Source organism: Hippichthys cyanospilos, chromosome 2, assembly GCF_059441005.1.
Source record: "Hippichthys cyanospilos isolate Australia breed blue-spotted pipefish chromosome 2, RoL_Hcya_1.0, whole genome shotgun sequence".
Taxonomy (NCBI): domain Eukaryota; kingdom Metazoa; phylum Chordata; class Actinopteri; order Syngnathiformes; family Syngnathidae; genus Hippichthys; species Hippichthys cyanospilos.
This window is the reverse complement of record NC_142370.1, coordinates 19,281,547-19,352,245: the sequence shown is the minus strand read 5'-3', so window position 1 is coordinate 19,352,245 and position 70,699 is coordinate 19,281,547. Positions and strand designations below refer to the sequence as shown.

The 70,699-nt window shown below is 40.1% G+C and overlaps 6 protein-coding genes and 1 long non-coding RNA gene across 12 annotated transcripts in view; 3 read left to right on the top strand and 4 right to left on the bottom strand.

The window, feature by feature from the left end:
- LOC148427745 (cadherin-4-like) overlaps positions 1-14,756 on the top strand; it is a 193,114-nt gene extending 178,358 nt beyond the window's left edge. The window contains exons 13-18 of one of the 2 annotated variants that reach the window (XM_088407251.1): positions 3,678-3,917; positions 4,609-4,845; positions 6,099-6,238; positions 6,328-6,492; positions 7,389-7,481; positions 12,982-14,756. In XM_088407251.1, the coding sequence (XP_088263377.1) occupies positions 3,678-3,917; positions 4,609-4,845; positions 6,099-6,238; positions 6,328-6,492; positions 7,389-7,481; positions 12,982-13,161 (1,055 nt within the window). In that variant the 3' untranslated portion in view covers positions 13,162-14,756. Of the gene's footprint in view, positions 1-3,677; positions 3,918-4,608; positions 4,846-6,098; positions 6,239-6,327; positions 6,493-7,388; positions 10,953-12,981 lie in introns of those variants that run through there. The other variant, XM_088407262.1, reaches the window with a different exon arrangement.
- Positions 14,757-28,316: 13,560 nt separating this feature from the next.
- LOC148427743 (uncharacterized) lies at positions 28,317-34,357 on the bottom strand. Its single transcript, XR_015864898.1, has 3 exons — positions 34,222-34,357; positions 28,773-28,892; positions 28,317-28,473 (listed from the first exon to the last, which is right to left on the bottom strand). It is a non-coding gene; the product is annotated as an uncharacterized LOC148427743 (long non-coding RNA).
- Positions 30,272-32,626, top strand: lsm14b (LSM family member 14B). 3 transcript variants are annotated; one of them, XM_088408208.1, is made up of 8 exons: positions 30,272-30,392; positions 31,043-31,203; positions 31,321-31,451; positions 31,501-31,698; positions 31,814-31,890; positions 31,953-32,120; positions 32,264-32,396; positions 32,467-32,626. In XM_088408208.1, the coding sequence occupies exons 1-8, from the start codon at positions 30,272-30,274 to the stop codon at positions 32,624-32,626; spliced, it is 1,149 nt and encodes a 382-aa protein (XP_088264334.1). The 3 variants fall into 3 exon arrangements, with proteins under 3 accessions (XP_088264334.1, XP_088264336.1, XP_088264335.1); XM_088408210.1 differs by having other exon boundaries at positions 31,043-31,209; positions 31,321-31,450; positions 31,515-31,698; XM_088408209.1 differs by having other exon boundaries at positions 31,043-31,209; positions 31,321-31,454; positions 31,504-31,685; positions 31,810-31,890; positions 31,959-32,120.
- mtg2 (mitochondrial ribosome-associated GTPase 2) lies at positions 34,020-42,741 on the top strand. The gene is made up of 6 exons (XM_088408890.1): positions 34,020-34,348; positions 36,561-36,708; positions 36,797-36,912; positions 37,004-37,222; positions 37,316-37,454; positions 37,630-42,741. The coding sequence occupies exons 1-6, from the start codon at positions 34,127-34,129 to the stop codon at positions 38,025-38,027; spliced, it is 1,242 nt and encodes a 413-aa protein (XP_088265016.1). The 5' UTR covers positions 34,020-34,126; the 3' UTR covers positions 38,028-42,741.
- Positions 38,128-42,770, bottom strand: LOC148427741 (cadherin-2A-like). The gene is made up of 12 exons (XM_088409248.1): positions 42,746-42,770; positions 42,472-42,641; positions 41,604-41,735; positions 41,347-41,526; positions 40,825-41,132; positions 40,548-40,690; positions 40,245-40,469; positions 39,893-40,117; positions 39,670-39,803; positions 39,344-39,421; positions 38,797-38,844; positions 38,128-38,704 (listed from the first exon to the last, which is right to left on the bottom strand). The coding sequence occupies exons 1-12, from the start codon at positions 42,768-42,770 to the stop codon at positions 38,390-38,392; spliced, it is 1,983 nt and encodes a 660-aa protein (XP_088265374.1). The 3' UTR covers positions 38,128-38,389.
- Positions 42,771-46,295: 3,525 nt separating this feature from the next.
- LOC148427740 (cadherin-like protein 26) lies at positions 46,296-61,231 on the bottom strand. 3 transcript variants are annotated; one of them, XM_088407657.1, is made up of 19 exons: positions 57,090-61,231; positions 53,459-53,512; positions 53,300-53,392; positions 53,046-53,204; positions 52,828-52,975; positions 52,558-52,727; positions 52,333-52,461; positions 51,928-52,113; positions 51,586-51,851; positions 51,074-51,216; positions 50,754-50,975; positions 50,443-50,664; positions 48,854-48,975; positions 48,547-48,627; positions 48,215-48,271; positions 48,030-48,104; positions 47,522-47,557; positions 47,239-47,310; positions 46,296-47,139 (listed from the first exon to the last, which is right to left on the bottom strand). In XM_088407657.1, the coding sequence occupies exons 1-19, from the start codon at positions 57,114-57,116 to the stop codon at positions 46,906-46,908; spliced, it is 2,496 nt and encodes an 831-aa protein (XP_088263783.1). In that variant the 5' UTR covers positions 57,117-61,231; the 3' UTR covers positions 46,296-46,905. The 3 variants fall into 3 exon arrangements, with proteins under 3 accessions (XP_088263783.1, XP_088263784.1, XP_088263786.1); XM_088407658.1 differs by lacking the exon at positions 57,090-61,231 and adding an exon at positions 55,427-55,521; XM_088407660.1 differs by lacking the exon at positions 57,090-61,231 and adding an exon at positions 54,546-54,912.
- Positions 61,232-61,322: 91 nt separating this feature from the next.
- On the bottom strand, positions 61,323-67,522 carry LOC148427739 (dysbindin-like). Its single transcript, XM_088407661.1, has 4 exons — positions 67,200-67,522; positions 62,430-62,579; positions 62,146-62,295; positions 61,323-61,799 (listed from the first exon to the last, which is right to left on the bottom strand). Exons 1-4 carry the CDS (start codon positions 67,240-67,242, stop codon positions 61,507-61,509), a joined length of 636 nt encoding a protein of 211 aa, XP_088263787.1. The 5' UTR covers positions 67,243-67,522; the 3' UTR covers positions 61,323-61,506.
- Positions 67,523-70,699: the final 3,177 nt, after the last annotated feature.

The following is a 70,699-nucleotide window of genomic DNA, read 5'->3' as shown; positions in this document are numbered from 1 at the left end:
CAGAGACAAATGTCTTGAGGTATACCGTACCTCCTTCTGTTGTTAAAACCTTAAAATGTTAAATGACACCCACCTATGTCTGAATTTCTAATTTGCTGAATATAATCTTTCTTTGTTATTTTGTGGAGTTTTCATTCAATATAAATACCTTAGGTATTTTCGCGAGGCAGTGATAGGCTCTTTGAAAATGTGTGCTTATATAAAGCTATACTTACAGCAGTCAGTCAGGGGGTCAGTCTGTCACTAAGAGCACATTCATACCTCTCTCTTTCGAAAATTGATGGATGGCAACTTTATTTTCCAAAATGTGACTACCATAATTCCCCAAATATAACATGTACTTTTTTTTCCCCTAAGGAACAAAAGTATGGGTGCGTCCTATAAACTGTAACTTAAAGAAAAAATAATAATTCGACACCATTCAAAGACAAATGATCAGTCAGCCACATAAGTCGTTTTAACGCACAAATGCACACTTATATCTGTCGTACTCTTACTTAAAATAATTACCGTAATGGGAGCGAGAGGAGGGCAATGTCAGTTGACTGTTAGCATCAAATGCCTGTTGCAGCTAACAGCAGCTCATGTTAGCTGAGGTTGTTACAGCATCATTTTCAATGAAAGAACCAAGCAGACTGAACCCACGTCCGAGTCCATGCTTGCTCAGACATAAGAACATTACTAAAACCGAGCGGAACATGTACAGTAAAGGTTATAAGGTCCACAGCCGATTACAAAACGATGACAGTTAATCCATTCGACTTGTTTATTAATTGCGGTCTTACAGTACACACAGTCATAAACTTGGTGAAACACGGATGTCGCTCGACTTCGGGTTTTTATGGTAAAAATGAACTCGAACCATGTCCCTAGGAAAAGGAAAAACAACAGCGTCAAGCGCATTCAATATTACTATGGTGGTTCACTGACCGCTCACAATGTGGGAAGTCTGAAACATGCTTAATGCGCAACAAATATATAACTTACGGATATGAACACGGGAAAATATGAGGAGTTACAAAAGATTTATTGTGTTTTGCTATAGTTTTTACATTGTTGCCAAAGTGTTGGTCGTCTTATACACGGTAATAAAAAAATTACTAGAACTTGACCACAAAATTCTTATACGCAGTTGCGTCTTATATTTGGGGAATTGCGGTGATTCGCGACTTGATGCTCTTGATACCAGGTCAAACAGGAGCCACCAGCACTTTAGGATGACGCGCATGTTGACTTGGTAGGCGGTGCTGTTGCGCCAGCCGTCACAAGATGAGCTGGATTAGTGAGGAATTAAGATGTGCAGTGAAACACCGAATACGCGGAGGGGGCTGTGACAGTCGGATGTCGTGTGCGCATGTATCTCCGTGATTTCAAGTTTTCCTCAATCGCAATCCAAACACTTTACACTCTCTTGCAGACACACATTAGTTCTGTCCTGATGCGTTTGTTTATGTGCAATATGATTTGTGGAACACCTGCCAGACTCACCTGCTAGTCTTTTCACCGTGCTTCAGCATATCTGAGCCGCTGTCACAGAAAGGACTGAATACAAATCCTTTTGAGGAACTTACGCAAACATAATTATTTATTTAGCTGGTTAAAACCCACATAATTCTCCTATCAACCGTGGCAAGCTGCTTCTTCTTGTCCCCCATACATTGCTGGGATTAGCAAAGCAGTGGAATGAGAAAATGTGGACGTGGTTGTTTCCAACAGATTGTGTTTTCCTCTTACACGTTGGGGTTTTTGTGCTATGCACCATGATACCATGCACTTTGTTGATAGTGTGCAATGAATGTGCAGATAACCAATGATTAGACATTCAGTATTGTGCATCTTTGAAAGGTGGCTAATTCCTGAATTAAAATGTGTTTGATTCACTAGAGTTCAATCTGATTTGATGTCATTATATTTCTTTTAATCCAATTCAGTATTAATAAATATTTTTTTCGAAACATCGATTCTACTTAAATATCAAGAACATGATTAAAAAAAAAATCAAAATTATTGAATTCCAAATCTCATTATGCAGAGGCAGTAAGTGGTCAAATATTAAGATTTTGTATTGAAAGTAGCACATTATGTTCACTGAAGTATTACGCAATTATTGACATCAGTACGAATGAGATGAAAATAGGATTTCTCCGTGTGAGCTTTCTTGTGAATTTCATTGATAAAGTGACAAGCTGACAGGGCAAACCCATGATATTGACAACCCTGTGGCTGTCTTACAAAGTTTTGGTTGTTATGTCTTTAATATTTTTTAAAAACCAAAAAGGCTTTAGTTCTGTGCTTCGACAATGTTTTGGTATGCTACTCTCGCTGAGTAAGGAGATCTCACGTGACACGAAAAGTCACTTGAATTTATGAGTAAAACCAAAAAAAAAGGGGGGGGGGGGGGGGGTTTCTAAATCGATATATGGCTATAAAGCGAAGACTCAACTCAGTATTGATTACCAGTAATAGTTTGATTTTTAAACCAGCCTTCGCTGCTTGTGTGATTTGTGTGTGTGTGTGTGTGTGTGTGTGTGTGTGTGTGTGTGTGTGTGTATCACGTGTACTTAAAAGTGAACATTAGCTGAACCTTCCATTAGACATCAACCATTCTTTTCTACGACCGTGTTGTAATTTAATCATTAATCACTTTGCACTCATCAAAAACATTTCCTAACTAACTTGCCAACTAAAGTGAAACTACAAAATGGTAAAAAGCGAAATTACACTTCATAACTCGAGGGGGATAAAGCGGTGTTTTTTGTTTTTTTTTTTTCTCCTGCCGTATAGTGATTACAATCAGCATTCATTCATGCTTATTTCTCACAGTACCGGCAATTTAAAATGGCTTTGATGCGTGACGCTTTTCAATTGGCAAAAAGCATGAACAGCATGTAATGACTAAATTCTTCCTGCTATCAATCTCCCTGAGTAAACTATTCTGTTTCCTTCTCAAAACAGAAATCAAAGAATGTTGTACTTTTTTGTTGTAGTCTTTGTTTAATGCACCATGTTACGTGTGTTACTATTTTGAAGAGAGAAATGTAAACTCCCTAAACCGAGCCAACTTGGCAGCTGAAAACTGACGCGGATGTGAGAGAGGTATGCAGGCTCTCACATCTGATACTTATGACCGGTGCTTTTTCAAGCCTTTGGTGTAAACACTGAAAATAAAGAAATCTAAAAAATAACCACCAAAACCAGAACAAAACTCGTCCCCCGCATTATATTGGCAGACAAACGCGCCTGTATCGTAGGGATCCCGTGTGGTGTTGCATAAAGTCACACAGGCGAGCACTTGTTTGATTGTGTTAGAGTCATCGTTATGCGCATCTTTTGGCAAGTGGGTGAGCCGCAGCCGCGTCTTCATCGACCCTGATGCGTTTGATTTTCCTTCGACTGAGAGCACCACTGTCAAAAGTATTTCTGTCGCACGGTGAAATTCTCCTCCCATTCTACCAACAGCACCATTGCTGAAGATTCTCAACTCTTGGTCCCCCCCCCCCCCCCCCCCCCCCCCCCATTTGGCTCCAATTTGTCAGCTTTAGATTGCTGGGACAAACAGCTACCCTCCCCCCTTCTCTTTTCACAGCACTCATCTTCTCTTGACATCTTTTTCTTCTGACATATATGACAGATATGATTTTCTCCACACTCCCTCCTCCTTTCCTTCTTGCTCTTAGGCTCTCCTGCAGCCAGTGGCAGCGGCACACTGCAGATCTATCTGATAGACATTAACGACAACCCCCCAGCGCTCATACCCAGGGAGTCTCAGATCTGTGAGCAGATGAACAAGAATGTCAACGGCGTCAATATCACTGCCGCCGATGCCGACACGGACTCCAACGCTGGGCCTTTTGTCTTTGAGTTGCCTACTTATCCTTCAAGCATCAGACGCAACTGGACAATTACACGAATCAGCGGTGAGAGGAAATCCAATTAGTTGACAAAATATATCACGATTTGTCTCATGAGGAATCTTATTCATACTGACCTCTTCATCAGATTCCTTTATGATCACTAATTCATAAGGTTTACCACCCTTGAAAATACTCAGTTTCAACCAATGCTGTCAGAGCGGCATTATTGATATTGTGGGTAATTTCAGCCTTTCACTGGAAGCTTTAGCTTTTTCCATCTGACGTAGGGGAAGTGCAGAGTATAACCAGCAACCATGTTGGTTGCCTGTCACTCACAGGGCACCTGTCCAAACAAACAACCTTTTACAGTCAGAATCACATCGCAATCAAATGGGAAATGTATTCACCCCACAAGTAAAGAGGTCGGTTGATGGACCGTTACACTATCACTGACTTCTTCTAAAAACATTTGGTATTACTGTTAAAGGATGGGATGTCGTTAAATATAAAGGCAATGTTGCTGCTTGCATTTTTAACGCTAACCCTAACGGCAGAACCCAGCATCTTTATTATTGTCACTACACTGCCTAGCTGGCCTTCATTGGCTGACTGCGTAGTCGTCGACTTTCATGATGATGCGCGCGCTTTCACACACAACGTGCACGCCTATATATTGTAGCATGAATCAGGATAAGCAATACGTGTTTACCATATTTGGCCTTGTTCTCCTTTAGCATTGTTCTCCTTTGCACAGGAAACTATGCCCGCCTCAGTCTACGATACCAGGTCTATTTGGAGCCCGGCATGTATGAGGTCCCAATTACTGTGTCGGACTCGGGAAACCCTACCTTGTCCAACAGGTCTGTCATCAAAGTAAAAGTGTGTCCGTGTGATACAAATGGAGACTGCACTAGTGTGGGCGCAGTGACAGCTGCTGGTCTGGGAACCGGAGCAATCATTTCCATCCTGATATGCATCATCATTCTGCTCAGTGAGTATCAGCTGTGCACATCACAAATGTGTCATACACAACAACACACATATTTAATGGGAAAGATTGTGATTGGCTAGGCTCTGTCCACTCTCGCTCACGCTGCATTGCCAACACCTCTGACCCTTGGCTAGACTTAAATCGCCGATTTGTTTTGAAATTGCAACAGCTACTTCATTTTTTCCATAATTACAAAACAAAACAATGCATGTCTTCGATGTGATGTCTCGCAGCGATTTTTTTTTAATGTTTTGAGGAAAAAAAAACAGTAAGGTATTGTATTTGAAAGTTAAACTCAAGTTGTATTGGTTGGATTTAATAATATCATTGTAATGATTTTACAATCATTGTTGCTAGTGATGTTAGTGAAATAAAGGTGCATATTTTTCTCATGCACCAGATAATAGGACACAGTCTCAATGAACAGGTCTGTATTTTTAAGTTTCCACATAACAGATGCACTAGGGTTATAATGCACATACTGCACATTAAAGGAAGCAAACCTGAAGTGCATATGAGACTACAATGTAGGCTCTACTACATGAACTGTATTCATGTTCATTTTGACATTCATACACAAGGCACACTGTTCAATTTTTAGAAAATTTAAAGATTTTAAGTTTGCCATATTGTCCAGAAAATACAGGACATAAAGTGATCCAAATGCAAATGTTGTCTAGTCGTAGTGATTCTTGTGGTGCCTCATTTGAGGAATAATCTTTAAATTACACATTTCTGTAATTTAGGCGGCTCTTGGTACAATGGTTAACACGTCCGCCTCACAGGGACCCGAGTTCAAATCCACCTGGCTGCAGCCTTCCTGTGTGTAGTGTGCGTGTTCTCCCGAGCCAGCGTGTGTTCTCACTCTCCAAAAACATGCACGACAGGTGTATTGGACATACTAAATTGTCCTCAGGTGTGATTGGGTGCCTGAATAGTCGTTTCTCTCCGTTTGCCCTGCAACTGGCTGGCAACCAGTTCAGGGTGTCCCCTGCCTACTGTCCGAACTCAGCTGGGACAGGCACCAAAAAGCCTGCGACCCTTGTGAGGCTAAGTGGCTCCAAAAAATGGATGGATGGATTTCTGTATTTAACCTATCAGAGTAGTAAATACCTTGAACCAATTCAGGGCCCTTTACATTTCATTCAAGCACCTGGATCCCCACAGTGGCTGATGTTGCATAATGAAAATAATCATTTTAAATTATTTAAGTTGTACAGTATGAAGATTTGCCATCTTGCATGTGTTCGCAGGCATGGTCTTGTTGTTTGTGGTGTGGCTAAAGCGCAGAGAGAAGGAGAGACACAACAAACAGCTGCTCATCGACCCTGAGGACGATGTCAGGGACAACATACTGAAATACGATGAAGAGGGAGGGGGAGAAGAGGACCAGGTTAGAATCCATGAGGAGACACTTCGACACACACTCACAACTGACCTCTTCTGCCCTGATTACCTCTGTGTCATTCCGTGGCCTTATAGGACTACGACCTTAGCCAGCTGCAGCAGCCTGACTCTTTGGAGCACATCATCAGCAAACCTCCTGGCGTCCGCAGGGTGGACGAACGGCCTGTCATCCCAGAGTCCCAGTACCCTATCAGACCTGTTGTGCCTCACCCTGGCGACATCGGGGATTTTATCCACGAGGTGAACGCACACGCGTGACCTGCAACCCGGATAGCTGGACTTACCGTCAGACTGCTTCTCGTTCAGCCGACGGGCCTTTCACTTGCCATCGATCTCGAGCCTATTGTCTCATGTTCAACGTGTGCTCTCGAGTATGGCCACAGAAAGTACAAAATTTGGCTAGTTGACAGCTTCCCTCATTGTGCGACTTTTACATTTTTACTCATATAAACACACAGAGGCACGCACAACTTGAATCTCGCCGCTCGGATGTGAGAAAATGCTGATTGACGGACTCGTGACAGCATGTTCACACTCGAGAGATGTTGGCAGCTGTTCAGCTTTGATCCATCCAACCTTGTCTCTCATTCACATACGCGCGCGCACCACACACAAACATACACACACGCCCGATCTTGTTCCAGTCGCCTGGTAAAATACAAACACAACAAACGGGCGACTTTCCTGCCACCCACGAGGTCCCGGGGGATGGAGGCAGCTTCGATTTCTATTCGTTGCCTCTCGGTGAAGTGGATGGAGTCTCTGTCGCCTGCCCTGCCTTCTCTTCAATGGCCCTCATTTGTCATTCTTAGAAGCAGGTGCTATTTAAGCACCGCCTGAAAACACACACTTTTATAGGTATCTCACAAACGTCAGAAACAAGATTTGCTATTTGTGATAATTATGCACAAATCCCTGAATACAAAAAATGAAAAAATATTAAAGTCTTGCTCTCTGTCACGGAAACCGGCCTGATCACATCATTTTCAGCTGGATAATTTGCTGACGATTACAGTTTGGGTAAATTTACAAAACGACGGACCGGGGGTCAAGGTACAGACGGGACTGTAAATGGCGGAACGGCAAAAAAAAATTGTCCACCTCTGCTAACCATTGTTCATCTTGCTTGTGTTTAGGGGCTACGAGCAGCCGACAATGACCCCACCGCACCCCCTTACGACTCACTGCTGGTGTTTGACTATGAGGGCAGCGGCTCCACCACAGGATCGGTCAGTTCTCTCAACTCCTCCAGTACGGGCGAGCAAGACTATGACTACCTCAACGACTGGGGGCCCCGCTTCAAGAAACTAGCCGACATGTATGGAGGGGGAGAGGAGGATTAAATCTCATTTCAGACGCGCGCGCACACACACACATACGCACACTCACTCACGCACCCTTGTCCTGTCAGCCCAGCCGGCCTGCCGTGCTCTGTCCCATCGACACCAGGGTGAAAACAATAGGTTTGATATTGACCAATCAAACTACCAACTTCGGAAGTCCGGCGCTGTTCCAGGTTTGACTGAAACAGAAGCTTTGATATATTATAGTTTATCATGAGCATTCAAGACCAGTTTCGGCATCAGTAGTTTCTGTCAGATGCTTTTGTGTGTGCGTGCCTTTTTTTTTCCCCGTGTTTTGTTGTTGTTGTTGTTTTTTTCCCACTCCACAACAAGAGTCGTTCGTCGTTCCTGAAGGTTTTCCCTTTCCTCTCCCTGTCAGCACCCGCCTGCCTCCCTGCAGAAGCTTTAAGTTTGAGCATTTTTGTCTTTGGGGGAGCGGACTACAAAGAACAAGAACCCTGATATGACGGTCCCTCCTGGGTGGAGGGCATTGGTTTATTGTCTCTTGAACTTGAATTACTTAGAATAGAAGCACTGTTGTCTAAAAAAGAAAAGTGCCTTCAGTGGTGCATATTTTAACCGACTCCCTCTAACTCAGGATTAGTTTCCATTTTCCTGACCCTTTAACTCTGACCTTCCCATTGTCTTATGGGCTCTGAGCTTTGAGAGGTGCCAATGCTGCTTTCGGCTGAGCTTTCCATGAGCATACACGGCCGTGTTATGTAGGCATACAGTACAATGGCGAGAATGGAACAATTCCACAACTTTTGTGATCAAATACTGTAAGCGTGTACCAAAATAGTAGCCAATTTGAGTGTGATTTTTGAAATCACAGTGATCCAAGATGGGACTTTGGTGGAGTCTTCGTTCCTTGTGTCTTAGCTAGCAGCTGTATTTGTTTCGAGTTCACTTTGTTCCAGTTTGCGTTGTGCTAGTCATGTGTTCACACTTATGGGAGTCGATGGAAGAGACTTGGCCTTTAAGATTGTACAGTTTGTATGTTTATCCATGTGCCCAAGAATTTTACGTTTTAGTCTCCTTCTGGTAAAAGTCGGAAGAAAAATACAACTTTGAATAATACAACTCTGAAAATGACAAAGAACACGCTAAAGGAATTCAGTTGTTATGCCGAGTCGATCCCTTGCTAATTTCCGGGCTATATTATTCTTATTTTGATTGTGTCACTGTTGCTTCTTGACAATGTCTAAATCCAAGCGTGTTGGTGCTCACTGGGATTGAGAGATTTGAGCCTCAGCCAGGGATTTCTCATCCCCTCAATCTGCCTCTCTTCAGACACACTTCAACGTTCATCTGAAAAGTTCCCTCGAATTTTTTTGGCTGCAAGTTCAAGAGTTTTCATAAAGAAGTTAGAGTGAGTAAAACTTTATGTTGAAGTTATGAATCACTTCTGTATATCAAAGTCGGCTTGTTAAAACGTAGTCTTTAACTGACTTTTTCTAACAGAACAAGTTTTCTTGAGACTAAATGAAACTGCAGCATCTCCGCGTATGGGCTTGTGTCATCATATTTTACACTACACCAAGGGTATACTGATATAAAGTGTTCTAAATGTTGCACTTAAATTATTCAAACATGCAAAAGAGTGGGTGGAAAACACTCTTCTGTGGCGGTAAGCTCCAAGCTCGTTGACTGGATTCGCCGCAAACTGATTAATTCCTGGAGGAAAACTTTCATGCAGCATCTTCTCGAAGGCACGTTTGCAAGAAATGAGAAATTAAATTTCGTTGTGTTTCTTGTCTCCAGTTGTGGTAAAAGAACCAATGTTACTACCGATGCAAAAGTCTACAATATGAGAAAAGACGGTCATGATATAATCAATGTGGTTAACAGGGTCAGAATCTGATGATTCAGAATAAAACAGGTACAGAGTGCACTCTGCTGTGCAGAACTTGACAGCTATACTCCTCCCAATCGCTGTCAGTTTAAGGTGCAGTCGGAGTCAAGGCAAGGAGGGAGGCTCGCTACCGGATTAGTTCTTATCTCTCCGGTTGCTCCTCCACCCCGGAATATCGCCACAAAATAAACACAGCTGTTACTTTCCGCCATCTATGATTTGAGTTGGACACATAAATGTTGTATATAAGGAACCTTTCTTAGACATTTTTCAACGTGGATCACGTGTGATTGTGTGTTCTCTCTCTCGTTCTCTTTCTCCTTGTGTCTCTCCTGCAAGTGAGACCAACAAGTCGGTGACGTAAATTTCAACCCTAAAAAGCCATGGTGAGGAGAACCTCATCGGTTTTGCGAGCACTCACACAGCCATACCTGTCGGCGCTCCACTTGAGCTTTTTCACAACAGTTAAAATTGTCTGTTGTTATAGAGCGACCTGTAACGTCCAAGTGACACACACATAACACTCCTCTAGCCTTACTGTACATATGTGAGTGCTATTTTGGTGTAGTTCCAATTCATCTGCGTAGTCCAAATAGTTCTCTTGCTGGTTTTGTTGCTCTGAGGACAAAGGAACATTATTTGACATGTTTCAGATCCCCGAGCAGGCAACCAGGTCTAATTAAAGGGCAAAGACAACAACAAGCCACACGGGTCACCTAAGCATATGTTGACTTTTCCTGGCAAGGCGCCTATTAATGTTGCATGGGAAAAAAAAAAAAACAAAAAAACTGCAACTATTCATTTGTGGAAATATTCGGTTCGAAAGCCTGAAATGAGTATAAACATGGCAAGTGGTGGAGTAACTCCTCAGTGGAAAATACGTGACCAGAGTAACATCCGACCTGTAAGCAAGGTCGCCGCCACAACAAAGGCTGTTGTTTCCTTTCCAATCTCTTGCTCAAGTATAAATGTATATAATAAAGTCTTTGCTCAACAAACAGACCAAGTTTAATGTACGACTGAAGCTTTTTGCATGTCTTTTTATGATGGCCAGATCTGAGCTCTATAACAGAAACCATCCACCGTGACATGTTGTCGCAACCCGCATGACCGGGGTTGCACCCTAAATTGAGTCCTGGCATATCATACCCACATAGTTTGAGACAAAAGGTTATTATGAAAATTGCACAGGTGTCTAATGTCGAAAAAACAAAAACAAAAAGGGTTTTGTAAATGGTCAACAGCACAAGCATTTTGTATTGGTGTTTGTACCCATTTTTTAAGAAAAATAAAAAAAAATTAAAAAGAAGAAGAAAATGGGGGGTAAAAAGATTGTTGTTTTAAGCGTGTGTTTGTAGTGGCACTGCAGTTTTGGTTTCCAAATACCGTTACAGTATACATGCGCTGCCTTGCAGATCAACATTGTAAAATAGATGCTGAGCTGAAGAATTATTTTCAGCACCGTGTGTTACAAATAAAAAAAATATATCCTTATAAGGAAACTGTTTCATCTCTCCTCTTTTCATCTCCTTTTCCAAATGGTGTTTTTTTTGTTTGCTTGTTTTTTAGGCTGTAATGAGGGACATTAATGATAACGGTTATATCGGGATCCTATCCGATCCGATATTAAATTGTGATCTTTAAAATATTAACAGCCGCACATCTCTCTACAAATAACAAGAATTTTTGCTCGCTTTAGCCAAAAATAATATTTTGAATCACAGACCATGTTATGGCTGATCCAATAGGAGCACGAAATAAAATGGCGGTCCAAGCCGCTGCGATTATGTACAAAACTGCAATAGTGTAGGAATAGGAATGCTGGTGAGCATTCAGAGTATCCAGACCTGTTGGTATGATTAGATCAGGAAATGTATTTTCTACTTACAAAAACCCATGCTGTCAAAAAGATCCCCATTAACACAAAGCCGAAAAAAAATGAAATGACACTCAGCATTTACAGGTTAAGCAGATTCAGTATTCTCCAAACCCATCTTTTCATTTTCTCCTCATTAGGGTTGTGAGTGACCTGAAGCTGTGTTTTTCTCAGTAAATTTTAGGTTAGTGGCAGAGTACACACTGGCTATTTAAACAGGTATTTACAGAGCATGTACAGAAGGAGTGCACTTTTTTTCCCCCGTGGGTTACTCACATGAGTACCAAGACATTGTTTTTGGTCCACACCCTTACTTTCATTAAAAAAATTATTCTTCAATGGCGCTATCAGTGTCAATCCCACATTAAGCGCACTGTCTGTGCACACAGCAACGTTGTGTTAATCACACATCTCTCTCTCTCTCTCTCTCTCTCTCTCTCTCTCTCTCTCTCTCTCTCTCTCTCTCTCTATATATATATATATATATATATATATATATATATATATATATATATATATATATATATATATATATCCCACACTTGAAAATGGCCCATATATAAATAATTGGTTGTACCACAGTGGGGCACAGTGAAGTTTAAAAAAAATTCAACTGAAAAAAATGGTGCTGTGGTTTCTCACTTGGGCACTGGGTGGCACCCACAAAATACTCAACAGAGGAATTTGAAAATGTAAGGATGACACGTCATGTATGGATGGAAGTGCTGTTTGTTAAGCTTACTGCAAAGATGTAAATATCCTAAATTTAAAAAGAAATAAGACTGATTATTTGTAATACAACAAGGACCAACATTCATTCACTGAAGCGATCAGCAAGCTATTTCGCGCACATAATAGTGGCAACTGGTCACGTACGCTTGACAGCCCTGATTTATAGTCAGTCATCTATTTAAAAGTAACATCCATGTTTTGGAGATGCGAGGATCTTCCCTACATGTCAACTTGAAAATGTCACAGAATAGTTAAAGTACTGTATATGTCATTCCCCAATTGGCTGGCAACAAGGGGGGTGTAGCCTACCCACTGCCAAAAGACAGCCGAGTTAGGCTCCAGCAAGCCCGCTACCCCAGTGTGGCTAAGCGGCTCCGAAAAAAGGATGGACACACAATGATTTGTTGACAGGATTAGTGAGAGTCAGACATGCTGGCACACTTCTGTTATCACTGATTTAATGTGCAGATGTTGTCACAGTTGCCAAATTAGTTTTTGTGAACAAACATCCTCCAGGATGATAAACACAACCACGTCAGTCCATTTGTCAATTGGGTCTGACGGGGCGGCCCTCCTGCAGGGATTATGAATTTTTTGCCAGCTGCAGCACACCAAATGCTCTGACTAACCAATTCAGTTCAAGACATTCTAATTACGCATTTCACTTTTTCTGGCCCTCCAAAGCATAGGCTATATTTCAATTCAAGGGTTACACGGGCAAATCTAAAATAGGTCATAAAAGGCTTCTTTCCCAGAAATATTTTTTAATATGCCCTCTGAACATCTTTCTGAACTGGATACACATTTTCTTCCCTTTAGATTTGAATGTTTTGTTGGGTTGGACACTTCCATATTTTTGAAATGCTTTGTTTGTTCAGCTTTGCATATTAATAGAGAAGAACTTACTTGTGTGTTTTGATAAGTGTTTGCAGGACACGGATAATGACCCAAAGCTGGAAACCAGCTTTGGCTTGGCAAGACGGGGGATCTGTCCTCTGAAAGCCAACTTCAAATCCGGCCTCGCCTTCCGGTCTGCCTTGCGTCGACCCTTTGGAAAGGATCGTCAGGACCACGCCTTGGATGAATTGACAAGATATGGATGATCAACATAAATATTGGCTTCTATATAGACACTGTGTGTTAAAGGACCAGACCTGTACTTCTGACATTTCAAAATTGAAATTGAGAGTCAGTGTTTTCTAGATTAACGGAGATGAAACCAACAGAAAATATTTTAGCATAGCAACTTCTTCTGCGTAGCTTAACCCTTGTATTTTTTCCTTTACTATTTTTGGACTTTGCAACATTTTTACGCGTTTCATTTAAAGATAAAACACTACAGTGCCAAAATTTCTGTAGGATAGATTTAAAAGAGATCAAAAATCAAAAGGGCACCAAAATGTAATCTCTGTTTCAGATTGGCGCTCTGAAAATTATGGACTGGAACTTGATGTAAATCTGATTTATGTCCCATTGACACCAATATGAAGACATTTACCACATACCGTAAACCTGTAGTTTTATCACGCATTTCTCGCATTTGCAGTATAAATCCTTTTCAGTGGGACCTAACTTGTCCCGTTCAGACGTTTTACACGGCTAAAACGCAAAAGCAGTCAATTTTTTTGTTGAACAAAGTAATGTTCTTCAAGGCCAGCCTTTGATTTCAGTTATTTTCTTCAGTGTCATAGAGAAGCTGGAGTTGTCACCACTGACATCCATTTGCACACAATCACAACTTGGATAACTGAGTCTTCATGAAAGCTATGAAGCCTGTTTTGGGACTATAGGAGAAAGCCAGAGGGATCTCCACACAAAAGGCTTTGTGCATTCAAAGCGGACACACGCGAGGCTTTTTAAAAAGTGTAATGTTCACAGTAAGATATTAGAAATTTGCATGAATAGAAATATGAGTTGGAAAGTACCGCACGATCTTTGATGAAATATTACATCTTGCGGTCAAGTTTATACTTTAGTGTCCGCCTGTTCTCCTGTGATTCTCATCTTCTCTCCTACGGCCTGAGGATGTGTAGAGTGGAAAACAAAGAGAGAATGACCTAAGTCTGATTGAATCTTCATATAATGGTTTTAGTAGACGGCTGGAAGGCCTCCGGACACAGACATGGCCAACATGAGGTATCCGGGATGGAAAACATCCCGAGTTTCATTTCAAATAAAACAACCACATGAACAGACTGCATCAATTTTATTGTCTTACATCAATGTTGATTTTTTTTTTCTTCACCGTGTGGTGCTGTTATGCAGATTGCCCAATGGCCCCGTCGTGAACTCCTCTTCTAATCCTCCTGGGGAGCAACGGCACCATCGTGGGGGAGTGAGTTCTCAAGGGGAAATGAAAGTGGGTTCAAACAGTCAAGAGTAACACTAAACAACAAAACAGACAAACTTTGCAGCAGATATAATATTGACTGAACGTTGAGCTGGCAGCAGCAAGTAGGATAAGTAATATAGGCCAGTGCTTTTCAACCTATTCCCTATGATGTACCACCTGTCATTTTTTTTTTTTTTCAGCCAAGTACATCTTTACTTGCACAAAACATTTTTGGATGGAACACTGAAAATACGGACCAGAACCCCTCTGCAATAAGTGAAAAACCGTCACCCCCCCCCCACCACCACCTTTATGGAAATTTCATGCATGTGTTATGTCAGTACCTGAATTTTTCAACATCTGAAGTCTTCATACTATACTTATTTAAGAAAAATGTTACTGTAGAACATACATTTATTTAAATGTTAAATTAATTCTTATACAGTTAGCTCTCCTTTGTAGTCTCGCGGAGAGCCACGGTTATATTAGCGTCTAATTAAAGCTGCTGTAAAAACCACATCATCTCTCTCTCTACGTCTCAGATTTATATTGCGGACTGGAGGGGGAGGGGGACTGCTTTAAAAACCACATCACAAACGTATGGACGGGGCTTTCTGTCGCTGTTGTACTTTTTGTCCACTTTTTTATCGCGCAAGGAGAGGAGAGAGGAGGGGGGTGGAGCGAGCTTGCTGTGCACTTTACGGTAGTTCCGGAAAGAAGAGCATTCCTGAGAACTTTCACTTTTGTGTGACGTGACAGAGAAAATATTTTCACCGACAGCACCTTTATTCTTTGCGGCAATACTCGCCTGCCAAAAAATAAAAGTTTCAATGTCGCAATCAAGTGGCCGAGACCGTGCTAAATATCGTGCTGACAATGTTGCGCTATCGTTAGCTTAGCACAGTAACTACGGTTCAACAGCTGTTAAGTGAAGCAAACGCTGCACATACCAGTTGTCCCAAATTCTCGCTTCCGCTTTTCGACAAGCCAGATGAGGGCTCTTGCTTGGCTCTGTTTCGTATTGAAAGCTCAGCTGGCCGTGTTGGATCACTCCAAGTGACCGCAAAGCGGCCGCCATGATTCATTCCTGCCCCCTGCGTGAGCCGTTGAATGTTCCTGAAGTTGATTGGCTGTGGCGACTCGAAACGCGGAAAAAGTAAATAAAAAATAACTTCACGGGAACGGTGAAATTTCGCTTCTCCTGACCGCGTGCAGCCATTTCCATTCGCGTCCATGGCGTCGCCCGACGTGCATTCGCGCCCTGTTACGCGAACTCCATTGACTACTATACAAAACGCTCCGCTTTTTCGCCTCGTTCGCGTTTGGTGCACGCGTATCATTAAACTAAATCATCTCCAAAACATTATTTCGGGTGCAGCCCACGGGGCCCGGTACCAGTTGATCCGCGGATCGGTGGTTGGGGACCACTGTCTTACAGGACACTCTAACATGATTTCAAGAGGGAGATTGGCACTTCTATAAGACATGTGATTGGCTCTCATCAAAAAAGGCCTCATATTGCGTGCGATGTACATACCAATATCCCATGTCATTTTGGTAGCTGTCGCACTTGATGGGTCCAGTGGCGATGTAAGAGCATTTCTTATTGTTCCTTGCTTGTTAGAAGCCGTCTTTGAAGCGCTGGCTAGCTTCAGGTTTTGGTGGTAGTATGTCCTTGCATAGTTTTTTTTAGCTGCGGTGTATGGCATATAGATATTTTTTTTTTGCAGCGTTTACAAAATCACAAGATCTTGTTCCATTTTGTCGAATTGATTTTTTTTTTTTTTTTTAGTGGGTTACTCACATGAGAACCAGGATGTAGTGTTTTCATCCTTTCGTTCATTCAAAAAGTATGCAGCAATTACTGCCCTTGTTATCTCCATCCAACATATGTCGGTACAGACAGATATGGGTAGAAAGTTGCATTGAAAACAGCGTTAAAAAGTACTGTATTACAATAGATTTGCTGATACCTGCAGAAATCCTGTTAAAAACTCACATACCCCCTGAAGTGCCTCATTTATCCTATTTGAGAACCACTGTTAAAGAGTTTCGACAAAAAAAGTGTGGGAGTCTAAAAGCTGCGAATAGAGGTGATAATGTTCGCTTGTGGTTCATTGAGACCACACAACTGCAGCCAACCACATTACAGCAGGAAAGGGACAGAGATAAAGGAGTGCAGCTTTGGGCACGTAGTCTAGTCTAAAATGAAATTTAGATTCCTTTCTTACATCCAAATCATATTAGGCCCTGCAGATATCCACAGGCTTGCTATCACATTCGTACATGCAACGTCAACATGAGCCCGCCATCTGTCAGGTTTTGCTTTTGCTGGGCTGCAAGATGTTGTCCTGATGGAGCTGCTTTGACACCTTCCCTTACCCTGTGCATCTTACACAACCACTGCATCCAAAAATGTTTACTGACATAAGGCAATTCTTTGCATTCACATTGCAAAGAATTATAATTACACACAGCCCTGAAGTCAAAGGTTTGTCCTCAAAGTAAGTTCAATTGTTTTTTTAATTTAATTATTATAATTTTAATTTTTAATTATATATATATATATATATATATATAATAATTCAGGGAACTCTCAGGACGAGAACATGATGAGACATCCAACGATAAAACAATGTTTGACAATGACCCAACAAGACCAGGGCTAAAATACACTGGACACTAATTAGGAACACGGAATAGCTGGAAGGGAATGAGAGGCTGAGGAAGCTAACCCGCAAGAAGCAGGAACAAGCGGTGGACAAAAGCAAACTAACGATACAGAGAGGAAAGGCACATGCAAGGGAAACATATACATGAACTAAAAGGCGAAATCGCTCAAACTAAAGCCACAAGAGAAAAAACCCAGACAGAACGGGACAGACGCAATCTTATGAACACAGAGAAACAGAAACAGAAACTGATATGAACGAAAGCCCAACAACCAAGAATGTGAAAAAGAAGCCCAGACAACAACTAAAAATCAACAAACACCTACCAGAATATAACAAAAGGTGAACTAGATTGCCAAATGTTTTGCATCATACTTGCAATCCTATCCTTCCATTTTCAAAGTTGTTTATCCTCCCTCGGGTCACAGTCTGGCTGTTGCCTAACCCAGCGGGTCTCTGGGCAGTAAGTGGGGACACCCAGAGCTGGTTGCCAGCCATTTGCAGGGCACACAAGGATGGATGACCATTCGCACAACCAATCACACCCAAGAACTATTTAAGAGTGTTCAACATACCTTCCATGCATTCCATGCACACGGGCACGGGGGGAACATGCAAATTCTAAACGTGCTAAGCAGGCATCCACCGTGCCGTGCTGTTACATTTCTAAATATTTCTATGGTCAGCAAATTAGGAAAAGCCCACTGAGATGGATTAAATGCAGGGGGTTTTGTTGTTCATTAATGTTACCCAAAAGCAATATAAATCTGAATAGTGTTGAACAAGTGGGGCTTCATAGAACATATAAAAAAAAAAAAAAACATACACACATTTGACCGGAGTCTCCCTTTAAAAAATAGACAGACCCACGAGTTAGCCCCCTTAGGGCTCCCTTAACTACTGTACAATGTTGCCCATGATGAAAACACATCTGATATCTTCAAACTATTTCATGTGTCTGTTCATTAATGTTCTCTAACTAGCAAAAGCATAGCATCATCACATGCACTTATGCTAGTTTAGTTTGGTAAGGTGAATATAGTCAATGTGGGGTGGCGGCGTACTTGTTCATATTCTCAGACCTGACATGAAACAATCATGCACAGTCGAGTCCGGACAAGCCAAGGCGACACACCAGGAAATTGATTGAAGCGTTTCAAGTTGTGTACACCTTGCAATTTGCAGGCTCCACAAAAGAGATGGGAGACAGTAATTAGGTCTGTCATGATATAGTCTGTGCTGGAAGTGGCGAGCAAATCAGAAAGGCCAACAGATGTAGCGTGCAGATGCTGTCAGACCTCTTGTCCGCGGTGATAAAATTAAAGCAGGTCATTGTAACAGGCAGCAGCTGTTTATTGCTATTTCGTTCAATTATACGCAGAGGATACAGGTGGAAGATGATTCTTGGACCTCAAGGGGCTTTCTCTCACTTGTCCTTTTGTCTCTAGAATCAGCTGGATAACGAAATCATTACCCAGACTACGTACTGCCAATATGAAAAACACTAACAGTTAAGCTAATACTGTATGACTATTTTGCACAGGTATTTATGAATGATCACTTGGAAATGCTTGGGGTTTTACTCATATATTATCTCATAAAAGAACCGACATGACGCGAAAATGACTTTTTAGGCAAAATGACTACAATAACATGGACGTGACTAATACAACAATAGGCTAGTAAAGAGATTAGCTCAGGAGACCTCGGCTTCCCCCACACTTGTAAACATTGAACACGTTCATTAGGATGGATACAACTGGATCAAAAAGCCAAATTGTCTTTTTGTCCGTATCCGGTCCAAACCCAGTTTGCACGGTGACATATGTGACTCAGTGACGTGCGGTGAGGTTCATGGCTGGGGAGGCACCGACGTCATCGATCAGATTTACAAACAGCATATGAGCCCTTCCAAGCCGCATATTCACACATTTCTTGGGCAGCAGTTAAGTGTTTGTTTCAAATTCACATCTGCAATCTTTTAACATACAACATGTTGCACAAAAAGAGCACATTTAATGAAAAGTCATCCGCATCTATTTACGTCGGCGACTGCTTCCTTTAAATCTCTCTGTATTCAATATGCCACGCCAGAAAATAAATTGAATGTCTTCAACCGGTTAGCTAGCCTGTCCGCTTTCTCAATGTAAGCCTGTAAAAGTTTAACCTAGTTGCCTGTACTTTCATAATTCCCACAAATGCTAGCTGCTGTTTGGCGAGGGGAAGCAAGTGACATTAATGACCTATTTGAAAGTCTCTGCTCTCCATTACTTTAGCATTGTGGATGCTGATATTAAGTCCTCGTTGTTTGTCCGAAGCCAAGTCAATCCTTAACATCCCAATTTTTTTTAGATCAGACACTGACTGATGTGACGAAAGAAAACATCACACTTCACGCAAGAGGCCCAGATAAGCGATTTGAACCTGAGGTCTGTTGAGACATTCACTGAAGACTTAAACTTGCCTTCTTTGTGAATGAGCAAAATAGTTGAATAGTGAGATATTGTTGTATTTTTATTTTTTAATAGCACTGATCATGCACACACACACACGCCCGACTGAGCAAGACATCTCACTGTGCAATATTTTAACTTGGGCTGTCAATATCTGGTCGATTCTCAAGTCGAATACACCTTATTGCATCATTAGGCCAGAAAATAGAGCAAACTCAAATCCTGGCTTCAGTTAGTCTAAACTTTTGTAAAATGCATGAAATCTTTTTTTTTTTTTTTTAAAGAAATGTACAAGATAAACAAAACGTAGGCCTCTGCAAGTCTCACAGTGGCTTAAAGTGGCTATTTCATCCTAGGACAACCTGATGAAACTTAGGTACATATCGGAATATGTAAAATTTATTCATTCCTCTTCATAGCTGTCACTCACCGGTGTTATCCAGCAAGCAGCCAGCAGGCTCTCATTATGCAAACTCAAACAAGACTGTAGAACTGAGTTTGCTGTCCCAGAGTAGCTTGAGCAAATACAGCCTGACAAGTCATATTGGAGGGGACTTAGAAGTTTGCTTAGGTCTGAACATCCACATAATGCCTTGCACGTGCAAGAAATTCTATCTGCTGAGTAAACAACTTCCTGATCCTCAAACCCAACAAATCTTAATCAGTATGAAGCAATGCTTTGGACGCTGACTGAAAGATGTCTGTCTGTATGGAAATACCCACCAAGTGTTGACAACTGCACTGCTTTAATGACCACGTGTATGGAAGACCTTTGCACTCACTTGGTGGTTTTTAAGTTGAGGAAGAATTTGCATCATGTAGCTACAGTAGCATGTCACAGTTCAGACCTTGTATTGTTAGTCAGAGGTCAAAGATGGTGCAACAGTGTCCTCCTGTGGCTGGCTGTCTTTTTGATTTCATCTAAAAATTAGGTCTCAAACCCAAGTGCTCGAGGGCCGCAATCCTCATGCTTTCAATGCTGCTTTCTTAAACACACCTAATTCAAATGATTAGGATCATTTTTAACCTCCCGCAGTGCTTGCTGAGGAGCTAATCATTTAAATCAAGTGTGTTTAAGAGAGAAGCTTCGAAAACATGCAGGATTGCTGCCCTCAAAGACTGGAGTTTGAGGCCTTTGATCTAAGACAATGATGAGTTCATCTCAGGTTCAGTGGAGATCAAGGGACCGCTGAACTGTGAGGAAGATGTGCCAACCAGTCTTTCACCGTGCTACCTATATTTCATTCAAATTTTTAGAATTATTCTTCAATATAACAGATTGTCACAATTGAAGGTTTGAATCCAAGCACCGACTGAGATAGACAGGAGCGGTGAGTAACTGGTTTATGCAATGACAGCTGGAAGCAGACCAATGACAGCAGATGACTGGAACAAAGAGGCAGGGGACAGGCAGACAGAGCTGAGCCAGGGCAGATAGTCTTAGCAGGCAGAAGTTTGGTCAATTAGGCTCAGCTAGTCCTCTTACCTGAGTGGCAAATGTAAACGTAGTTGGGGACAGACAAGGTCCGAAAATAGGCAGGTGTGAAGGGAATCATATATTATTAGGTTGTTATCATTATGTGCTTATTTCATTGTTATCCATTTATGCAATCCTAGTTCATTTTGACCCTGTCCTTAGACAGAGCTGTTGACGCACCAAAGTGTGAGCCGGGACCTTGGCCCAAGCTGTCGGTGGCGCCCGGCTGGCTCTTTTGTTGTTTCTTGTAATCTGCTATGCTTTTGCTCAATAAAAGCCAGGGGGGGACGGCTGGGCGGTGGAAATTAGCGTTGGAAAACCCACGAGTTCATTTGCCCAAGCTTTTTCCCTATGCCCGGCATAGAAAAGTCAATCTTGGCTGGTCTGAGTTACTCTCTTTGCTGTTTAAGCAGCTAGGTTTGTCCTAGTCTTTTTTAAGAGATTTCTCTGACAGCAGGTAAAGCAAGATGGTAGACTTGGGGATAGTCCGGCGAAAAGGAAGGTCAGACACGGGCAGGCAAAGCAGGAATGCAGGCAACTGAGTCGTCAGGGGCAGGCATGCTCAGGATCCGGATATGCAGAACAGAAGAGAATCAGAGGAGGCTTGGCATGGGGAGCAAGACGATCTGGTAGTAACCGGCAGGAAGAGGCAGGCCTTTATGGTGGGCAACTAATAGGTTGCATCTTGGCTTTGCACATAGGTTTTGCATTTTTATCAAAATGGATATGGAGTTAAAAAAGTCCTAGATAAAAAAGGAAAACGATTTTGACCTCGCGCACATTGGTTCGCGCACATTGGTTCTTGATGTACTGTAGTACATCATTTGTCTGTGCCCAAATCACTTTTTTTTTTTTTGGTGATAGAATTGTTTTATTAGACAGATGGACGGACGGAGGGAGGGATTGGTTAGATAGATAGATAGATAGATAGATAGATAGATAGATAGATAGATAGATAGATAGATAGATAGATAGATAGATAGATAGATAGATAGATAGATAGATAGATAGACAGATAGATAGATAGATAGATAGATAGATAGATAGATAGATAGATAGATAGATAGATAGATAGATAGATAGATAGATAGATAGATAGATAGATAGATAGATAGATAGATAGAATCTTGCTGGGATGGACTGAATTAGACGTGGTCTAGCACACAGCAAGATGACAAATACAGTACATCTCTGGCAGGCAAGGCATGGGTTATTTAAAAAAAATCTAAAATGGGCTTCAATTATAATGGCAGATAAAAGCATTGACATTTACTTTCACAAAATTACTAGTGTTGCAGAAAAATGGAACTGTGTCCCTCTTTGAGCCTTTAGCATCTGAAGTGCTTGGTTCTGCATACTTTTTTGTGCTGTGTGGCTCAAGTGTGAGTGAGTGAGTGAGTGAGTGAGTGAGTGAGTGAGTGAGTGAGTGAGTGAGTGAGTGAGTGAGTGAGTGAGTGAGTGAGTGTCAGAGTTGAAGGGAATGCTGAAATCAGGGCACCGCACTGATATTTGCTCCATCTCTGAAATTACAAAAGGCCTGAGCCGGAGGAGGCTCTTTAAATGTATCGTCTTCAGTGTTCCAGATAATTCTCTTCCTGCTGACGGATGTCTCATAATGGCAGTGCGGGATCAAAGACGAGCAGAGAATGTTACCCAAGTCTGCTTCACATGCTTCAGCATGTTTTAATGTCCCTCATTCACCCCAAAACACATCAAGCTGAAACAAATTGATAAAGGGGAAATGAGATCAAATGTTTTCTTCACAATAATATGTCCCGACTAATCTTAACGCTGTATTCAAATTATGAGTACGTTTGTGGAATATGAATTAAGCAGCAAAATAAACTCAATTGTTTTAGCCACCGTGGGAGGCGGCCATTTTGTCCCTTGCAGTCATCTGAAGATGACATTAAAGTTACTCTCATCTCAGCGTACAAACATCAAACAACCAAACTCAGAAAAGAGTTCATTATCAGAGCAATTGTGATGCCACTTTCAGTAAGAAAAAAATAACAATTATAGTAGGGTTGTCACTAACTATTATTCATAACTATAATCATAGTTAATAATAATTAATCAGCTTGTGGCAAGATGAAGAAACGCACGATGCTGTTTTAGTATACGTCTTTACTCTTCACTTGTCAACACAAAACTCATACAACAAAGTCCAAAACAGCAAAGACAAAGCCAACAGGTTCAAAGCATCAAAGGATCATAGCAACATGCCTACTGGGTGAGAGACATGGTCCTAGTGTCCGCCACAAGCTATTATTTTTTCGATTAGTCGACTAATCACGCATAATTCTTTTTGTTTGAAACTAGCAAAAGCTTTAATGTGTATTCCAAATAACTTCATAACCTCTTTATTTCACCTCAAAGGCAATACATTATATTTAAATACGCACACCTAATTTAAGAACTTGTGCAGTTTTATTCAACACACACAAATTTAAATAAATGAAAGTGATTCAAATAAAGGTGCATTCTATTTTTAAAGAGTACAAATGTTTCTTATTAGCTCACAACAATAGTATTTGTAGACAGGTACCAGACCAGTAGTATGATCACATTTAAGTCTGAGTGCTTTGAACGACTAGTTCTGTCACACATAAAATCCATCCTGCCCCCCAGCCTGGACCCGTATCAGTTCGCCTACAGGGCAAAGCGGTCCACAGACGACGCAATCTGCTCTGCCCTCCACCCGGCACTCACCCACCTGGACAAGAAAGACTCATATGTGAGAATGCTGTTCATAGACTTCAGCTCAGCGTTCAACACCATAATACCCCAACAGCTCACCTGCAAACTGGACAAACTGGGCCTCAGCACCTCACTCTGCAACTGGCTGCTGGATTTCCTCAGCCAGAGGCCTCAGGCGGTGCGAGTTGGCAACAACATCTCAGGCAGGATCACCCTGAGCACGGGGGCCCCACAAGGCTGTGTGCTCAGCCCCCTCCTCTTCACCCTACTAACACACGACTGCACAGCAACCCACAGCTCCAACCACCTCGTGAAGTTTGCTGACGACACAACACTGGTGGGTCTCATCTCCAACGGCGACGAGACCCACTACAGGAAAGAAGTGGAGCTTCTGACCGGATGGTGTAAAGACAACAACCTCCTGCTAAACATCAGCAAGACCAAAGAGATGGTCGTCAGCTTCCAGAGAGGCCGCACCCAACACCCCCCGCTGACCATCGATGGTGCTGCAGTGGAGAGGGTGAGCAGCACCAAGTTCCTGGGGGTGCACATCAGCGATGACCTCTCCTGGACCACCAACACTGCATCTCTGGCCAAGAAAGCACAGCGGCGTCTCTACTTCCTGCGCAAACTGAAGCGGGCAAGTGCCGCGCCGCCCATCATGACCACATTCTACAGAGGAACCATCGAAAGCATCCTCACCAGCTGCATCACTGTGTGGGGCGGGAGCTGCACCGACTACAACAGGAAGGCTCTACAACGCATCGTGAGGACAGCTGAGAGGATTATTGGTACTCCGCTCCCCTCCCTGCAAGACCTGTACACCACCCACCTTGGCCGCAAAGCCGTCACGATTGTCACCGATACAAGCCACCCTGCACACAGTCTCTTCAGCCTCCTGCACTCCGGAAAGAGGTACAGGAGCCTCCGCTCCCGCACCACCCGACTCAGGAACAGCTTCATCCACCAGGCCGTGAGACTGCTGAACTCCCCCCCCCCTCCCCCCCTCCCATCCGTGAAACTGCTGAACTCTCTCTCTCTCTCTCTCTCCACTCCTCTCTCTCACATTCAGCCCCAGCCAGAAGAAACACCTAGCTGGCCCCCCCCACCTAAACTCAAACTTTACTCATGCACTTGCAAAATTTGCACAGACTTGATGCTGCCATGTTTATTTATAATTATACTTCTATTGCACTAGCGATTACACTTAGAACTATAACAACTACCTCAAATGCACACAACTGGGACAACCACAGCCGGAGTTGTCCTGCTTTGTCTCGTACTGTTGGATTGTCCTGTCATATGCTGCTACTTATGTCTTGTCTTGGGATACTCTTGCCATACCTGTTTTTTTTTTTTTTGTATTCAGTTTTCAGTTTTAGTTGTTAGTTGTTTAGTAGTTTAGCAACACTAGGCAAAGTAGATCAAACATACTGCACTTTACATTACTATAGATAAGTATCTAGTTTTTAGGTTTGTCTCATCTTGCGCACCTGCACTTTGTTATTGTACATGTAAAACGCAGAGGATAGTGAGAAACGCTATTTCGATTCCTTTGTATGTTAAGCACATGTGAAGAAATTGACAATAAACTTGACTTTGACTTTGACTTTGACTTGACTTTGAGTAAATACACAGTCCTCCGCCTTTATCTTGCCGGAGTGTCCAGCGAGTTCGATAGCATTGTCAGGCATTCCTCTGAGAAGCCGTGTTTTTGTGAGAAACACGACTTTGCAGTCCATGAGTTTCTTATGTTATGTAACCCAAAGACACAAGTCATCAATTTGTTCACCAATGACTGTACATTAGCAAGGAAAATGCAATGTTAGCTTTAGCCTAGCTCTCAGCACATAGCTAAATTGCACCAAGCAAACAAAGTATGCCTTTTTCCCTATCAAGTTACAACCTTTTCAAATAGTGACATAAAAATAAACAGGAAAAAAAACTGTAAAGGGTTAAGATTTTAACGCCAATAACGCTATCTCTGTGAACATTTTGTCAGAATTTGACCTCAAAGATTTATTGGCATTTGTCTGACTAAATGTAAAAAGTCAATTGCTGCCAGCGCCGTTAAATTGGCTTCCCACTGCCTGATCCGTGCCAGCTCTTGCTGCTGCACCTAGATTATAAGCAAGAATCAAATTCATTGTCACACCTCAGAAAAAAATGTTACCTGGTTATGGTGACATAGTGTGTCGAACACTTTTTTGGCCTTCTGTTTCAGTCTGAGCAGCTAGATGTCTTGCCACACCCGAGACTGGAAAAGTATAAGAATTTTCTAATTTGGCACTGTTTACATTTACTGTTATTCATTTGCTCATTGATGAGTGTCCACGCTAAACATCCTAACACCTTCTGAACAAATATTATTTTTACGTAAATGTTTACCTTGGCAGTCTTAAGGGGGATTGCCCTCTCCACCTCTTCCTTCTTTTGCTTCTCAATTTGCCCCAGTTGTTCGAAAAATTTGAGCTGGGGTCGTACGCTGCTGACACGCTCATGACGTTCATCTTCCTGGGACCCAAACATAGCAGGGAAAGGAGAAAACCGAGGCATGCTGTAAGGCATCTTGCCTACTGACACATTTCAGTGCCAATCACCTTGACGGCCGGGTTCCTTTGCTGTGCTATTTGCGAGGCCTTTTCTAGCAGGTTCTGGAGTCTGAACTCAGCAGCTTGGAAAAGGTAGGTCACCACAATTGCGCCTGATTTGCAGACATCAATTGTTTTACCGACAAAAAAGTGTGTGCTTTTCCTCAAGTGTGTCCACCTTTTCGTAAGCGTACAGTAACTGTCTGCCTTATGTTTTGGGGATGTTTGTGCAGCTCATAAATCTCCAAAATTCCACAGTTGGTTCTCTTCCGACAGGTGGACTCCTCCCACTGAGGCCACATTATTGACATCATATCACAGCACTTCCGCCGGAGTCCCCTTGAATATCAGCTTGCACATGTCTACGTTGGCATTGGTGATGAGAGGCTCTTCCCAGGCGACGATGTTTTTTTCCGCAGCATCCTGAAAAGCTGAATGTGTTTTCGTTGTGCGCTTCTGCGTTGTCGCATAGTTTTAGCAGAGGACTGATGAATGATGCTTTCATAATCTACGCACATTAAGATAGATGAAGCAAAAACATATTGACTGGCCAACAGGAATGTATTTTTTTGTGCCATTGGCTAAATACTGAATAAACGAGCAGCAATAAGCATCATTATCATCATCATCAATTAGTATTTAACAATGAAATTAGCCTTGTGTCAAAGTTTGATATTGGGGCATAGTGGCAGGACAGTTTACTACTGATTTACATGGTTATTTTGTGAAGAATGTCATTATTGTAAAAATGTTCAAATGTGGCCACATTGGGGATTTAACAACTTGCACTGTACACTTTTATTGTGGATAAAAAAAAAGAGACTGAAATGAAAAACCCTCGTGGGGTGTATCTTTTAGATGTGTGACTGTGTTTGGAGGCTTCAAAGTAAATAACTTTCGAAATAACAAAGTACAGTAAATAACTTTAAGCAAGTAAATAACTTTCGAAATAACTCAATTCTGAATAAGGTTCATTCTGTCACTTACATATAATTATATACAGTAGTTGGTTCTTTAATCTCTAACAGGAGTGTTTTATTTTAAGTATATACTGACATGTTTTGGCAAAAGTATTTTTGCCTTCTTCAGAGTGCCTTGAGATGGTGTGCAAATCACACTTCATTATGTGACTGTTTCGCCAAAACATGTCAGATAAGTAGTAAGTAACGAACTAAATATGAATCCTGTCTTGGATAAAAGAACTAACATGGTTGAAAAACGTTCCGTTGAACAATCTCAAATTGAAGTTTGTTATTTTACAAAATAATACAAAAAAAGTCAAAGGTTGGAGCACATACATGTAAAAAACTAAATAAGTAAAAAATTGAAATCCTCACCTTCAGAAATGGTATAAGCAATAGCTGCAATAAAGATTTGAGCTCCTTTTACAACTTAGTGGTGAACTCATCAGGCTCTGCCTTTGCTTCCTCTTGTACAACAATTACAAAAAACGTGTTACTGCTGAATTATTTGACGAATTACTGTATGTCTTGATAGAAAGGCAATATGATGCGTTAAGAGGTTTTAAGTGTTAAAGGGTTATTTGTGGTACAGTAAACTCCCGCTATTCACAGAGACAGAAACCAGTGGTCAATAGTGAAAAAGCCAGTGTAAACGACAAGTGCTCTTCCACTCTCCTGCTCATTCAGCATGAAGCAAAAATGAACAAAAATGTCAATATAGTCTTTACTTTAAAAAAAAGTTTGTTTGGAGCTCTTCTTCTGGGGGCATTGCTGAGGTGATATATATATATATATATATATATATATATATATATATATATATATATATATATATATATATATATATATATATATATATATATATATATATATATATATATATATATATATATATATATATGTATGTGACTAGGTGGATAAATAAACAGCAAAAGTGCAGATCTCAGATCAACTCTTTGACCTTGGTTATGTTGTAAGAAGTGCTTTTGAATGGATGTCATTTTCATCAGCATTGACAGAGTTTCTGCACAGTATCACAGTCCCCAGTGTTACCTAGAAAGACCAAATTCATCATTTTAATCAGTTTATTGACATCTGTACGAGCATATTTTACTGCTCTTGTGTTCCTGACGGAACTGCAGAAGCTGGCTGAACAGTTGTGGGTATTCCTTGCAACTGTCCCATGGCGGTGACGTTTCCTCACAACATGACAGTGTTCTACGCGGATCTATTGAAAGCAGAGAGACAAGGAAATTGACCTGTCATAGTAGCTGGCAAATGCTGTGCTCATGGTAAAAGAGCTCGAGACAGCAACTGCAGTAAATGGCTTGTATGGTTACCGAGAACCAGACTCAATTAAACTCTCTCGGCATGCTTTATGACGAGAAAATCAAACATATGGAGGAAAGGAAGTGATTTAGGTGCCACTGTGGCAGTTTGTGGTTCTGACTCCAAGTAAATCCAGAACTGGGTACACCAGAGGTTTTAGAGCTGGCCTGTAGACATTTGGATGCATGTCGAAAATACCTGCAGCACCGGGGGTCTCTGGGGTGTGGAAGCAGTTGCCACAGTTGTCTGGGCGGCTGAAGCTTGTTTGATAATTGTGGTAGGGGTAACAGCAGAAGCAAGCAGTGATGCACACGTGCCCTGTAAAAAAGCAAATGAAACCCTTTTGCAGTGTTTTAAAAAAGCAAACGAAACCCTTTTGCAGTGTTTTAACTATCTTGAGGTCATTCTCTTCCACATTATTCTCACAGTATTTTAGCCCAGCAATGGCGCACACCTGGTAGTGTGATAACTAAGTGGTCGCGCCATGTTCAACTGCGATACAAGTTGTCACCATCTGGGTGAAAATTCAGCTGCCTATAGTGTCTTCTTGCAATGCTTTCACTTTGACGTGAAATACCTTTTGATTAAAGATCAAAGGATTGGACATAATACCAAGGCTTGAATACAAAAAGGTTCTTCAAAATGGTGACTTCACGAAACTATTTTTCAATTAATTTCGCTACTGACTGAATTTCGGGTGGAGTGTCCTTTTTGGGTCACCCGCGGACGGTATGTTTGACACCACAGATCTAGCGTCTCGTCTGGAGTGGCTGAATAAAATATGCCTCGGGATAAAGGTACCACTACAAATGTAGTTCCAAAGTTGAATAATTCGGAACTAACGGCAAGACATTCTGTCTTATTCCATCCAATAGTTGTGGGGTGATTGGCCGAAGCAACCTGTTTTAAAGATGGCACGTCATTGAAACATAGAAACGACGCATGGCCATTCCGAAGCCTATTAGTGCCCTCTATTGGTAAACATTTGACACCGCATCCAGTGAGATTTCTCCTGGTATGGAACCTTTCTCATCGGGTGTCCCCTCAGTGATTCAATGTTTGGCTGACGTTTTACTCCAAATGCTCTTACCAATGAATATGTAACGAATGAATATTGTGAATGAATATGTAACGTTTTAATTTTAGTGCAGTAAAGGAGGTGAATCAATTATTCTACTTTTTACTGTAGTATTTTTTTCTGTACAACGTACAGTGTACATATTTATTCATATCCTGCCCCAACCTGGGGCAAGGAAGCTCAAATGCTCAGACAAAAGTCATGCTAGCGTGGGAAGAAAATGGCAACTTCACTGTCGGATGATCTGTCTGACATTATGCCCTGCATGGGTTTTTTAAGTCGTTCTGAGAATTTTACGAGTGATGGGGACCAGTAAGGGTCAACAAGGGTGTGGGTGACAAATGGCTGCGTGTCAAACAACTTGAATTTAGTAGGTGATTTGAATGATTCAATTATTGTCATTTAACATACTGTTGCAACTGGTCATTGAATGACTCACATACAGCCAATTGTATTTGTGGGTGAAAAGCTCAATCGATTCCTCATCGCGGCCAGGTGTGATGAAACAACAGCGGGCGTGGCTTCTGTTTAGCTGGTAGCAGACTTTTTCAAATTGTTGCTTGCACTGCGGGTTGAGTCTGTGAAACATCATTGAAAAACAACTGTTTGAAAAACAGTCATGAGTTCTACAAAGCCATACATCGGCTGCAAAATAGGACTGCTTTCAAGAGCCCAAAATCGCTATGAGGGGATTTTGTATACTATTGACAAAGTGAACTCCACAGTTGTGCTGGCGAAAGGTAAGTGGCAGCTATCTGAAATGCTCTAAATGGCAGGTGTCAAACACCTGTCCTCGAAGGCCGCTGTCCTGCATGTTTTCCAGGTGTCTCTCCCCAAAACACCTCATTCAAATGATTCGGGAAATTAGGAACTTGAAAATGACCCTAATCATTTGAATGAGGTGCGTTTGAGAAAGAAGCATGCAAAACATGTAGGATACGAACAGTCGAGGACTGGAGTTTGACACCTATGCTCCAAATCAGTGGCGTCAAACAAATTTTTATTTTGGGCTGCATTGTAGTTACAGCTTCTGTCAGAGGGCCGGAATGTGACTGTGAATTCAAATAAATATTAAATGTGTTGGTCACACATTTACCAAGATTTGATATCAGAAGCCGGCAAAAACTGTTCAAGAGATTTGGGGAATAAGAAAATGTTGTTTTTCTTCTCCTAAATTTTAAAAAAGTTAGACAACTTGCAATTTTGGAAATTTAGTCAAACTTGAAGTCAAATAAATTGACGGGCCACAAAAAGTGAGGTGGCGGGCCGGATCTGGCCCCCGCACCTAGACTTTGACACCTGTGCTCTAAATGGTAAACGGAGTACACGTTTTAGTAGCGCTTTGCTTTCCAGAACACTAACGCCTGATTAATTGCTCTCTTCAAAATAGTGAAGTGTTTCGGAACAGAAGGACGACCTACCGACAGACCTACACCTCCCAAAGAGGATATTTATGAGTACATCACCTTCCGGGGAAGTGATATCAAAGACATCACCTTGTGTGAAGCACCGCAGTACCATGGCTTACCTCCAGATCCTGCGATAGTGCAAGTAATAGTTCACACTTCCAGATTTTTTTCCATGTTGATCATCGACTATACAAATAGAGAATTTTAGAACAAATATATTGACATTCATGAGACCCTCCATAACCCTCCCGACCCAAAGTCATCAAGCGTAGGGCCATCAGGAGTCTTCCCACCTCTTGGACCATTCAGTCCACTTCAGATACCTGCCTACAGCCAGCTTGCTACCAATCCACTTCTCAACCACCAGTATGCTGCAGCTTTCGGTCTTGGTAAGCCATTGACGAAAGTCACCTACGTAAATTTGACGCTGACTAAACTCGTCCATCATTCCAGGCTCGCACGTCGGAAAAGGTCCCACGGTCGAAAAAGCAGTTCAAACTCTACATGTGGAAGAGTTTGGAAATACGAGAGTTTTGACAGCTCCCCAGAAACAAAGTCAGCGCTGGGGGAAGAGGCCCTTTGGGATGAGAGGAGGAACTACCAGAAAGGGCATGGGCTCTGACAGTGAGTCTGACGTGTATTTCCTTCTAAATTGGAGAGCTGTTTTATTTTGGAATGGGCATGAATGTAGAGACCCCCAATGTGTTGTTGTTATATGAATGTTCTCAAATTGCCGGTCTTTTAAAAGGGAGGTCAGCCCCGGATGTGCTTTTCCCTCAAGAATCATCTCAGCACCAGAATGAAAACAGGCCTGCTACCGCACACCAAGGTACAAAGGCATTACATGGAAGACAAGGGCAATGAATAAATGATTGATTGCTCATGACTGAGTTGTAGGTACAAGAAGACGCAGGGGCCATAGTAGGAGCCAGCGGATTGTGGCTAAGGTTCCTTCAGCCACGCTGAAATTTGACACTGATTTTGATTTTGACTACTCAAATGCGCAGTTCAATAAGGAGGAGTTGGAGCGGGAGTTGCAGGAAAGGTTGAATATAAAAGGTTGGTTCGTTCAACACCAATTGTCCCCCACTTTAATCATGACAAGGTTAGTTTTAGTAGTGCATGTATTGTCGTCACAACTAAGCGACTTTGAAATTTGAGACTATTTTGTCAAGTATCTTGGATCTCTACTTTGTCTGCAGATGGAAATGATAATGGAGAAAAACAAAGACCTGCAGCAGAGCTGAACACACAAGAGGATTATTTTGGACCAAAGTGCTACTATGACAAAACAAAGTCCTTCTTTGACAATATCTCTTCTAATAATAAACTCAGGTAATATAAGTTCCATAATATCCAGCCCAATCTATATTCTATAAGTTGTTTTTGTGTCTGCTCAATTCAGACTCACTTGGGCAGAGGAGCGTAAGCGTAATCTGGAGACATTTGGGGTCCCTGGATGGTTCCGCAGGGGCCAACCCTTCAGAGGGGGACAAGCTGGAAGGCGAGGCCGAGGCGCGACTTTTACACAAATATCAAACAGAAACGGTAATGGACAGCTGTGAAGGTCAGGGTTGATGTGTACCCCCGGATTATATGTTTGAAGTCTGATTTTCTGATATCTAAGACAGTAGTTGTATGCAGGTTTGTTTTTTTTTTTGGGGGGGGGTGCTATTTTTGACTGTTTAAAGCATATGGTTTTCCCATATTACTAGCTGTTTTAATTTGTCACAGTGTGCCTGTGACTGCATGGCTAATTAGTGCATTTGTGGCTAAAAATGCTTTTTTCCCATTTGATTGCTTGAGGGTTTTTTTTTTTTTTGTAACTGTGGGTTTTCTTTAACTTGTAATTCAATTCTAATTCACATTTTTTGGTCATGTTTTTGCAAGCCTCTAATATGCTAACCTAACTGAGGCTTATGAACTTTTTTTTGTCTTTTGAAGCCATGTGTAATTTATGTAAATAAAACAAGAATCATGTCTACATTGCTTTAATTGACATTTAGCACATGGAGATGCAGTAAATGCAAACAAGTTAGCGTGAGCATTCATCAACAACAGGAAGTGATGTCTGAATAACAATCTAACCAGATAAGCATTTTAGCATAAAACACATTGTTTATAACTGAGCCACTTTTGAGAGAAACATCTAGCAGACTAGGGGTAGAGCAAATTCAACAAATTGTGTCTGGAATATTACTTGTGGGTTTTGTTTTGGGTAATACAGTAGTTAATATTGGAAGCAAGGGTATGAGAGTGTAGATGGAAACGACAAAAAAAATTGCAAAAATGTAAATGGTAGCAGTAAGAGAATTGAACGGAATAATTAAATAGACATTAATGGGGGAAACGATATAAAAAGCAGGGAGAAATGGAAGACTGGGTATTTGCAAATTGCATGGCAGAAAAAAACGGGAAACGTCAAAGTTTTTGTTCCATTTCCTAAAGATACGGAGACTATAAATCGGGGAATAAGTGTTCCTAGTAAGTACAGTACAGTTTATTGGTACAGTCAGGTATTTGTCCGAAAGTTAAAAAAAAAAAAAAAAAGGGCAGTAGGGCCTTTTTGGTTCAAATTCCAAGCCGATAGGTGGCGATAATGTAAGCGTTGCCAAAGATAAAATTGTTTTGCTGTGCTTTCCGTAGTCCTATTTACTTCTCTGAAGTCACCTGGCAGCCTTCTTACGTTGCCACGAACACGTTACCTCACCCCCTCTTCCATGTTAGGGAAAAAAAAAATCATCTGTACTTCACACTCTTCCATACGCCACGAACTGTGGCATTGTCACGCCGAAGACCGCATAACGTTTTATTATCACGTAATAATCAATGTAATCAATGAAAGTAAAAAAATAAATAAATTAAAAAAAAAAAAACCGCGAGTGGCAACGTAATGTGGCTACCGATGTCTTCACTTATATGTATGCTTATAAGTGACATTGTTAGGCATTCATTTTCAAGCCCGTGGGGTTGCTGAAAAATGGTTACTTTCACTAGCGGATAAAGCGATTTGTAGTAGTAAGAATAAACGTGGTGATGCAAGTATTGAAGAACAAAACTCTGAAATGCTAGCGACATTATCTAAATTTCGAAGTGTCCTTTGGCTTCAGACAAACAGACCTGAAGGAATCGCATGCCTTTTAGCAAAGAAGAAACTCACGTTGGCCGTTCGCTGTTTATTTCCCGCAACGTGGAGATTCTTAGGCAGAGTTATCAGCTCCTCCACATCTCTTCAGGCTAAAGTTCGGGCTAAACAAAAGAAAAGAGACATTTCCGAAAAGAAGCTGGTAAGTCTGTCTCTCTTCCACGCTAACCTGTCTTTAGAAATTACTGTTACGCAGTGGTTATCTTACCCCAAGTTTGGTTTTTCTAATGTTCAGTTTTGTAAGCAAAGTTTTGCAAAACGTGAATGAAAGCAAGTATTGCGGGACTTTAACTCGTGACACGAAGGAATGAAGAAGAAACACAGCTTCTGCGGACGCATTAGCACTACACTACTCTGTTGTACTGGGTATCATCATACCAAAAATAATACCTGTAAAGCTAAACAGATCCATCGGCTGGGGCACAAGTTAATCTGGTGCTCAGTTTATGTACAACCACCTTAACTGGCTCCTGGGAGGCAATTTGTCGGGGTCATGATCGAATCGTAATTGCGTTAGTTCAAATTAATGCTTTTATGCGCCAAATTCAATGTTGACACCTATAAAAGATAGATAGATAGATAGATAGATACTTTATTCATCCCCGTAGGGAAATTCACATTTCCAGCAGTATCCTCAAGTCGAGATATAAAATATGAGAAATAAAATACACAAGATACACATAAGTCCAGTACAGAAGTATACTTAAGGTGCTTGTTAACAGTGTAAACAGAATAGTGTGAATCGTTGGAGTCTAGTGCAAGTATAATTAAGGTGCTTATATAAAGTGAATAGTGCAGTGCAGAGTATGAGGTTTAGAGTTTAATGTGAGCTTTTACTGCCCCGGGTGGAGTTGAAGAGCCTCATGGCATGGGGGAGGAATGATCTCCTCAGCCTGTCCGTGGAGCAGGACAGTGACAGCAATCTGTCACTGAAGCAGCTCCTCTGTCTGTGGATGATGCTGTGTAGTGGATGTGTTGGATTGTCCATGATTGATAGCAGCTTGTTTAGCGCTCGTCGCTCAGCCACAGTTGTCAGACTGTCCAGCTCTGTGCCCACAACCGAGCCCGCCTTCCTCACCAGTTTATCCAGACGCGAGGCGTCCTTCTTCTTGGTGCTGCCTCCCCAGCACACTACTGCGTAGAGGAGGGCGCTCGCCACAACAGTCTGGTAGAACATCTGCAGGAGCTTTTTGCAGATGTTGAAGGACGCCAGCCTTCTGAGGAAGTACAGTCGGCTCTGTCCTTTCCTGCACAGAGCTTCTGTGTTGGTAGTCCAATCCAGTTTATTGTCCAGCTGCACACCCAGGTATTTGTAGGTCTGGACAAACTCTACACATTCTCCTTTGATGGTTACTGGTTCCGGATGGGGTTTAGGCCTCCTGAAGTCCACCACCATCTCCCTGGTCTTGGTGGTGTTCAGGTGCAGATGGTTAGCGTCGCTCCATGAGACAAAGTCCTGGATCAGTTTCCTGTACTCCCCCTCCTGCCCACTCCTGATACATCCCACGATAGCAGTGTCATCTGCAAACTTCTGCACGTGGCAGGACTCAGAGTTGTACTGGAAGTCTGACGTATACAGGGTGAACAGGACAGGAGACAGCACGGTCCCCTGTGGCGCTCCTGTGCTGCTGACAACAGTGTCGGACGTACAGCCCCCCAGTCTCACGTACTGGGGTCTGCCTGTCAGGTAGTCCGTAATCCATGCCACAAGGTGTGAGCCTACTCCCATCTCTGTCAGTTTACCACTGAGCAGCAGAGGCTGTATGGTGTTGAAGGCACCGTAGAGCCGTAGAGCTTCAATCACTACTAAAGGAGCTGTCTGACAATCCCGTCGCACTTGCTGCTTTAGTGTTCTGATTCGACCCCAGCAAAAACAAATACATCCTGTTTTCTTGCAATTACACACAAGAATTTATTACCACTTGCACAGGAAAAATAGAGCATTTAAATCCTACAAGTCATACCAGGTGAAATGAAGTGGGGAAAAAAAAAACCTAGTTTCATCAATTCAACCTGCGACTTAAGGCGTATTTAAACAAATGAAAGCAAAATACAATCCTGCAACTTTAACTTTTAACATACTGATTGGAAAAAAAGGCAAAATGTGATCCTAGGCAAATAGTAGCTTACCTTCGCTCTGTGGAGACTTGTGTTCTCGCCAATTCAAACCTTCATTTGTAAAATGTTTTCCTGTTTTAAAGGTGCTATGATTATTCTGCACTTAATCAATTGTTGAATTAATTGTTGTGACGTTGTTTTAATTTGAAATTGTCCAAATTTAATTGATTATTCAAATAATAGTTTGTTGCGGTCGTATTCTGTTGGGTGAGCATTGTCGCAAATGTTAACCACAGACTCGTCACTTTGTGGATCACCGATGTGTGCGACTGGTGGCCGGCACGGGCGGAAAAGGTGCTTGCACTTTTCACAGTGAGCCTCGAAAAGAATGGGGAGGACCGGATGGAGGTAACGGGGGCGATGGAGGAAGCATCTTCTTCAAGGGTGAGAATATAATGTGAGGCAAATGTGTATCCAAAACTTGCATGACCTATACGTATTTGAGCTAAATTTGGAATTGCTTTCATTTCAGCTGATCGGTTGGTCAAGTCTTTGGCACAAATAGTTCCGGTATACATGGGAGAAAATGGGCAGTCGGGGGGCAGCAAGAACTGTTATGGTCGGAACGGTCGGCCAACCTTTATTAGTGTGAGCCCAGATTATATTTGCCACATTTCTTGCAGGTCAGAAACCTGCTTTGTCATTGTAAATTTACTGGAAGGAATTGCATTCTTTGAAGGTTCCAATTGGCACTGTGGTGAAAGAGCCCGGCAGGACGCTCGTGGATCTCACCGAGCATGGCCAAGTTTATCTGGCTGCATATGGAGGATCCGGGGGTAAAGGCAACAGGTTTTTTCTCTCGAATGAGAATCGCGCCCCAATGACAGCAACCCTTGGAACTGAGGGCCAGGAGAGAGTTCTTCATCTAGAGTTGCGCACTATGGCCCACGCGGGACTTGTAAGTAAAAGTCTCTTGTTTTTTTCGAAAATGCGTGTCGTTCATCTTTGGCAAAGTCTGCGCAGTTGAACTTCAAAGCATTTCTTCCATCAGGTTGGTTTTCCAAATGCCGGCAAGTCTTCTCTTTTGCGAGCCATCTCCAATGCCAAGCCTGCCGTCGCTGCTTACCCTTTCACAACACTCAACCCACATGTCGGAATTGTCAAGTACAGGGATCATGAGCAAGTTGCAGGTAGACGAGCTAGCAGATCATTATTTCAATCTTAATATATGGTGATAAACAGTACATCTGTAAACCTTTTCCACATAATGTAACAGCTGTATTCCAATAGGATTCAAATTCCTCCTCTGTTCTAAACACGGCGCCCTATAATGACTTCAATTCTCAAATGTGTCTCCTGATATAGTTGCTGACATCCCCGGCATCATTCAAGGAGCACATCTAAATCGAGGCCTTGGCATCTCTTTCCTGCGTCACATTGAGCGTTGCCGATTCTTGCTCTTTGTTCTGGACGTGTCCTGTGCAGAGCCCTGGACTCAACTCCAGCACCTACGCTATGAACTAGAGAAGTATGAGCCTGGTCTGTCCGAGCGGCCTCATGCAATCGTGGCCAACAAAATAGACCTCCCTCAAGCTCGGGAGAACTTGCAGACTTTGAGGAGCCATGTTACTCAGAGAGTCATTCCTTTGTCAGCTCTCACCGGGCACAACACAGAAGAACTCATCCTTCACCTCAGGGAGCTGTATGATGGCTATTTGCGTGCAGGCGGTAGCACAGAAGAGGTCAAACCCACCAGATGGTAAAAAGAATGGTGTAAGGTTTGTGAGAGAGGTTCCTGGACTTTTAACACAAAAGATACCGTTTTTCCGCCCTTCAAGCAAATGGGTAACTGCAGTCAAAAGCTCTGCCACCATGATTTTATTTGTTGCCAAACGCTCCCCTAAGCTCCACGGGGTATAATGGATACAGGGGCCATGATTGTACATGGTAAAACTCACCTTGCATTGTTTTTAATTACAAAATAAGCAAAATAGACTCTAGATCGGGTTCATTGATGAAATGACTGTGGACATTACCTCATTTATAAAGTGGGAGAGTTCTGCAGGTCTCTGTTGTAGCAGATTCTTAGTTGACCTTCTCATAACTTCCCCTATCCTGCATTCATTTACAGATATAATGGAGATCTCCTGTAATCCCTATTTCTGCCCATTTTCGGCATATTGATTATGGCTGCAGGTATCGGAATATTTTGATTGTTTTCATGAGACATAGTTATGTCGTATGTCATGCTCGTGTTTGACGTTTGGAGTGAGTCCGGCGATCGTTGTGTGAAATCCATGTCCCAGTCCGGATCAAAGGGAATTTCAGGAATCGAAATGCCTTCAAGCTCAGTACTACTGTCTTGGTCTCCCTCCTCAGCATATACCCGAAGTACATCGTCGTCACCCAGTTCCTCTCCTGTCTGAAGAGAGTTCAGCATCTACAGCCCACGAAGGAGCATTGTTTAACCAATATCAAATTACAAAATAGACACTAGATCAGGTTCATTGATGAAATAACTGTGGACATTACCTCATTTATGAAGTGGGACAGTTCTGCAGGTCTCTGTTGTTGCAGTTTCTTTGAAAAGGAAATAGACATCTTACTTATTATTTACACATCATGTCATGTTGTGAAGAATTATTTACCACTGTAAATGCATGTCACTGGCTCAAGACCTATGCACGTTTGTCACTATGTCAGTCTCAGATACAAAATATGTGATTTGCCCTAATAAGTTGATTAGAGCAGCACCTTCTTTCAGTGACATAAACTGCATGTAACAAGAACATGAATTTAATTGATTTTGTACAAACATTATTTTAGGAGAAGATTGATTTAGTGCAGAAATTGCTTTAGGAGAAGTTGTCTTAGTTTAATGGTCAACAAAACTGCAAATTTACTCTGCCACTTGGCAAACAACAAAATGTGAAAAATTAACAAAATGTGATCTTTGACAGACTTTAGGACCCCACTGAGATTTGGACATCTATTTTTTAGAGATTTTATTGAAGGCATAGCAGTATGTGGCATCGCTTGTACAGTATTGTGGTATGTCAGTTCCCCAAACAAATCTTACCTCTTCTGTTGGTACTGGCAAAATTCCTTTCAATGGTTCTTTAATATATTGCTCATGGTGTAACGTTTCAAGAGGGACCTGTTGAAAACGTTTGTGATATTATTTTAGTCAATCATTATTAAACTCACCCTTTATGTAGCTAGTCAACAAATCATTGCACATATATTGGACCGATATTAACGTGAGTTAATTTTAATCAATGTCGTTGGTTCAAAATGCATGACGTGGAAAAGTTTGCGTTACGTTTTTACCTTGAAATGGGCAGTACATTTTTGCATTCATAAAATGGCGTTCATATTGCTAAATTCCTGCACTGCATTACATACTTTGCAATCACGTCCGACGTTCTCTGCATGGCATTGCATCAAATGGCCCGAACTATCGGGTATCGACAAAACCTTCGAGGTCACTGCTTTTCCTTTTTTTTTACGTGACCTCAGAAATGCTGTTAATGGAATACCTGAAAGCAAAGAGCGCACATACTGTAGCTTTACCTAAGGACAAGTGTATCATTACATATAGGATATGATTACATATAATGGAGGTCACCTGTAAGCGGTACTAAGCAAGAAGAAACGATTCCAACTGTTTTTCCCACTGTGGGGCGAGAAGCTTTGCCTCGGCGACAATTTGGCCTTTCCATTTCTAAGCAGTTGCATACAGTAACTGACAGGTTGTGAACAGCAGTGTATCCCTGAAGGTCTGACACTTCCAGAAGCAACAGATGCAATCCGGACGGTACGACATTCTCTTTTATCAGGTAAACTGAGAACCCTGGAGTGAAGTGAGGGTACTTGTTATATGGGAATATGTTCGTAAATTACATGGGAAGCTAACATGAGCAAAGTTGTTACTTTGCACATAGTGGAGCACTCCAAAAAAAGTATGAACCGGTCCTTACCTACGGTAGGGTCGATCTTCCACTCGCCCACAGTATCTCCATGCAGTCTGAAGTGGAATGGTCCACCGTATGGGTTTTCATCAGGGTCTGAAGCTGTTATAGTGGCTTGAGCGTGACCCTCGGACTGGCATATCTCTATGTTGTTTTCAGCTAGGGATGGTGTATTATCATTGTCGTCGCTTAGAATGATGTTGAGAGTTGCAGTACCTGTCATTGGAGGTACACCTGATGAACAAATACCACACACAGTTTAAAAAAAAAAAAAAAAAAGCACCTCGGTGATACATTATATAAAACTCATACCGTCGTCGATAGCAAATATGGTGGCCTTGTAGATATTTTCCTTCACATAAGGTGATTCTCTGTCTAGAATCTTAGATGTGGTTATGGCTCCTGTCAAAGGGTCCACTGTAACCCAGTTAGCTGGATCATCCCCTTTTATGTAGCTGAAATACACAGTACAGTATGTGTGTTCATTTTGAAATCACTTTTCAATGGAAATCTGGAGCTGCCATGTGGAGTAAACATTTTTACTGTTTGATTTGCTGTTGACCATTCAGGTGAATACCTGAAGACTTACACAAACGAGTTGGGCTTCTTGAAATCAGGATCTGTTGCTGAGAAAGTCTCTAGATACAGTCCCGCAGCGACATTCTCACCAATCGCAACTTGCTTGTGGGGCTCATCAAAAACGGGTGCTTCGTTGACATCTTCCACGATCACGTTCACATTGTATGTGGACTGACCAGAAGTCAAGGCGCCTCTCTGAGTCTTTAATGTCCAAAGACTAGTGGCACTGCGTCTCACCACAGTGCATGAAAAATATGGCATCTCATTGTGTGCTGCGATGGTCAAAGTCTTCAAAGAACCTGTCTCATAATCCAGAGGCTATAACGAAAATAATGACACACACAACACAAAATACTGTAATACTTTTCATTAGCCATATCTATCTATCTATCTATCTATCTATCTATCTATCTATCTATCTATCTATCTATCTATCTATCTATCTATCTATCTGTCTGTCTGTCTGTCTGTCTGTCTGTCTGTCTGTCTGTACACACACACACACACATGGGAACAGAGGAAAATACAGTACCTTTTCTACGTACAGCAAACCTTCATTCGTCTTGGAATCAGTAGTGATTCTGAAGTTATTAATTCCTCCATGGATCCTATATTTCACCCTCCAGGCTGCTGTACCTCTTCTATCTTTATCACTGACTTGAAGACGCGAAATGAGAACATTTTTCAGCCCTTCCATCACTGTTCTCGAACCCTGGAGTTAGAAAAATTAGAAATTTGGCTTACTGTATAATAACAGGACTAAATTCAAAACAAACAGAAACAGCTCACAGTATGCCCTATGATGACAGGAAGGTGATTATTTTCATCTTCGACATTGACTATGACGGTGCAGGAGCTGGAGAGCTGGCTTGGTTTCCCTTGATCTTTGGCCTCAACCAAAATGCTGTATTTCTTTGATTTCTGGAGGAAAAAACAGAAGTGTGTTTTAAAACATGTACAGCAAATTTCAGGCTATATATCTATACTTTTTTTCTCACTCTTGGAATTTTTTTAAATCAGCCACCGGGACATCTCCCGGTAAATAAAAGGGGACAGAAGACGATGCTATGGAAGTCTAGTAGTAAGGCGTGTTACTTTTTGTGTTTCTAGTATTCTAGTATGTTATGTCATTTCTAGTATGTTGGTGTTATTCTGAAAATAAATTGGTGTTGCTCTTTTTTCTAAACATGCAGGCCTTTACATGCGATTAAGCCTATACATGACAAAAATTGTTTTTCTTTCTTAATTTTTGCTGTTGTTTTTTATAATACGGAGAGTCTTATAGTCTGAAAAGTACAATTGTTACCCCCCTGATATACAGAACATGGCCACAGGCAATAGTCATTATGTATTCAGTGTCTATGATGTGCATCCTGTGGTGTTTCTGGTTGCAAGGTTCTCAAGTTTAAGCCATCTGACTGACTGGTAAGATATGACTTGCCAGTCATTGGATGGAAATAACAATTGAACCAGAGAAAAACATTCTGGGACTTTGGATGCAGAAGTTCAGAAAGAACATGAGAGAAAAAATATACAGTAGCTAATAATAATCCCGAAGCACTTTAAGAGTAAACAAGCGAGCTCTTTTGCAGAACACGGATTAGTTTATCAATATTAGGAAAAGTGATCATTGGAAACCCGGAATAATCTTACTTACTTCATAATCCAGACACCCTTTAAAGGAAATGGTTCCAGTTTGAGAATCAGTTGTCTTAAGGTAGAACTCCAGGTCATGTGGTTTGGGTGTTACAGAGAGGATTTGGAAATCAATTATTTTATTTTCATCGGTGTCGGCATCTACCGCCCGGACGGTAATCAGCCCAGTGCCTGTCAAAATGAGAACATGTTAATTTTTGCCTGTCTTCAAGTGTGTTGGTATGTTGGTAATACAAGCTAATAAAAGCATTGAAAAGACTAAATAAAGAAACTACCTTGCAGCGTCGACTCTTTTACCATAATCTCGTATATTTCACGCTCAAACTGTGGCGAGTGGTCATTTGAATCAATAATCTGGATGTCAATTCCCAGTTGGGTGTAAACTGCCTTTGTGATCCTGTCTATGGCCTGAAATATCAGCTGTAATGCAAAGGCCAAATAATGTCAAACAGTCACCTTGCATCGTAACCCGTTCCTGAATGGCGCAACTGCTCTGCATCTCGAACCTTCAATGATTTGTGTTCCTCAAAGTCAACGGGGCCATGCACTGTCAGCTCTCCAGTGTTTTCATCAATTTGTATGATGTCTCTTGGTTCCGAATCAATACCTTCCCCGTGTATCTTAAAAAGGACTGATTTTCTATCCACCTTCACCTTTGCAAAGTCAAATATGACAGGACATAGCAGTAATCAACAACAGCGTATGTGGTTGAATAGGTGTAATTTGAAAACATGTTCACTGTTGGACAGCGTACTCACTTTGCCCAAGGAATATGGAAACAGTCCTTCGTAGCCTTCATCAATAGTAAAAGAATCAATGATCCAGTTTCTTTTATGTCGCTGCAAATTTTCTGCAGCAATCCAGGATCTTCTCAAGCACTGGAAAAAAACAAACAAAACTCCAACAACTAACAGGATGCCAAACTTTCCCTTTCCACTTTACTATACATGAAACACACACATAAAACTCGATTCTTCGACAAACCGAACTTCAAAGACTATTTCTTGAATGCTCTGTATCAGAATGCATCTAAAAGATTTGTGACACACACACGCCCGTATATATATATATATATATATATATATATATATATATATATATATATATATATATATATATATATATATATATATATATATATATATATACACATTGTGTGCAACTTCACCAAACCAGGCTAATGTCATTGAGATTAGTTTTGAGATGATTACAAAAATAAAAGATATTTGGGATTTCTACTAAAGCAACCTCCTTAATAATCTGGCAGCCAAAAAATTCAAACTGTAATTGAAGGGTTTGCAGATGATTTGCGCCACTGAAAGTGAATATGCGTTGTGAGAACAACTAGGCATTTCAGTTTGTAACATTCAAATTGCTGTAACCGTCAATGTTCTAGCTTCCAATTTTTGAAGGAATTGTGTATAGAATTATAATATATCAACACCACTCTCCCTCTATATATATTCATATATATATATATATATATATATATATATATATATATATATATATATATATATATATATATGCGTACGTATATGAGCTATGTACAGTATCTATATAACTCCCAAAATTATTCTTACCAGCATTATTAAAATAGTGAGCGTGAATATCTCCATAATATGTCCAGGTATAGAATTGCTGTAGAAATGAATCCTTTTGAGAATAGGCCCTTAGGTCAACAAAGCTACATGAGCGGCATGTCAGGCAGGTTTGGTCTGTGCGGAGCCTGTGAGAGGGAGTATGGGAGTCGTTGATTACACACTGCAATGGAGAGTCAGCTGAATAGACGTTTGGTGAATTTACATATGTCTAATTTTGTTACGTTTTGAATACTGTGAGGGTATTTTATGGCCATAGCCACAAATGATAACTCAAAGTACACTGAAATTAAATCCCTTGTATATGACCTAAACCAACATAACCTGCTCACAAAAACTTGGAGCAAAATTAACATTTCAGGGTGCACCTAAAATCTCCTATACACGTGAGCTTTACTAGACCTCCATTCCTTTGAGAATGCATGCCAAACTGTTTGGTGTTTCAGCGGTGTTTGCTCAACTTGTTTTCTAACAGTATTTGACACCTGATGTTTTCTTCAATTTAAATTGGTATTCTGTTCACATTGTGACATATTCATACCAATATGATGAATATTTACGCTCATGAAAAAGCAGATTAAATATAATGTGCCCTCTTGTTAGTTTTTGATTAAAAACACAAAGATGTTGGACCTCTCCAACAACACTATTCAAAGAGCTTAGATAAGGATTAGTGAAGGTAAAACGCACTCTTCTAAAGTTTTGTTCCGGCATGCATACATGGTATGACACAGACATCATTTTGACATGTTTCTTTTACACCTTCACCATAGACCAACAGATGTTGAAGTATTTTTTTTTTTGTAAGCGTTTATGATTTGGGTCAGGTGCACTGAATGTATTTAGTTATTAGAGTGAGATGAGATAACACCAAGTCAACCTTTACTCCTTCTACCATGACAATGCTTATGATTGAACCTGTGCATCTTTCAGGACCTCGCCCAAATTTGCGACTCATATCATAATCCTTCGGTTGGGCATGTTGCATGCCAACGTCAAAAGGAATTAGCATCCATAAAAAAGAGTTTTTATATGATAAAAGTTTATGTTAAGTAATCATAAACCTACAACCGCCACCGACAGGTGTGTGCTGTTAGATACCGAACAACAGCGTCATGAGGTTATTCAAAGGTTATATTAAATTATGACTACCACGAGTTTGATAGCGGTCATGATGTTAATTATCCATCCGATGCGCCCAAGGGTCACAGGAGTCATCGAGCCTATTCCGATGAAAAGCGAGGGAAACCCAGAGCTGATCTCCATGACAATCGTAGTGATGTAAAATAAAATACAGTGGACCGCCGTGTTACAGCCTCCCTGGCTTACATTTTTTTCATGTTGCGACGTGGAATACTGAGGTTTTGTCCCCTCTTTATGCTATTTTCCCGGTTTTGCGACAAAAACAACTGTCATGACCTGTCATGGTTGTATTTCTGTTGTTTGCAGGCGTTTTTAGGTAATCGCACTTATTTTCTGTTGCCGTCAATGCCTCCCTGCAACGTGTCACTACAATGCCGGTCTGCTATTGGTCGGCATCTCCTCACGGAGATGGTGGCCTGCTATTGGTCGATCTCACTCATTTCGAAATGGTGGAACAGTAAAGCTTTGTTCTATCCTGAGTGGTTACACAACCGTATTTATAGTGCATTTTACTGCTTAATTTCAAACATGAATGGGTTAGCCATGGGTCCCAAGATTGCTAGTGATGTTAAAGAGAGAAGTAAGAAGATGAGTTATATGGAAACGATGCTGGAGAGAATCAGGAAATACGAAGCTTGCCTAGCCTAGGCTACCCTTCTTAGGGAATATAGGCATAACAAGCGCCACTCAACGGTAAATCAATCCTTTCTATATTTTTTATTTATGATGTTTTCTGATTGTATACATATATGTTAGATGTACGTAGAACTTACTATATTATTTTGGTACCAATTTTTAATATGGATGTACAATTTTGATGTTTTTACCTGGGGTTCTAAACGCATTAGCTATTTAACATAGGTTTGGATTGCCCGCCATACGGTGAATTCCACTTACGAGCCCAACTGCGGAACGGATTAATCCCGTAACACGGGAGCCCACCGTACTACATTTCCAAGTTCAATGTTACTTCATTATCAATTATATACGTGTTTTAAAATAATACTGTCCTGAGAAATCAAATCAGAATTTCAAACTGTTCTCATATAATTCCAGTAGAAATACACACAAAAAGTGAGATAAATAATTTTAATGATGAATTCAATATTTCAAAGCAAAGCTTAAGCAAACAAACTGAAACAACCTAACCACTTTGTGTAGAAAAAAAAGGTAATTGTATAGGAAACATGCAATTAGAGAGAGTAACGCCATCTTTTCTTGTAAATTATATTTAAATGTTTTGCCATACCACCATATCTGCTGTGAGACAAGGGTGAAAGGGGACCAAAAGGGCAGTGGTACTGGTACTCCCCCTGAGAGTGGGCCCCTACAGTCCCCCAAGGAGAAATACATTTTAAGGAGCTACGAAATGCCTTTTGCCAGGAAATAAAACTGATGCATGTGTATCAACTGACCACTATAACCCTAACCTTAACCCTAATCACCTGTAAAATACTTATCAAAAACACTTTTTGGGGACGGACGTGCAGTATGACGGATGGCGAATGTATATCGACTGCGACGGGCAACTGTCTCCCATCTGCGTCCCCATCCCAACACCACCTGGCATCATCAAGAGACATCATCCATGTACTGTATGTGGGGCCCCAGGCAGCAACAGTGCTTGGCATCCCACTGCAGTGAGACGAGACTGGTTCCCAGAAACTCTCATAATTAAAACCAGTAATTGGCTAGTGTTGCCCATTTTCAATATTTATGCCTTTTTCCCTTAAAATCTGGTTGCAGAGAGTCACCAAGGGCTTAAACTTTGGTCCCAATTCATTCAGAAACTGAAAGTCTTCTCCACGGATGCTGAAGGACAGTTCATCCAGTGACTGACACTTGCTATCTTCTCCCTCATAGACATATTCATGCGGTTGGTATTCTGGGTGGTCCACTGGGTTTCCATCAATCATGCATATTCTCTGTGAGGGCACCAAAAAACAAAATAAAATAGTTGTGCCATTTTTGCTGCGCTCCTAAGCTGTTTTGTGCATCTGTTGTGATGTAAGCATTTCTCTTACCCTGTTGAGATGATCCAAAACGTTATGATTGGTCAGCAAACTGCTTGCCCGCTGATGCCGCAATGAGCTGCCCTACTCATAATAGAAGATTAAAAATATACGTACAGAACATATCATATACTGTATTGTAAGCACAATAAAATGTAGCCTTTAAAATAATATATTGAGAGCTTTTCATTTCTTTTTTTTTTTTTTTTTTGCCCAAATTGGACAAAATCCACAATCAAATATGTTTTACATGTTTTATATGTCTTGTACATAAGTGAGATGGATTTAGATTCACCTGGTATGAATTGTTGTTTCTGGACCATGTAGAATACTGAAATAAAGTGAATTAACAGTAATTAAAAGTCTTCACAAACCTGCTCTGAAAATGAGCATCTAATGTAGTGAAAGCCCTCTTTTCTAAGTGTATTTCTTACACTTCTCGCACATTCAAATTGTAGTGACTGTCATTTATTTAGCTTCCAGTTTTGAGGGAATTGAGTGTAGAGTTAGATTACATCAATCCCTCTATAAGCCGCACATGTATATAAGCCGCAGCAGCAAAATATGAGCAAAAAATTGATTTTTGTCACGGATAAGCCACACTGGACTATAAGCCGCTGGTAATAACATAAGATATTAACACATAAAGAAGGTACATGGAAATTATATAATATATATATATATATATATATATATATATATATATATATATATATATATATATATATATATATATATATATATATATATATATGAATGAAAAACAATGCTACCATTAGCAATCTGGCTTCAAATATACTCACCATGTTATGCCCCTTGTTGCCCTGGAAAGATTCTCTGTGATATCGCTGGCCCAAAGATGCCATGTCAGAGTTAATCTGTTGAGGAAAACTCATCACAATTAGGACAATATTCTTAGGACATTAATTGTAATATTCTTGTGATGCTGTTTCCTAGAATGACACAGTAGTCTTGCCTTGTTACTCACCATCCCTAAGTTGTAAAGATCCAAGTCTTCGATCGTTACTGGATCCATTTTAGTCGACTAGGTGAAAAATGCAAGTCGTCAATGCAAGCAGGAGACACATGCAAAACATTTGAACGTACTAGTAAACATTGTCAACTATCATGTAGAAATGGTGTGCATATAAGCATGAAGGAGATTACCATAAAATAATTGAGGTAGTTGAGATCAGAATTCACTAGAATACAAAACTGATCAAACTTAGCCATCAATCCTGCCTTAAGAATTGGGGGATGAGATGCCGGTCATCTTTTGAGAGACATGATGTTCTATAATCGACTGACATAATCGAATACCTGCATAGTTCTCGACTGTAGTCCTTTTGTTATTCTCATCGATAAATCCTTTGATTGTGTCAGCAGCAAAGTCGGTGCAGTCTAGCAGAGACGCATCATAAAATACATTATGAGTTACCACAAATAGTATGCGTTCACAGGAAACAGAATGCAATAGCTGTCTACAAAACGTTCAATCAACGCAATGAACGCTTCACGTCTGTGGAACTTTACCACGACCCACAGTAGATGACTCATAACACTGCTAGTAAATACAAATGTTGTCCTCCAATGTGTGTAAATACTGTATATGGCCAAGTCAACACACCTTGCATTCTGCACCACCACCTTCTTGATTGTACTTGATTAAGGTCTGGTGACCCTCATCTTGTTGTATCTCGGATACGTGCTTCAACTGTTTTCCGCACTCACACGCCAAAATGAAGATTACTGCAAACGCAAAAAACAATATCTGCATTTTATCTATTCTCAAAACTTGCCACTCTGCAATACTAAGACCCTGTGAGGAACCCTGGTATCATCAATGATGTCTTTTCTGAGCGAGTTTTGCCAGAAGGCTAACATCGCTGACGGGCATAACCCAAATTATTTAATTTACATAACTTGTATTGCAAATTCATATGTAGATAGAAAAGAGCTCAACAGAACAGAACACAAGCGTGTGTCTGTAGTATTCGTTATGTAATCATTCAGAGGAACCATTATGAGGTCAGCTGTCTCGGTTGTTTGTCAAGAGAACCCGTCCCTCCTGTAATTTCTTCCCAATGTTTTTCCCAAGCATTTATTTCCCATTTTGTGCATGAAGGAGCAGTCGTGCTAGAAGAAAAAAAAAGGCCTACCTCAAACCTTTCCTCAAAAATGTATAGCGTTAAGACATCAAATCAAATTGAATTCAATTGAATTATTCTTTCAACAAGTTTTTCCAATATGCTGTCTGTTTTATGGATTGAGTGGGTGAGAGGTGCATCCAATAAAGTAACGTATGGAGTCCAAAAACAAAACAAAAAAAACTTGACTTAAAACTTCACAATTTTTCAAATAAGACATCAAAATGCCAACCAATATACTTCCGGCCCAGTACCAATGCATCTTTGAAAAAATATAGCCGTCAATGCCAGTGAATGATTTAATTACGAAAGAGCTTCAGATACGCTGCAGTGGGAAAAAAAAATAGCTTGCAACAGTCTTCAATGCAGTTTTAGCACATTGATTTAAGACAGTCGTGTCATGTTTTTATCATTGGCCACATTGTAGTTATGATTTCTGTCAGAGGGCCGCTATGACTATCAAGTCAAATAAATGTTAAATGTGTTTGACTCACACTTACCTAGTTTTGAAATCTGAGACTGACAATAACTGTTCAAAAGAAAGACTGGGAATGAAGGAAAAATGCTCGTTTCCCCCCAAAAATGTTTTTAAAAATTTTAGACAACTTGCAAGTTTGGTATTTTAGCCAGAAACCTAAAGTCAAATCAACATTTCACGGGTCATACAAAATGATGTGGCGGACCAGATCTGGCCCCCGGGCCTTGAGTTTGACACCAAGATTTAAGATGAAAACAAAAGGACTTATTGCTGAACAAATTGCATTGTGAACAGTCAACCCGGGCTTAACCCCGAGTTCTTTTTAGTTTAATTACACTTGTTCTAAATGCCGGGTTCTGAACATTCAAATCGGAGTGGGTTTTTTTTTTTTTGTTTTTTTCCCCTAGTGGAGCGTGGGGCTGGATTCATGGAACCAGGGTTCATTTTATTATGGAAAACTAATTAAATAATCAAACTTTTAAGGTCATTCTCTGCTTAGTGATTACTGAAATCCACCTGAATGACTGATTTATTATTATTTATTTTTTTTGCACTTGGTAGCGCTGTGTAGCTGACTACGTAAATACTCACACAAAAACAAGAGGAGTGCCGCAAAGATGAGTCCGATGCCAGCTGGGCTCAAACCTGTTGAGAGTGGCTGTTTTTGGCGACACACAACACCTCCTTCGCAGTCACACACAGTTACGACGACAGTATCCTCTCCCGTTATACCCTGTTGGTCTTCGATTGTAAGGGGCACTGAGTAATTGCCATAAGCAAGTGTCTTCAGGCTAACTAGCCCAACTTCCTCACCTGGCGCAGGATGTAAAGCAAAGCATGCGGAAATTTGTGAAAATGATTGTGTTTGGTTTGAATAAGACAATATGAGGCAATATTTTTACCCGTGGCAGGTTCCACTTTCCATCTCTGTGACTGGGTTACATCGTTACTCTTTAGAGAGACGGTGAAGGGCCCACTGTAAGGATGCGAGTCCAGATCTTTTGCATAAAGCATGACTTTGTTTCCACACATTGTGGCACTATTATTTCTCAGCTTTGGCTTATTATCATTGATATCCAGCAGATGCACCATGATGCTGCTAGTGCTTGTGGCTGGGGGCTCACCTTGATTTATAAAACAATCAAACAAAAAAACATACTTGATTCATTGTTTTTTGTTAATACAAAAGACCAAATAATGGTGGTTTGTGTTTCCTTCATACCATCGTCTATTGCAGCAATAACTATATTATAAACGTCATTATGGACCAAGGGGGACTCTCTATCCATCTTCTTAGTGGTTGTGATTCGCCCAGATTTTTGATCGATGGTAACCCAGTCAGCGGGATCATCTAACAAGATAAACCTGGGGGGAGAGAATTTACTCAACAACATATTTTAAAACAATATATGAATAATGAACAGTAAAAAGCAGAAAATCTCTCCCAGATCCTGCTTTGCGAGCGAGCGGATGCTTAACAATGTGTCTACTCTGCACTAAATCAAGTGATAACTGTAGATTATCAGTGTAAAAACGATTTTTGAAATGTGATACGGCCATATTGGGAGCGATAGCCTTTTGCTTGGCTTTTCCCTGTGATGTTCTTGCAATAACATGTCCTGATCAAACAAAGGGCTATATATACCTTTGTGTTTATGATAGTCATTACTCAGCATGATCATTTTATAGAATGTGATGAGTGCTTGCTAATGCATGCTGATTATAAACACAAACCTAATTTTGGATGCATCCGAATCGACATCATGAACCTTCGGAGTGTGGAGCAACTTTCCCGGCTCCTCTTCTTCCTTCTCATAGATGTGGACGGAATCTTTCTCAAACTGCGGTGGGTCGTTCACGTCAATCACTTTCATTGTGACGTTAACTGAATCCCAGTTGCCTTTACTCATGCGTGCTGCATCTTTACACACAAATATAGGCTCCTCGTTCTCAACTCCAATCTGCAGGTTTGTTATAGCTGATTTTTCAAAGTCTTTCCCCTAGCACACACAAATGCAGTCACATCTGAATTCACCTTTGAATACAAAATTGTAAAGTCTGAGGGGGAAAAATTACCTTGATAACACTCAGGATACCCTCATTAGTGTCAGGGTCGGTTTCAATTTTGTAATTGTTTTCCTCATTTCCTCCGATGAAGAAGTATTTGGCCCGCCAGCCGGGGGTTTTCGCAGTGTCCTTGTCTTCTACTGCAATTCTTAAAACATTTTCCTTTGTGACCAGTTCAGGAATCTCACCGTGATACTGGAGCACAAAAATGGAAATTCAGTCTTATATCCATTAAATTCATATTCAAAATTCATTTTTCGGGGGCCAAAGTGTGAGGTTTGGGAAAAAAATAAACACCTCAGGACACCAGAGCTCCATTATTATAAAAATGTATCACCAAGCTGGGGATAGATATGACAGGGAGGGAGCAGAGAAAAAAGGGTATCTTGATTAGCCGTTAACAAAAATCCTTGCCTTCATTTCCTTGAACACCGGTGGATGGCTGTTGGTGTCTATTATATTGAGAGTGACAACAGCGGTGGAGGACACGGAGGGTTTTCCATGGTCTTTCGCTTGAAGCACTATTTCATATTTCTTGAATTTCTGACAGTTGATAACACAATTAATAATAAGGTCACATGGACACATCACTGAGTGGTATCTTAACATTCACGAGTAGAAAAAGTCGGCGACACTTACGTCATAGTCAAAACACCCTTTCAATGTAAGCTGAGCCATTCGGGGATCAATCTGGTCTAAGTCAATTTTCGGAACTTGTGGGGATTGTGATATCACACTCAGGGTAACGATGGAGTTCGGGGTGTTTTCTTGATCAGGGTCATGGACCTCTATCCGAACTGGCAGGTAGCCTTGGTATGGGATTTCAGGGATGACACAGAATAAAGTAGATAATTAAAATCTAGGTATAATTAGCGTAGAATAACTTTTCAACTGGAAGTAGAAACTCACCCTCGACTGTATCCTCCCGGATATCAACGCTCGTTTGCGGAATATGAAATTGCGGCGCGTTATCGTTGATGTCTTTTATTTCGACATCAAATGCCAGTTCTCTGTCGATTGCTCTGCCCGTTTGCTTGTCCAAAATGTCAAACTTGATCTGTGAATAAATATGTGCTGCACCCATGAATGCAATACCGAAGTAAATTTATAATGCAGTTTGCGCTCACATGGAAAAAGTTGTATTTTTCTCTGTCGATAGCTTTGTGGGCGTAGATGTTCCCGCTTTCTCCGTCAAGAGAGAATACGCCCAGTGGCTCTTCATCCACACCCATCCCTCTTATGACATATTTGTGATTAGCGTATTCAAACGTTCTGTCGTTGAATATCTAAGCGAAACAGAGAAAAAGACACAATGCTGTGCCCTTAGATGCTGTTTTTGCCTCATGCCGAAAAGATTTTGTTCTCAAAATCTTGTTCTCACCTGAGATACGAGTTTGGGGTAAGGCCCTGGGTCTTCTTCAACTAATTCAATTGTTGTCAAAACCCACCTTCTTTTGGAGCGTACCAAAATTTCCTGTCGGTGATACATTTAAGATAAACAATCAAATGGTCATGGATTCATATTCAAAGCAGTACGTACTTTTTGCTGGAGGTTGTGTCCTCCCTTAGTGGCTGCTGCAGATGTGGCAAAAGCCTACAGAAACAAGAGAACCCAGATGTCACTGACCTCAGCTGAGACTAAATTATTTTTCACCTTGGAAATTATTCAAGCGCTTGAAAATGTTACCGCTTTGTTCCCTTTGTCCCTTTTTCTTATTTTTTTTCAGGCAATAACACTTTTAATCATACTGTTCTTTGCTAATGTTCGTTGCTTGCTCTTTCGGTAGGGATGACTTGAGGCCGAAATGAATACCTGTTTTTTTTTTTTTTTTTAGGCTAATGCCCTTTGCTGACAGGAAGAAATACAGGTTCCGGTTCTATGGATGGATCCAATGCTCACATAAACCATGGCATAAGAATGTCGGAAAGGGTGTCCGTTTACTGCATGGGGAATGACCCTTCCACAATATGCCCATCAAACTGGAAATCCCAAGATGCTGGGTTACAAACCAAATGGTTTGCCTGGTTGTTTGTTGCAATGCCTGCTTCCGTTGCCCTTTTCTACTTGTCTTTTACAATCAGTGTTGGGAGTAATGCGTGACAAAAGTAATGTAATCACTCTAATGCATTACTTTTTGCTGTACTGAAGTAGTGTAATATATTACACACAAAGTAAGAGTAATATTTGACTCACATTTTTACTCACAAATGAGAGTAACACAATGCATTACCATGCACTTTAGCCTAAAAGTGCTGTTTTCTTTCCCTAAATTTGCCAAGATTGGAGGAGAAATGTCTGAGGCAAAATGTTTACTTGCTGTTGTTAGTATCTACTACAGCAGTGATGAATGTGGCAGCAGCAGACGACAGGTTGAATATGGACAATACGTACACAAGATGGACATACGCCCATTTCTTTCAGTTCGTCAGCAATAAAGACAAGAACAATATCACAGTGAGCACTTTATGCTCAACCCCTAAAGAGCTGTCCACTTTGCGAAAAAGCACTAGTCATTTGACAAACCATTTAGAGCGGTGCCATATTAACGTGAAGTTAGCGAAAAGAAAACACGCGGAGGATTGAGAGTGGGGATAAAATAAAGCAGGCAAAATTCATGTTCTCTCACTCAGGGATGCCACTTCCTCCTCAAGAAGTTAGGAGACTCGTGGCAGAGTATGTCGAGCATAGAAAGAAGACATGGTGAGTTTTCCACAGTGGATTCACAAGCATTTGGAAACCTTGTCAGCAAGATCCCTGTCACAACTAGCAATAATGACAAGGTAAGCTTACGCTAATTTTCACTGCACAATTGCTATTAATAATCGTCTATAAATAGTTCTGGTCAATGTCAGGATAAAACATACAAAACAACAATATTTTAAACAAAATCATCGTGATGTAGGGAAACTGCTAATGTTGCCCTCAGCGAAACCATCTATTTTTGAAATGTCTGTCCCTAACCTAGCTGACTGAACTTGGAATGAAAATTAACATTGAAATTGTGGAATGCCCTAACTGTTTTTTCCTAAACCATAAATAATGCATCACTGTGTTGTGAAGCAAAGTAAAGGGATTAAAGCACAAAAAAGAAGATTTTGTATCTTGTCTTCAAAGGTTTACAATATGATACAGATGACATAGTTTGTACTGTTTTTTGGCATAAGCCAACCTTCCACTTGCTGTGTAATGAGCTACATTAACAGTGGCAAATCCATATTTCCAGTTCTGTTGTTGAGAGTAATATAAAATCAATACAGTAGTAGTGGTGTAATGCATTACGTTTCAAATACAGTAATATTGTGATGAAACTAATTTCTTTGAAATGACAGCAATAAGTAGTAAATAAATTGACAAGACAGACCACAAGTAATATTTGACTGTTCAAAGCAAGACTACTGTACAGTAAATTAAAAGAAGCATGAAGATCATACTAGTGCAGTGATTCCCCAAAAAGTATCCAATTTCACTGCTCTTAGGGTCTGGTCATTGAGTTTTGAAATAACTTACCCAACACTGTTCACAATAATAACTTATTCCAGCTGGTGATATCAATGTTTGTGCTGCCTTTCTGAGTCATTGTTTCATGAACTGAAATCATTACTGTACACAACAAAGCAAGTGGATAAAAGAAGAAATATTTTAGTACTGTATTTAATTTAATTATCATAGGTTATAAAAACCGCTCATTGTCATTTGATTTTTTGCATTATCATCGTTGGACTGGATATTGTATTTGCCCTCATTAACATTAACTGTGAAAATAGTTTTTGATTAAAATAATGATATGCAGATCACATTACATTGCAAAACTCAGCAAGGATTTAAAAAAACTAATATTTCCTCTTTTTAATGACAGGTCCATCAAATTATTTCATCAAGAACTATAATTGTATGAGTTCAACAATGGTGGAGATTTCTGTGTCATAAATCATTAGCCCAGTATTACTTAAAACAACTAACACTGAATTTAGGAGTTGTTTGTAAAAAAAAATATATATATATACATAAAAACATAAAATAATAATATTAACAAAAGTGCAAAAACAGGACTGAGTTTTGGTCTTTGTTCAAAATAATTTCAGATGCTAAAATATACAGATTATTATTTTATTAATAATAATAATTTATTGATTGATTGATTTAATTTATTAATGTATTAATAATGCTGATGCGCAAAACAAATACAACCCAAGTACATGTGAAATGCAGTTTCTAAATGTGGATTTAAATTTGTAACCGAAATATGCTGCTAACTTATTATTTTGAATTATTTTATTGCAAAGATATTAATATTATAGAAGTGTGTATAAATAATTTTGTAAATTATTAATAACAATACTAAATGTTTGCCACTTTAAAGGTTGAAACACCTTCACACATGGCCGCTGCAAATCTTGAGACTTTTATATAACTTGAGCTTCAGCTCAGTGAACAGATCAAGTCTTCATAACCACTTTGGCTTTTTGAGGAACAGTTTAATAACATTGTGACAGAACAGGACTAGTGTTGAGGACACAAAGAAGAAAGCAAGTACCCAAATTTCAACATATTACAGAAGCACATATTTTCCGAAAAAGATATATGTCTTTGTCCTGCAATAAATTAATAATGATGTGCAAAACTGAATTCACACTACGGTGAGCTGTAAGGATTTTTTTAATTTTTTTAATTTGGAACGTTCAAAGACAGCTTTTTGAGCATTTTGCAATTCACATTTTTTTATTTACATTTTGCGGTTCACAGTATTCAATAGTATACAAGTTATTGTGACAACGTCAAATGTGTTTTGAATGCTTAGTAACTTCTTGATTAATCGTCCCTTTCCACTTTACTATACATGAAACACACACATAAAACTCGATTCTTCGACAAACCGAACTTCAAAGACTATTTCTTGAATGCTCTGTATCAGAATGCATCTAAAAGATTTGTGACACACACACACGCCCGCCCGCCCATATATATATATATATATATATATATATATATATATATATATATATATATATATATATATATATATATATATATATATATATATATATATATACATATATACACACAATGAAGAACAGCCATATGAATGAATTCATGAATAAATACATGTAAATGACAAATAATTCAACAAGGAAAAGGTTTGCAGAACTGAAGTTTTAAAGTTCATACCTACCAGCACAAGCATGAAAAAGTTCGTCATCCTGATCCTCCTTGCTTGATGTCTTCTGCGGTTGTCTTATTATCAGTGTTGATACACAGAGCACACGATGCCTGCAGGCAGCCGGTTACTTCATTCCACTGACAAAGGAGTGTTTGTTCACATGCACAGTTGATATTGTGGGAGCGCGTATGCGCATTTAGTTGGATTTGGATTTTGGATATGTATGTTTGTATTGTTCATATTTGAGAAAATGTTCAATGGGGTAATTTTAGTGTCGACTCTGCTATTATGTACTTGTATTTTGAATAAAATTACTCTCTCGGCTCAACCGTACCGTCGTCAGGTCAACTCAGGTGACTTCTTTTTATGGCTCGGCTGTATCAAGTTCAGGCCTCCAAACATGCAAAAGTAAATTGTTTATCATGCTTGTGAATAAAAATCTGAACAGAGTGCACAATCACAATGTTGATTGTTTTCACAATGACCTTACATAGAGTTTAGTTTGAACTCAAATACACCCCTTTTAATTGCAAGACTGTCTTTTCTGTTGTAAGTGGTCCAAGAGTCTCGGAAGAATACACAGGAGGGAAACTACAGAGCCAACAGCTGCATGCAGCTCTTGCAATTAACTGTATTTACTGTGTAATTAGTTTTTCCTATGTGACACTGCACTCAGGAAGCAACCCCTCATCACTGACCCCCAATAAGACTGAGATGCCATCTAGCCTCGACTTAGAAAGAAAAAAGAGACGGGATCTGGAATATTCTGCTCAATTTTGATTGATACAATAAATAAAGAGATAATATTCTCTCTCTCTCGCTCTCTCTCTCTCTCTCTCTCCCTCCCACCCTCTGAGCAATCAGCAGACCCTATCCTTTGCCAAAGGTTGGTATCCATTGTAAAATATTTTGTTAAGCTTATGTACATTTTAAACAACCCTGTCCGTGAAAACAAACTGCACCTACCCATCTAGAGCACAGTGTTCTCCTTACAGTACATGTGTCAAACTCAAGGCCTGGGGGCCAAATCCGGCCCGCCAAAAGCAAATAATGAAATCAAATAAAAATGTCCTTTTAACTGTACTATTTGAGATTCAATTCAGCTAATCGGGGAGGCGGGAATAAGAGGAAAATGGATGTATTTGAAGATACTTCAGACATATTTGGTCAAAATAAAACAACTGGTATTTTCAAGCATTCCCTTCTCTTAACTGCATGTTATCACATTCTATATGTGGATTATTTCAAATTTGACGGTTGGGATGCAAAATGTCCTGGAGTTCTTCTCCATTCTGACAATCAAGCTTGGTACATCCACCTCATGCCGCTATGGAATGAAAACAACCCTTAGAAAGGTTGCAGTGGCGCTCATAATCCTGTTGTTGACAAACGATCATAAAACTATAGCTTTACAAACTTGTAAAACCTGAACAACTGGACACCAAAGTATATAAAATGACGTTTGATAGCCAGCATTTGGCCCTTACTACATGATCTTTTTTTACATGTAACTTTCACCTGTATTTTCTTCTACGTACCTTTTCAAGTCGGAATGACACACGTAGCTGCCGTGTAGATTTTATTTGAAATGTAATTTCAAGGAAAGCATTTGATGCCTCTATTTTTTTGAGTTTTATGATTGTACTAAGATAGCTTTGTACCAGGTCTACCGTGTCCATAAGAGAAGAGACTCTCTGCATCAGGAAAATATTTTAATATAATGTCCATCAGTAAATCCATCAGTAAAGCAGGCAGCACGATGACTAGCACGCCGGCCTCACAGTTAAAGGGGCCCGAGTTCAAATCCACCTTACTCCATCCTTCCTGTGTGGAAGTTTGCATGTTCTCCCCAAGCCCGCGTGGGTTCTCTCCGGGCACTCCGGCTTCTTCCGACACTTCAAAACCATGCATGGTAGGTGAATTGCACGTATTAAACCGTTCTTACGTATGTGCGATTGTGTGCATGAATGGTTGTTCATCTCTGTGTGCCATGGGATTGACTGGCAACCAGTTTAGGGTGTCCTTCGTCCACTCCCCGAAGCCTGCACTCATGTGAGGATAAGCAGCTATAAAAATAGATGGATGGATACAAGTAAATCGCAGCAGAACAGAAAAAAAAAGAAAACATCAGCAACAAGGCAATAAATAATAGTAATAATAGTCATAGCAAAGTGTCGTATTTGTGTTAGCTTTTTTTAATTTCAGTTATTTTTCTTTATATGAGAGCAAAACGGGAAGTGGCCGAACTTGTTAAGTTGACTATCCTTTACGCATCTTTAAATGCAAAACCACATGCTTGTAGTCCATCGTTACTGGGGTATGATATCAAGACTACCCTCAATAAATGCACGAGATGCACCATACATTATCAAGGTAGTCAAGAAAGTCACATTTTCTTCATTATTTCGATGGGTGGCAAGGTTGGAACGAGGAGCCATACTTCCATCTTCTCACAAACCCATTTAAACTGTAGACACTTTGCCATAGTTACTGGGGTATGATATCAAGACTGCCCTCAATAAATGCTTGAGATGTACCATACATTCTCAAGGTAGTCAAGAAAGTCACATTTTCTTCATTATTTCGATGAGTGGCAAGGTTGGAACGAGGAGCCACACTTCCATCTTCTCACAAACCCATTTAAACCGTACACACTTTGCAATCTCTGGCGTCATTGTTGTTCAAAAAGTCATTTCACAAAAAGGAGAAGGGCGACATAATCATTTTGCACAAAAGAAAGAGATAGAGTCCCAAAATGCCATGCATTGAAAACGTTGGCTTATGTATGATAGTGTAAACAGATTGCTCATGCACACAACATCAGGTTTTACCAGTCAATAAAACATGATGGGTACTTGCCCTGTTTCAGGAGATTGTTTCTGCTTGTTTTAATACGTTGAACAAATCCACAACATTTGCACATCACAGTAAAATAAAAAAGGACACACACACACACACTCATATAACATGGTGCACCTACTACCGTCTTTGAAAAAAAAAAGAAAAAAAAACTGTTGAGCCTCAAATGCACTCTATCAAGTTAACAGTACATGATTTGACTTTGACAGTATTGACTGTATTTGATTTCTGTCATTTCTTTTGTTTTACTAAATTAATTATCAGCATTCCTTTGTTGATATTTAACAATTTGTGTAAATTCAAACACCAAGTTCCAAAAGCTACCTTTACGAGGTTAACTAACATTGGCCAACTCTGGTAGCAGTGATTTAAATGTTGTGTTTCACTATGATCTTTGTTGAAGAAAATCTAACGTAAAAAATCTAATGTATATAATAATGGTAACCAGAAATTCATACAATGCTTTTGAAGCATTTAGAAAAATAACTCCTAGCAAACTAAGTGAAACAAAATTAAAAAGACTACCAAAACTAGCTGACTGAGAAATGACTATTATGTGTAAAACTGTTATCTTGGCAGAAGTTGCCTCTGAGGTCACATACTAGGAAACTTCTGTCAAGATAACATCTTAAATAAAAAGGCATATTTTGCTTCGATTAGCTTTTTTTTGTTTGTTTCCCACATTATCAACATCAGTATTTCTTCAGAACTTTATACACTTTGGAATACTTTTCACAACTGTTAATTTGCAATGCAGGAACTTTACAAATATAAAAAAACAAAAACAAAAAAACAAAAAAAACAATGGATTAGTAGAGGGCGTTACCAAACTTGGACACACACTGGATATGCATCAAACCTGCTTTGAGGCGCGAGAATAAAGTTGTTAACTTTTACTGCTTTGAAATCGTTTCAGTCAGTACACCTTGCAAAGTATTTGTCATCGAAGTCAGTTTTGAGTTATTTAGGTTAGGCATGTCAAAATAACTAAAATATCATCCATGGATGTATAATTTTCAATGGCTTAATTCTTTCAACGCTTTTTTTTATCTCTCCAAAGTGACTGTGATTTTGCACTTTCATACAGCTTTCTTGTTTACCGTGGCTGCTAGTTACCTGCTTTGAAGTCAAAGTCGGCAGGAGGGAGGTTCTCTTTAGGCAGCAAACAGCCAGAACATTTAAGTGTGTGGGCGTTGAATACACAAACTTGAAATGACAGTTTTTTTTTTTCCTACTAACAAAGTTTTAAAAAAGACACACACACACACACACACACACACACACACACACACACACACACATATTATATATATATATATATATATATATATATATATATATATATATATATATATATATATATATATATATATATATATATATATATATATATATGTATAGGGTTAGGCATTTATATATGTGGGTGAGTGTGAGTGTTTACGTTGCACAAAATAAGCTTTTGCAGAAATACATACAAATATTCAAAGGACAAATCACAGCAGGTGAATCATGCTCGGGTTTCTTTGAAAATGTACTGAGACATGTCAGACTCTGCTCTGCCTGCTTGGATCTAATTCTGTCTTTGTGGAGATTTATTCAGAAGGCACCTCCGCTCCTCATCCTCGTCCTCTGTTTCTTCATCCCCTGTATGGGGAACGGAATTCAGCAGTTGGGTGTCAGCATGGATTTCCTCGTCGTCCGACTGGATTACGGGTGTGTCTGCTCCACCCCCACTAGTATCGCTGGAGCCCGATGAAGTGGATGAAATGCGAGACTTGGACACATTGTGGACTTCATTTTGCCGTTGCATTGGTGGACACACCCTGTAAACAACCTCGGCCTCTTCATCTTCGTCCTCCCCGTCTGTAAACAAAAGGCTGTTCAAAATGGCTGTCGGGTCTTGTTTCTGTTCAGTAGTCTTCATTACAATACAAATTAGACTATTTCAACTGAAATTTATTTTACAACAAACATGCTCTCCAATGTCTGCATGGGCAATAAAATAAAAAATCATCTAGGGTTAGTAAAATACAAAAATTAAGTACAGTAGATGAATGCAATTACTCTAACCAAAATTTAGGAGGGATTTATTATTAAAATGAGATTTCAAGATGAACCTTAATTCATTGTCAACTTGATTTTTTTCTATGGGAATGCTTGACATTCTTGTTGTGTTTTTTTAATCCAATCATGACAACTAAGTGTGCACCTGGTAGAGGAGATGCGATGTCTCCCTCATCTCCTCCTGATCCAGAGTTGAGGAAGACGTCAAGGGCCTCTTGGTCAGAAATGTCCATCAGGTCCATTTGCTCCAGCACATCCACATTCACCTCCATGGATGAGATACTTCCCATGGGGGCTGTAAACACAAATTGCGTGAATCAAGCGTTAACTTTGAAAGAGAGGCAATGCGGTATAAATGGACACGTTTTAAGTATGTATATAAGTACAGTTTCCTCTTAAAGCAAAGCCAAGGTGGCGGCTGACACTTACGCTTCCGACTGTCGATCTGCAGGTGAGCTGAGGGGAGGTAGTTATCCACATCTTGTTGGTAGACCTCCTCAAAAAAGCGTTGTCTCTCCCTCAGCTTTAGATGCTGTGTAGAATTGTTGTCCAGCACTCTCTGGGAGTTGTCTGTCTCCGCTGAATGACAACAAGTCAAGCCGTGACACCAACAAATAGCAGTCTATCTTATGTGGTGATGTGGATTCTAATCTTTCGGCTATATCTTTACTTGATGTTTGAGTGACTTTGTAATGTTTGATGATGCTCATCCCAGATAGTTGTTCAAATCATAACTCATAATAATAAATCATTTCATTGTTCTTCATTTACAAATCATGCCTTTAAAAACGCATTTTGCCACTTAAGGTTGACTAAAAATGACACTGGCAACAACAAGTCATGATTCAATTTGTTAACAGCACATGACCAAACTCAGAAAACAGCTGAAATGTGATTTGTCGTTGCCTAAGCCCAGCAGCATAGTCAGAAAATATTTTGAGGGGTGGCCAACATCAACATGGCATGGTATCAACATGGCTAACTGCTACTTACTGGAGTGCCCATACATCATGCCTCATTCTTTATCATCCCATGCACAGTCAGGGCTCCCCATTTTTTCAATGTGCGATGTCGTTTTCAGCAAGTGGTAAATTGCGCTTCTAATGGTATTGATTGTACATGACAAAATATGTTTGTAAAATTCATTAGAGACAATAATATTACTGTTGAAAAAAGCTAAATAAGTGAAGTAGCCCTATAACAACTGTTAGCATAGAAATGGCTAATTTTGAAGATAGCCAGTTATTATACACTGTGCACATTTGTGCAACCATATTTTATTTCTGTTTGTGCTGTAGAGGTCATTGGTCACCTTGACATCAGAAAAGGGCTTTGAAATTATTTTCAAATCTAAATGTCCCTACGTTTTCATATCACAAACCTGGTGTTTGAACAGCGGTGTGTAGACTTTTTTTTTATAGATTAACATCTTTTCTAATGTCCACCTTTTGTATGATGCTTTGCCAAAGTGAACAGATTTGGTTGTGTAACTGTGCTAAATTCTTCTCGACACACTAGGCCTTCCCCCACCGGCTTGCACGGGCTGACACTTTGACTCATGTCACCATGGCAGCGCTCTTAGTCGTTTGTGCATGAGCGTGTTCGCTTCTGTCACGTCCGAGTGTCTGCGCTAGTGCACGTTCATTTGATTGCTTCGTGACTGATTTACATGTAGGTTTTCTCACCTATGTATCAACCTACACGTAGCAATCATAATCGATCAACACCTATAATGCAATGCAAATTTATATTTAAGTATCACACCACCTTTCCTCAGAGGCTGTCAGTTACTCTGTTAAAATGTCATTCAATGTTTTCCAAACGGAATCCTACTTTAAACTGTTTTTCAACTTCATAATATGAATGTTTTTTTTTTTTTTTTTTAATGTACTCTGTTTATTATTCAGCTCACTTATTTGGTTTGTTTGCACTCACCAAATTTAAATACAATGCATGCAATGGTTTCAGATTTACAGTCACTGTAAATTATGCAATATCTGATGCCCTTTGAAGGGATATTCTCAAAGAATATTTCTATTTAAAAAATGAATTTGAACAAAAAGACTTATTGCCTTGGAATGCACTTTGAGGCTTTCTGAACTTCATTCCTTAGGCTGCTGCTTTATCCCGATCCGGACTGTGAAACACAGGTCACATGGAAGGGATTTGCTGCGTTAGGGTCAAGGAACAGAGGACAGCTGGTATGGCTGCTGTAAGTCTAATGTGTAGGCTAAGTTCCTCTGCATAGTGAAAGACATGACTCCGAAAAGGTGTGGAGTATTTGGACTTCGGTCAACTGTTATATGCATTAAGCATATGGAGCGGCGGAACATGGTATGTTTGAACATAGTGTTTGTTATGGACAATCTAAGATGAGCAGAGAAGTCCAATAACAAAGCACCGCTAGGATTCGGGGGGCGTGCCTCCCAGTCACGCCTCTCTAGGTCTCATTGTCATTGCCTACATGAGCGCTCATGTCCTCCGTTTTTATTTGTTTTAAATGTCGCAATTTCACTTGTATTACAATAGGTTTACAACACAAGAGTCAAACTCAAGGCCTGTGGGCCAGATCCGGCCCGCTACATCATTTTATGTCAAATGATGTTTTGACTTCAGTTTACCAGCTGAAATACCAAACTTGCAAGTTGTCTTCAACTTTTAAAATATAAAGAAAAAACCCCAACTTTTTTTCCTTCACTATCTATCTTTCGAACAGTTTTTACCAGACTTTGATTTCAAAACTAAGTAGGTGTGTGACGAACACGCTGAAAATGTATTTGATTGACAGTCATTCCAGCCCTCTGACAGAAACTATCACTGCAATATGGTCCACAATAAAAATTAGTTTGACACCCCTGCTTCATAATATAGACACTCACACTCTAATTCAGGTTATTTTTTCTGCACTCCCTGTCATTCTTTATGCAGGTCACTAGACTCCTATATGATTGTTGAGGCTGAGATGAGTAAATAAAAAAAAAAAAAAAGAATTGTGGTAATAATGGCTAACCAGAAACAACAAAATATAACCTTTAAAGATTAGAAGAAACAATGTATTTAAAATTTTAAGCACCAGAACACCATAAATATATTATAGGTTACAGGTTATAGGCTACATGGATGGACGGATGGATGGGCTGACGGACAAAAGGGTAGGCATGTGAGGAGGCATGTGAGTTGAAAAGTGGTAAGAGTGTCAGGTACCACCCCTTGCCACCCTGTACATAATTTCACACAAATACGAATATAGCATTTCAAAATGTACAAGTTACAATTGTGCAAATGTAATGTTGTACTAGAGTATTTATCTGTTTTAAAGGATGCAGAAATGCCATGACGTTTGTAATCTGAGACAAGACCAAAGGCTTCCTTAATTCTTTCTCTGTCTAAGCCCACAGTGAATCATAATAGCCTTAGGCTAGCGCTTATGTAATGCTCGTACAGTTCTTTAGCTGCACACAGTGCATCACAGCGCAAGGCCCACTGTCTTCTACTTGCACGTCTGTCGGAAGAGAAAGAAATTGACAAGACAATTATCTGGAGCTTTGTTTAACCTGTCCTCTTCCAATTTTATTATATATTAAATACTTCACTGGGTGTGCTTGAATAAGTCTCATTCAGGGGAATATTAAGCATTTTATAAATATGACTACGGTAATGTTAATATTATTGCATATGAAGCAAAGGAATGCCTTGCCTTTGCCTTGTATTTCATAAAAAAAACTACATATGTATGGATAGAGCTCATGCCAATGACATTGAGTGGTTTAAAGAAAAAAATAATTCATCAAAAATGTTAGTTATCCAGCCCTCAAAAGCAGGTAGCACGTTGGTCCAAAAACCGCAAGTGTGGGCTTTTTAAAATGAATGCACAAGGGTTAATGGTGCAGTCATAGATCAAGAGACCAAAGAACTGCACTGGAAGCATAGAACAAATGTCCCTATTGAACTAAATAGTCACATGGTAAGGCTTTCAAAGCCCTTGTGACGAGAGGGAGGAAATCCCATGATCGCCTTATTTGCCTTGAAGTATCTATGATTTTAGTTTGTTCATTCCAAGAGCAGTCACATTTGACAGCTCTTTACTGCCGAGATCACCAGCAGCTTCTATTTCTCCCTAAGGGATTAGTGAGGGTGAGACTCAGCGCTCATCTTTAGGTATTGCTGCTATTAGCCAATCGCTCTCCTCTGTTGGCCGAGCAGCCATCAAGCCTAAATCATTTATGTGTGAGATCACTGCACCACAGCGGTCACCACTCATGCCATGATACCACCTGACCCCCATTTCCACACACTCCTGGTTGTAAACACACGTTGTGTAGAAAACGCAAAATACCACTCTGCTCTTGATATGCAAAGTCTCCCTTCGATGGTGTCGTCCGATGGGATTTCACACAAAGGATATCAGTAAAGCACCATGACAATAAACAACAATAACCTGTATACCACTACTTCCATTGCTCGTTGCTTCCAATGTCTTCATCCTTGCAACCCCCAAGCTATGAGTGCATCTTCAGCCTTGTGATCATACCATACGCATCCACATTTCCAAAGCCATTATGGATCGTCACACCAGCTAAATGCAAAAAACATGTCTTTAATTTGACATTGCTTTCATTCTGAACAAAACGCCACTATGTTTATGTTGTGTCTTCACCTGCCATTTTATTTATAATCAATAAACATACAGAGAAAATTCTTTCAAGAGGCTAGAGTTCAGTTGACCTTTTAACCCTATGTTATTCAGAAAGCAAGACTGTGGTCATACCTCTTTTGTTTCTAGCTTCTGTCAAGACAGACTTTGTATGATACAGTATATAACATACAGTAACTACATTAATTTTATATTAATTTACTTTGGAAAAAAAAAAAATATCTAAAACAGTAGAGCCGTACATAAACTACGCCCAGTCTCAATTGTACTCATTTCCACGGAGTTTGTCTTTTCATAGGGATAATTGTTTATTATAATTTATGTTGGGAACAAGCAGAGTTATAAACACTTTAAGAGAACCTAAATAAGAGCCGTATATATCTGCTCATTTAGAATAAAAAACACCATATAGCCACACATAAATGGTGAGAAGCATTTGCTAAAAAATGGGAAGAAAAAGCTATATGAAGCATCAGAAATCAAATACAGCTCAAATTGTGCATCATAATCCCCCGTTCAAATTGAATAATGAGTTGGTTACTTACACGCCAGACGTTTGTTATGTTTGGTTGACCCTGCAGATGACATGATGCAGTGATGTAGCAGTGTGTCAGTTTGTCTCGTCACCTCCTGCCGGGATGCTCGTGCACGTCGGAGCAGATCATCTAGTCATTGCATCTCTACAATTTTGCACCAGGCTAATTCAACGACACGTTTTTTTTTTTTTTTGCTATTGCTGACTCCCTCTCCCCTTAGTGATCTCTCCAGTCGTTCTTTCTAGGATCCTCTCACGCTGCTTCACACTTGCATCCTCATTGCCCCACACCGCCTCTCCCCCTTTTTCTGTCGCACACAGACTTGCACACTGTGCAGCTTAGAGACAGGGTGAGTGATAGTAGACATTGTGGTCTGTACCAACTGGTAATAATGAGGGGGTCATAGGATCAGGGGGCTTTTACGTAAGACACAGGAACGTACCAAGGACTGGTACCTTCTGGTACCATTTGATTTTGGCCCTATTATGTTCACAATTGGATCAGAAAATAAATATTTTCATATATACATACATATATATATATATATATATATATATATATATATATATATATATATATATATATATATATATATATATATATATATATATATATATATATATATATATATATATTTTTTTTTTTTTTTACAATCACCAGCCAGAAAACATGGACAACCTATTGAGATCCAATGCAGAGGGATTTGATTTTGCAAAGAAGCTGAGGAATCACAATGAGGATATAATAAGAACGCTAAGAAAAACGAACAAGCACATGAACATTGACAGCCATCCACTTCACACCCTGGAGGTGTTTCAGCAGAGCAGCTTCAATGGCAGGCTGAATCCACCCTGATGCAAAATCTAACCGTTACAGAAGGTGGTTCCTTCCATATCCAGCAGGTGAATTGGGCATACTAAATTGTCCTTAGGTGTAATCGGGTGCATAAATGGTTGTTCTTGTCTGTGTGCCCTGTATTAGGCTAGAAACCAGTTCAGGGTGTCCTCCGCCAACTGCCCGAAGCCAGGTGGAATAGGCACCAGTAAGCCTGCGACCCTTGTGAGGGTAAGCGGCTCTCGATCATGGAAAGATGGAAATTACGTTTTCATTTTCACTTTTACCAATAAGATACGGGGAAAGAGACAATGCAACATACACAGCATGACACAGTTCCAAGATGCTGTAGCTCTGCACAGCACTGCAGCACCCTCATCTGAAGGCCTTTTGTGCACAAGATGGCCTGACCTCATTGGCACTCTCTTTATGTAGCTATTCAAAATTCAAATATGATTACTATATTAACTAATTTTTTCCAATTTACCTGATTGATATAATGACACTTGTAACTCTATTCCTGCAAGGTGTTTCTTGTGCCATATAATAATTGTAGTTCTGCCATACAATCAACATGCATTACAATGCATAGCGAAGAGGCATTCGGGAGGCCCACTTTAACTGCTTCTCAGGCACCCTATTGGGGGCACTAATGATGCCAAAGATTGGCAGTGGAATAAGCCATTTACAGATGGCATGTCATGTTCTGAGTCTTTGACATGCAGGAATGCACAGCTCCTCATAAGAAAGTGGGTCAATTTCCCCGAACAGGTTGCTGAAAAATATTTTGTGATTAAATAAGCAACCTCTATGATGATGACCTGGATTACGTGGGTTATTTGGACAAAATTCTAAATTATTAAAATGTTAAAAAATATATTGAACTGGTTGAATTGATTACTTAATTGACGTCAAGAATATTATTCAAAAGTTGATATAAAATAAAATTAAATTAACATTTCATTCATCATTAATAATATTTAAAAATTATTTATAACCCAAACTATTTCATGGACTCCCTACTTTGAGAACAACTGCATTCGAACATTAGTAAAAATAAAAACAACACAATAAACCAAGGATTAACAGCAAGCATTTTATCTGGTCTTTGTGATAGTTGTCTACTCACGTACCCCCTTAATCCTATCCTAAAGAGACTGCACCATAGGAACACAGCGGAAACATTGATCACAGCAATAATAATCATATTTTATTGATTTATGATTTGGAAACGGAAACCTAACAATAAGCACAAAAAACAACCAAACAAAAACAAATTGTTTTAACGACACATGCGCACGTTTGCTCATTAAGACTGTGTGAGACAACAGTGACATCTGCTGGCGAATTTATTCTAACGGTCCTTCAAAGGTTATGTGGTACCTGAACATGTATTTATCCTATCTTCCAAACGCGTATCCTCGCAATAAAATAGGCTCACATTTATTTTAACAAACAAACAAACTAACTATTTGTAGGAACTGATACAAAATGCAAAACCATATTTCTGAATCACAGTTTATTTAGACAGTAGCCTACGGTATCTCTTGCTGTGTGCATGTGTCTTACTACTGACTTCCTCTATGAAATATTGTTGTGGCAGCTTTTTGTAGTGTCGTCTCTGATGCGGCTTGTGAGTCAATCTGATTAAAACACACATGCGCATGCACGAAACGCGCGCGTTCCATGGTGTGCTTATTTTGCCTTCACTCAAGTGTGATCATTTGGCTTGTGAGCAAAACATATTTAGACTTCTGCTTCAAGATGCGTGTTGACACACAGACGATCTTTTTGAGGATCTGCCAGGGACATAATTTAGAATTACATGTTACACACATAACGAAACAAAACTCTTACCTCACTTTCACGGTGGAATAGCTATTTCAATCACATTTAGAATAGGAGATGTTGGATTAAATGAGATCCCATCGCAAACAAGTCCGTTGGATGGGTCGCCATACGTTATTACAACGTGTTACATCAGTAACAACTTTTACAAAGATCATTTGGAATTATCATCAGTTCTACGACTGAGCCTTGTGACTCACTTTCAGCGAACTCAAGTTAAGATTCACCATTTGCATAAACTGTTCTATTGGGCATATACTGAGAAAACTTGGTGCATCTAAAAAAATAAAATAAAATACATTGTCGCAACTTCCTTTGACAGATCCACGAATTATACTGGTATTGTATTAAAATGAGAATGAGATGTAAAAAAAAATGCTTCCATTGATGAGAGAAAAGTTTCTTATTCTCTGCCTCGCACGATACATCATTGTGAGATTGGGTTGTAACTTCGGAGAAGTACAATTGCAATCTTCCAAGCTTCATGAATTGGAGTATTTTACATGTAAAACTTGAATTAAGAAAAAAATGGCCCATCATGACATGACATGTCAGTAGGTACATTAGGATTATATTGTTCCGTGGGGTGCGTCTGAATGGCGGATTGGCGATATTTCAATAACTTTTTTTTTCTGCGCTCCAAATCTGTTTTTGCTCGCTCACTTTTATTTTCTCCCCTCCATTTTTTTTTTTTTTTTTTTTTGCGCGCTCGTCATTGTGGCACAAATATAACGGCCATACAAATGTAGCTCTCGTTGTGTATCATACAGATGTCCTCCGCAGCTGCAGCAGTTCCATTTTTTTTCTTTTGTCGGCGACGTAAAATT

Coding starts and splice junctions, on each gene's coding strand:
- lsm14b (XM_088408208.1), top strand. CDS start 30,272: ATGAGTTCTACAAAGCCATACATCGGCTGCAAAATAGGACTGCTTTCA. Junction 30,393..31,042: donor CACAGTTGTGCTGGCGAAAG/GTAAGTGGCAGC, acceptor TCTTCAAAATAG/TGAAGTGTTTCGGAACAGAA. Junction 31,891..31,952: donor GCCTGCTACCGCACACCAAG/GTACAAAGGCAT, acceptor CTCATGACTGAG/TTGTAGGTACAAGAAGACGC.
- LOC148427740 (XM_088407657.1), bottom strand. CDS start 57,116: ATGACGAACTTTTTCATGCTTGTGCTG. Junction 52,462..52,557: donor AAGGGTGTTTTGACTATGAC/GTAAGTGTCGCC, acceptor ATCAACTGTCAG/AAATTCAAGAAATATGAAAT. Junction 52,114..52,332: donor CGGTGTTCAAGGAAATGAAG/GCAAGGATTTTT, acceptor TTTGTGCTCCAG/TATCACGGTGAGATTCCTGA.
- LOC148427741 (XM_088409248.1), bottom strand. CDS start 42,770: ATGGTAAAAGAGTCGACGCTGCAAG. Junction 41,527..41,603: donor CTGTCATCATAGGGCATACT/GTGAGCTGTTTC, acceptor TTCTAACTCCAG/GGTTCGAGAACAGTGATGGA. Junction 39,804..39,892: donor TTGCTTAGTACCGCTTACAG/GTGACCTCCATT, acceptor CTTTGCTTTCAG/GTATTCCATTAACAGCATTT.
- LOC148427739 (XM_088407661.1), bottom strand. CDS start 67,242: ATGTCATCTGCAGGGTCAACCAAACATAACAAACGTCTGGCGT. Junction 62,580..67,199: donor ACATAACAAACGTCTGGCGT/GTAAGTAACCAA, acceptor GTTGTCATTCAG/CGGAGACAGACAACTCCCAG. Junction 61,800..62,145: donor CATCGCATCTCCTCTACCAG/GTGCACACTTAG, acceptor TTTTGTTTACAG/ACGGGGAGGACGAAGATGAA.
- mtg2 (XM_088408890.1), top strand. CDS start 34,127: ATGCTAGCGACATTATCTAAATTTCGAAGTGTCCTTTGGCTTCAGACA. Junction 36,709..36,796: donor AGGAAGCATCTTCTTCAAGG/GTGAGAATATAA, acceptor CTTTCATTTCAG/CTGATCGGTTGGTCAAGTCT. Junction 37,223..37,315: donor CTATGGCCCACGCGGGACTT/GTAAGTAAAAGT, acceptor TTCTTCCATCAG/GTTGGTTTTCCAAATGCCGG.